This window comes from Carassius gibelio, chromosome A24, assembly GCF_023724105.1.
Source record: "Carassius gibelio isolate Cgi1373 ecotype wild population from Czech Republic chromosome A24, carGib1.2-hapl.c, whole genome shotgun sequence".
Taxonomy (NCBI): domain Eukaryota; kingdom Metazoa; phylum Chordata; class Actinopteri; order Cypriniformes; family Cyprinidae; genus Carassius; species Carassius gibelio.
In genome coordinates this window covers 15,397,418-15,469,506 of record NC_068394.1, presented here as the reverse complement: position 1 = coordinate 15,469,506, position 72,089 = coordinate 15,397,418, and positions in this window count along the sequence as shown.

Genomic DNA, 72,089 nt, shown 5'->3' with positions numbered 1-72,089 from the left:
AACTGTGGAGAAAGAGTGTCTCGCTATCAAGTGGTCCCTTGAAAGCCTAAGATATTATCTCCTAGGGAGGGAGTTTGATTTGGACACCGACCACCGAGCACTAACGTGGATTCAGACAATGAAAGACCACAACTCCAGAGTAATGAGGTGGTACCTAAGCCTCCAACCCTACAAATTCAAGGTGCGGCACAGACCAGGACGGCAGAACGTGGTTGCCGACTACCTGTCACGGTACCCTGGACAGTACGCGGCCGAGAGAAGGGGGAGGTGATGTGGTGAAGTAGAAACCTCGCTGGGCACGCACGCACACATACACACCCCTGCATACATACCCCATTCACTTTTCATTCCCCTCTCCTTACCTGCTATTTCTGCTGACGGCAAAGCGGGTGCACACGCCAGGCCGATGGCACACGGACATTTCTCCACCTAGCGTTTCCCTTTAAACCCGTCTCTTACCGATCATTTTTCACACACACACACACACACACTCATACACTGTCCTTGTCTTTGTCTTGTTGTATCTATAGTCGATTAAATGTTTGTTAGAGGAGAGTCGACTGTCTTCCAGCGGGTAAATGTTGCGTCGGCCAAACAGAGCGCACGGAGGGCGCCCTTTTATGACGTATTGATTAATCGCGTCGGCGCAGCACCGCTGAAAGCAGGCGAAACCATTGTCTTCTGTGTGTGGGGGGGAATTATATTTAACAAATGTGTCAAATATTTTTACTTCTATGTAATGTGAGTAATGAATAGGTGCTCTTTTGAATAATTGCTGGAAATTACGTAATGTTGTTTTTAAGGTGTCTAGAAATGTGTGAAAGATCAAAAGGGTGGGAACCTGTTGTAATTACTTACCCTTGAATTAATTATGCCGAAAAGGGGCGGAGTCTGGAATATAAAAGGGGAGGCAAGACTCCATTCGGGACTTGTTAACCAAGTCAGCGAGAGAGTTACAGTGGAACCTCGAGCCAAACACCAGTGTATTGTATATTGTGGATACAGTTTTCATTTTGTTTTCTTGTTTTGTTGTTCCTTTGATACTTTAGTTTTTTTTTTTTTAGGGTTTCATGCACTTGTAAAGGTTCTTCACTGAGGACTGTCTTGTTTATTGGCACTGTAAATAAAATACACCCTGCACGGAAGTGCTGTGCGAGTAAGCCATATTTTTTTTTCTCCCTCATGGACTCCCACAACTAAAAAGTTGAACCCTTCCCCCCAAAGCGAGTAGTGGTGCTCGCTTTATCACAGTATCCCACTCAAACTCAAGTTGTTAAAGAGTACTAACCGACAAAATGAACAAACAACACTGAACTACTGCAGCAAAGTGACAACAAACCTCAAAGTTTACTTTGCAGACCCTGTTTCCACAAAAACCAACCACAGAGAACTACTTGCATGAAAGAGCTGCAAATTCTAGAACTTGAATCATAGACAGCAGTGTTAAAATGCAAAAAAGGTGAAGTCATGATCATAAAACCTGGACCACCTGGAGCACCAAGATGAACTTCAGTATCTGCCCTGGACAGAAAATGAAAGAAAAAAAATCACCTTGAATATTATTGAACCATTATGAGCAGAATTGTTAGAAGCTGTTAGAAGAGTTAGAAGCTGATTCTCTCCTCCAACATCTCTGAAACAATAGTTTTTTTATTTTATTTTTTTATTTTTTAATGGACAACGTTCAACTGGAGATTATTGAAAATGTATAAATCTACTCTAAAAAGACTGAATGCTGTATTGAAGCCAAATGGTAGTAAAACATCTTAATAAAAACCCTGCCTATTTCCCAGATTTGTATCTTATCCAGTCCCTGTATTATTAATGACTAAACTTAATTTAATTTAGTCTTTTAATTGGTTTGCAATGTAGATATAAGAGGCATTTAATGTTTTGCATTTCAAAATACTTGTTAGTTTTGTCTCATTTTGCATATTAGTTCACACTTACCAACATAAACCCATTTTCCAAACCACTTAAAAAAGAGATTTCATGTGCAAATGTAAGTGTAATAACAGGTAAAAAAAAAAAAAAAAAAAAGTATTTGCTTTCTGTTGGGTATTGCTGAATTAGCCAAATAATAGAATTATAAAAAATACATGGATGGTCACAGTAAAATAGCAGGATCTCTATCAGCCTCTCTTATTTCCATTAGAAACGCAGAAGATGATTTGCACTAAAGCTGATTATGCATCATCTGAAGCCCAATGAGGACGTTTGGCTGGATCCAAATCTCTCACATTTCCAAACCTGGAATGACCCGTCTGTGTGTTTGGCTTTTGGGTGGGATTGCATTTCAGGTTTAGTGAGAATATTTAATGCCTAAGTGCACATCATCTTTGACCTCATTCGTACCTGTTCGCTCATGTAACCGTAGCTGACGGCTGACTTCCAGCTGTTTGTTTGTTTGCTCTGGAAGTCTGTCTGAATCAGATTTCAGTTCTGCTGATCAGAAAAGACTGACTAATGGAAACCTTTTACTGCTGTGCGAGGGAAGCTGGACTCAGAGAAGTATTCTATTATAAAAGACCCTCTGCTCCCGCTGCCCTCCCTCTTCCCAGAAGTACAGCCGTCTTCCAAGAAGCAGCGATGCTATCTACTCTGCTCTCCAAATGAAGGTCTTCTTCATCAGCAATGCTGTCTTTCTCTTATCTGTTCTGCCCTTTTCTTATAAAAACATTTTTTAAGGGGCAGCCTGCAGACTTCATGTTCTCAGTCTGAGCCATTGAGAGCTCAGCATATGCTCCAGAAACAAATCCCACACAATATGTCTTCTCAGTCATCTTAAGCCAACAATAAGCCACTGGCACATTTACAGTGCATTGAACTCGATAATGCTCAGGATGGGAGCGTGCATTATTTATATGCCCTCATAATTTGGAGGGTTTCTTTTTTCAAAATTTGTCACACTAGGATTTTCCCCACTTTTGACAAGGCTTTGAAACCAAAGTGTGCGGAGAGAAAGGGCGAGACAGCCAGAGAACGACAGCTTTTTGCTTCTGTTCGCAGGACGATGTGGGTACATTAATGAGTGTTCCACTCAAACAAACAGATTAATATATAATCAGTCATCAGTCTGCAAGGATTAGTTCAAAGGCTGTCATAAGAAAGGGTCTAGGCTTGTTTCCACACAAGAAACAACTATGATTTATTCAGGTCTCTTACCTTTAGCTCACACTGCTTTGGAAGTGAATCAGATTCCAATGAGAAACGCAAGAAAAGGACAAAAATAGTTTTGACAAAAGAAGAATTGGGCCGTACTTGTTCCCAGCACTTGCAATTAAAAGAAGTGAAGGGTTTTTATGGATGTTGGGTGGCAGCCATGCAGATTTATCGTAAACTCGTAGTCGGTCGCTACTGTTGCTGCCAGATTCAGTGAACTATGCCCGCATTGCTAGAGCATTTGAGCACAAAGTGAATACATGGACAACAAACATTAGTGTAATTGCATTTCTGTGTTGTTAATCACCCATGGTGGCAAACAACCTTTGAGTCACACCATAGCTTCTCACAGGAGGACGCAAACATACTAAATCTGCGCCCACATAAAGCTTTCCGCGTGCCTCAGAATTGAAGACACAGTTCTACACACCTCATGTCCCCTTGCATATTACTCTATATTTTGGCTAATTTGATCAATTAACACATTTTACCATATTTAAACATTTAAAAAATCAGTGCAGAAAGGTTGCATGTTCAGTGTGGGCTGGTTAACCGACTTGGTCAAATAAATTTCGGATTAAATTACATGACAATGATGTACTTGTGATTTTTGAAAAGTTTAATGTACAGATGACAATAGTTGTCAAAATGAACCCTGTTCACATGGATGCGTGAAAACAACTAAAATGATTGCATTAAAATACACATTTTTTTTAAACAATACTGTTATTGTCTCCGTGTTAATTATAAAAACACAAATCTGTGGAAACGATGATGTCATGCACACATTACATTTTCAGTCTATATGCATGTGCGAGCTCATTTGTGATGACATCGCCAACTACTGGCCTGGCATGTTTAAGTATGTGTTATCAGTACCCCAAAATGCCAATCTTTTGTAAATGAGTATATCTTGTTTCTATGACTCCGCCCCCAAACTCCTTTCATTTTTGGAGCTGTTGCTATATCACGCTAGTCAAGTTTCTCAAACAAACCATGTGCATAAATGTAAAACAAAATTCTAATAAGTCATATCATTAAAAATCCTGTCAGCTCAAGAAGCCATTTATTTTGAAGGCAAGTGTTCCACAAATTGATTTTGATTTTGCCGTGATGAAAAACAACAACAAAATCAATCCACGAATGGCTTATTATGGCTGTTTCTGCATATAAAACTGGGAAAGGAGAAAGTATTTAACATTCATATTATATACAAATCACCATTACAATTATAACATACCATTAAAAAAATAAATAAAGCGAAACTGCATAATGCATTTCATTATCTATTTAATTTTTTTTTTTTTTTTGTATATTTATTTCTGTATTTAAGTACAGTGGTTCATGTGGTTCATGTATCAGTTTCCTCTTCAGGACACTCCAATTTAAAATCTTTAATATTTGGGACACAGCGTGACATATCATTTTGCGGCAGTCTAAAATATATTTCAGATTAAATTTGTTACCATACTACCTTTATTTATTTATTTATTATTTTTTTGCGGAAAGGGTCTGGCCTGTAAAGTAGAACTGTGTTAAATGATTTTTGCTCCGTTCCAGTGTCAATACTATTAGCAGAAATTCCGGGGAGGTGTTCCAAGGCAGTAAATGAGTATTTGCTGGAGATGTGGAACTGGATGGAGGCCTGCATGTGTTCCTCCTCCACCGGTCGCAGAATTAAAAGTTTCCTGACCTTCTCACAGCTGGAACGCAAGTCATTCTAGCTCCACTCTCTCCACATCTTGCCTGATTATTCACGGTTCTTCCTGTGTGATGAATTTCTGCTTGAGCTCCACACACCTGCAGGAGACTCTCGCCATCCTTGGTGTTCCAGGATTGTTCTGTGAGCGATGTATCGTGTGCTAAATTTTGTGTGAAGAGTCTAATGTTTACAACTAGTCATATTCGTGGCGTGTTAGTCGAATTAGCACGTGGAAGTTGTCACAACCAGACAAGATTAAAACCTCCAGTTTCATTTGATTTTGTATATTGGTTTCAAACACCTAATTCAAAGCTTATATTCAATTTTGTGAATTCTGCTTTTCAAACTAAAGTTACATTAACAACATGTATGTGTAAAAATTATCGTGTCAACAGTAAACACTGACATACACTACCATTCAAAAGTTTTGTGTCATTAAGAAAGAAATTAATACTTTTATTGCGAAAGAAAGTGAAATTGAAAGTGACAGTGAAGACATTTTAAATGATACGAAAGTCAATACTTCAAATAAATGCTGTTCTTTTGAACTTTTTATTAATCTGTGAATCCTGAAAAAAAATTAATCATGGTTTTCACAAAAAATAATAATAATAATCAGAAATGTTTCTTGAGCAGTAAATCATCATATTATTCTGATTTCTGAAGATCATGTGACACTGAAGACTGGAGGAATGATGCTGAAAATACAGCGGAGCATCACAGAAATACATTACACTTTAACTTTTTTTAAGAAATATTTTAAAATATTGTTATGTCCAGACATTTCAATGACTGCACACATTCAGACATAAGGGAAGTATACCGCAATAAAATTTTGAAGTAAAAGTTGAACAGGACCAAAATTAGCATAAAATGTACTTTCATATAACCTAGCAACAATTAAATTTTAGTCACAAAAAAAAAAAAAAAATGAAATATAGAAATGTGCAAAACAATTGATACAAGAGTGCAGAATTAAACCCATCTGTTTTTTTATTTACTGATTGATAGTTTTCATTTAGCTGAAAAAATAAAACATGTTGAGGTTTCCAGTGATGCACCTGAGAGAGAGAAAGAACTTCCTTTAAGTAACCAATCTGTATCCTGTGATGGCAAAATTGATTTATTTAGGAGGTAAGCGTGTCACATCAGCTTGCTGTAATCCTGTTCCTTTTTGTACATTTACAATGACCTCCAATCAAATGATCAGATGGATGGCTGCATTCTGTTCCTGAGATGGCAGCAGCAGATAATGCATTATTTACTCCTGCTGTGACACTATATTTGTGGACTGGACTGAAGAGAGATGAATTATAAGCGTGGATTAGTGATATCGGTTAACATGGACTCAGACATTTTGAGGCGCCTATATGTCAAACAGATGTCCGCTGTTATCTCCCAAATCAGTCTGGGTTAGATGAAAGATGGGCGTCTTTCAGTCTGTGCTTCTCCATTTGTCAGTGAGAAAGATATTCCTGCACCAGGTCTACGGTGCATGAAGGACATGTGCCATGACACAAGAAGATCACTCCCATTATAATCGACACAGGTTCAGTCCACAGACAAAGCCAGTCAGTCAGACTGAAATGCATTTGCTTTATTTACACTTTTTCTTAATCACATTGATACAGCAATAACAAGAAATATCACATTGATACAGCAATAACAAGAAATTCACACATACATCACGAAAGACAGTTTGTAATTATTGAGTGATTTATTTGACAAAAATCAGGAAATAAGTTATGTTATATCCAAGCTATATATTTAAATAACTTTTCAGTCCAATTATTTATTATTTACATTTGCACTTAAATATCCTTCGAACTATTTTACAAATAGAAATGTATTCTTTTATTCTTTCTTTCTTTCTTTTAAAATTTAATTAAATTAGCTTGACACCGTTTTACAAAATGAAATAAAAGCATAAAAATAAACAAAACAAATAAAATAAAACAATGAAAGTTGTATCATCAACAGTTATTCATTTGTTGAGATTTGCTGTTTGCTTCTCTTGGTACTTTTTTTGCAAAATGTATTCAATTATATACTCAACTTCTAACACATTTATATTTATTTATTTGCCTTTTTTTGTTTGTTTGTTGTATGTCAGGAATTAATTATATAAATTATATATTTATAATATATTTAAATAACTTTTACATCAGTTACACCAAAACCAGTTCTGTGTTTACGTCCATAGGCCTACATGTTTACATAATCTATTTTGTTTTTAATCATAACTATATAACAAATCCATCCATCCGTTCTCTATCCCCTATGTGCACAAATCCCTGCGTCTCAGGCTGAAGGCAGGGAAACAGCCCGGATGGATGGCCAGTCTATATGCAATAGGAATATCACATAGTATTCCCGTTCAAGGTCAGTTAGTTCATTGTTAACACACTGGTTTGATCTTTCCAGCATGACATGCTTCACAGCGTGACGTCAGTCACTTCCAGTGTAGATCACTCCATCCTCCACACAGAGGAGAGTGAAAGTTTGAGATGGCCGAAATCCAGATTCAACGGTGAGTCAACGTGAAACTTCCGCCGCGGCTGAGAGAGTTTTGCAGCGCGGCACACATCACCCACCTCTATAAACAAACCAGACTCCAGCTTCACCTTGACTGCCAGATCTCCCCTGAACCCGTCCCATTTCCAAAAGATAACATTTATAAAAGTGACGAGTCCACATTTACTCTGAATGAATCTCTGTGTGAGAGGGAGATTAGATTATATCTGCTGTTGGAGAGCTTGTTATAAGACCCAGGAGTGAGATGATTTGCATGCCACTCGTGAAGCCAGTGACAAGCCTTTGAAGAGTGAAATGGATGGGCTATTAAATATGAATCATTTGGAGTCGTCACAGAGAACTGCAGATGAAAGATCTGTGTCAGTGTGATCTGCTCATTTAAACTCTCTCTGATGATATTGATTTGACATTTCTGTGTTACCCGTCAAATCCCCTCAGATTTATAACGCAGGAAATTGCTGGACGATGTAGGGGGATTTTTAGTTACATTAAACAGCATACATGTGTGTTTGCTTTGCAGTATTATATACCGTGCCGATGTAAAACTACACTCGTTTTCCAGTTTTCATTTTGAACAGGCTCTGTCAGAGACAGCTATCATGTGAGCCATAGGGAGTCTTGATGGGGGTCCTGAAGTTATGTAAGGAGTCTGAGTTTATTTTTATAGTGTTGATTTACAGCACGCTTTAATGAATTTCTTCAGTGAGATGGATATTGTTTATTTTCTTTAACAGCTGCAATCAGGGGCTGTCATTTTATAACTTTAGAACCGTTCATAAACCTCTGGGCACCTAAATAACGTGTGTGTGTGTGTGTGTGTGTGTGTGTGTGTGTGTGTGTGTGTGTGTGTGTGTGTGTGAAAGGCAGAGATAGATGCTCTAAAACATTTAACACTGGCATTAAACACATTATTGTTTGGAAATAAAGGAGGAAAAGAAGGAACAGAAGGAACAGGGGTTGGGGTGTGGGGGGAATCCCTCCAAATCACAGAAAATAATTAAATGAAAATTATGCGTCCTTCCATTCCATATGTATTCCATATATATATATATATATATATATATATATATATATATATTACCCAGTATTTGGGTGTAAGCGTAGCAACATGTTAAACTAATTTGTAAGAGGAACACTATACTGTAGGCTTATTTGCAACCCAGGTTCATTGAAAAAAACATGTACTTGTGGCATAACTTCTTCATGATTCATTCAAAATGAAATATGCAGTGAGTGGTACTGTAAGAGAGTTCAATTTTATCTGAAACGGATGGAAGGGAATCATAATACATTGTATTATGCTGATTGTTGTAAATATAATGGCACTTCGGGAAATAAAAAATGCCTGGTGAGTGTTGCTAAAAGGGTAATGCTCTATTATGTTTAAAATAATGAAGCACCTACACTTAACCTGACCTTAAACCTAATCGATAGTGTAAACAAAAGCAAAAGTGAGATGAAAACAAATTTGCTGAAACAACCATACCATTTTAGCTTGTTTCTAAATGTCTTTGAGCTCTTTCATCATGACTTGTTTTTCAGGGGATTCGAACGGGGTGTGCTACCAAGCAGGTTTACTAAATCAGACAACCCAGTCACATGGAGCTGGTTATGTATTAATTTACAGACCATTCACTACGGTAAAGGTGTATTGAGCTCAATATTGTGCAAGGAGCCACACTTTGCACGAGGAATACTATAAGCCTATCTGTGTGTTGCTTATTTTTTTAGGAAGCTGCCTACTGCATGAAGGCAGCAAACCAGCTTGCTTTATTTTCAGCCAGAGCTAAAGAGAGTTGATAATGTACATAAAGAAATAGACTCACTGAGTGATTAAAACAGCCCTGAGAGCATTGCCATGTTTCAATAAATGCTCACACAACCCTCACTTATATGAGGAAACAGCAGATACAACGAGACTGAGAGAAGTACTTTAAATGCTAAATAATGAGTTTGTACCTAGAGAAACATTGACACCCATCCCACATCCTCCACCTTTCTTGTGTCATATCATTCATTTTCAGCCAAACCTGAGAGAATGCAGACATCTTTTTCTCACCTCTCAATTGTTTGAGATAATGCCACACCGGGGCGAGAGTTAAGTGTCAGGTTCGTGCGCTGAGAAAATGAATCAATGTTTGCATTTCTTACTGTTAAGTAATTGAGGGCTTTATTGTTATTGTAGGGTTTCTAAAATACTTTGCAAATTGAGGGCCAGATTACCGTAAAAGATCTATTGTGGTCTTTTAAGTTATACTGAAATGACAAAGACTTCATGTTGAGAGACCTTTCCTCTCCAGTATATTTTACTACAAATATCATGGCTTTATTAAACGCTTCATATCTGCTAATCAACCAAGGGCAAAGTGCACAAATTGAATATCACGGCTTCATTTCCACATTTGACAGACCCTTTAATACAAAGCAACTTATATCGCACTAAAGATATTGTAGAAATCTTATCAGCACATTTCTTGAGAATTGAAGGCATGACCTTAGGAATATTATAACTTCAAATGACATGCACATGAATGAGTAAATAAAGCTGTATAGCGGGGAAGTCTAAATTTTGTCAGGTTTTCTTTAGAATTCTTAAGATATATTTAATCGAGAAGCAAGATATTAAGTTTTGTTTTCTGACAAATTAATCAAGATTTTGAGTTGTTTGCTTAAAAATAATAATAATAATAATAATCTGATATATATATATATATATATATATATATATATATATATATATATATATATATATATATATATATATATATATATATAATTTTTTTTTTTTTTTTTTTTTTGCAGTGTAATATTTAATTTCCGAGCATTTAAATCAGTAATTATATATCCAAATTAAATTTGAAAGCCAGCACGTTTAACATTTTTTAGACCTAAACTACAAATGTTCAGGCTCCTGATTTTGTTTATCATTTATTAACAACAATTAAACAAAATGATCAATTGTTCAGATTTCAATTTAAATAAAGACATTAAATAATTTAATAATTGCAATAAAAATAATAATATCACTTTTAGCTTAGTTTTTGAGTTCTGTTTTCAGTTAAATAAAATAAATTTTTATTGTTTCACATTTCAGTAGTGATTTAACATATTATTAAAACATAAGGAGTGTTGCTTTTTTGTTTCTCTACCCTAATGTAAAGCTGTGCTCATATGAAAAGGCTGCCTGGAGGGTGTTGACTTGCTTTATAAAGGTGTGGGGCGTTCAGAGCAAACACAAATACAAAGTGGATGTGCAGTTTCACCAGCTCAGGTGAAGAGAACATCGCAGCGTGGGTCATTGTGTTATAAGTGGACGCAGTGCCTCACCTTACTCAGGTAATGAAGACGTTGACAGACCTCATTGGGCTCTGTTGACTTAGAGCAAAGTGATCGAAACAGCACTTTGTCTGCTGACAGAGAGAAACGTGAGACTCTATTCCTCACACACACACACACACACACACACACACACGTTCAGCCTTACTGAAGACTGTAAATAGCTTTGTTTCACAGACAGTGTATGAGCTAAAGCTAATATAACTGTAGTCTATTGTAATCTCCAGCAATGCTGGAGCACCTGGCTCATTTTCTGTAATTAGCAGCTTTAGTTTTCTAACTCTTTTGGTGCCGATAACTAACATTGTTCTGAGATCAGTGCATGTCTGGCTGCGCTCCATCACAGTGGTTTGTTGAGAGATCTATCAGTCACTAGCTTGTCTCTGTGTACACAACATGTCACTGCAGACTAAAGCTGAATCAAACAGTATTTGTGACATCATTTTAATCACTCGTTCACCATTCCTGGCCGGTGGAATGATCTTCCCACCCCGATCTGGAGTACTGAATCCCTAACTATTTTTAAGTAATAGCGAAAAACGAATTTCTTTCAATGCTACTTAACTTCATCATAAATAAAAAAATAAAAAACAACACTTTGTCTTTCTCTTTATTTATTCATTCTCTTTCTAGCTTGTACTTATTTGAACGATGCCTAAAACTTGGTATTATGAGCACTGCCTGTGTCTGTTTGAATTGCCTTGGATTGTAAGTCGCTTTGTATAAAAGCATCAGCAAATGACCAAATGTAAATGTAAATGACAATAGCCACAAAACTATAATTTGTTATTGTCCCTCCTTTTCTTAAAAAAAATAGCCAAACTCTGGATTAGTGAGGGACTTACAATCAGTTATAAGATACTATTATAGTTTATTTATTTATTTATTTATTTATTTATTATTATTAATCAGGTTTTACATTTTTATATTTTCTGTTTCATTTTAAATTTGAAAGTTTTTATATATAATACAACTTTGTCTCAATAAGAAGATAAGAAGAAAGAAAAAAAGAAATAAACTGATGAAAGTGCTTTTGTAAAACAATAAGCTTTACATTTCTTTGATTTAAAATCCTCAAAAAATTTGCCCCATTCACTTTGATTGTCAATCCCTCACTGTAACCTCCTTGATTTCGGCTTTAAAACCAAACAAAACTAAACTAAGCTAAAAATAAATAAATACAAAAATATATAAGTAAATTATCAGATTTTCATTTCTGAGTGGCCTTTTTGTTTAAGTTATTAAAAGGAGCAGCCTTTCTTTTGTTCATAGAGTGACTTCAGTTTAGAGCAATATTTATTTATTTGAGCTGCATTTCAAGTAATTCAAGTAGTGGATTCCAGAGCTTTATTAATTAATTATTTCCCTGTTGTGTTTAGAGGACAGTAACAATCACTCGCCCTAATCTGCTTTATCGTTTGTGAATATAACATATCAGATAGGTTTAACAGTATCTAAAAGTTATGTTAAGTTATCAATCTAACAAAAATGTATGCCTTTTTATGATTGCATAATTAGAGGAAAGTTTTGTATAACCCAGATAAACAGTTTGGATATGAATGAATAGGATGGTACCCTGTGACTTCAAGCTGAAAATGAAATGTCTCAGCTGAGAAATGTCTTTTGTGGCAGAGTCACATATCCGCAGTTTTGATGGCTCACCAGCTCCTCTCCAATAATAAGATCCCGTCTGCAGGTGCCGTATGCATGAGAGCTATCGTTTGGATTATATCAGGTGCGCATCGGCTCATTTCTCATTCATTTATCTAATAAGCTAGAAGATTTTTCCACAAGATTGCTTTTTAAACAAGTAGGAGGCCTTGAGGAGTCACTATGTGCATGCATATCACAGTTTGTGAGAATTGTGAAACAGTCACTAGAGCATTAAAGCCTCATTTTAACAAGAACAAAGAGTGCTCCACCTTTTATTTTAGCAGGCTGCTTGTTTACTGGTTTATTCTTCACTAAATTCGTCGTCTGGGTATGTAAATGTGTCTGTGACCCGTGCACTCAATGCAGACTAAAAACAATACTATCGCCTGTTTATCATTCGATTCCCTGCATCATCAACATCATGACCAGTGAATAATCCTTGTTTCCATGACAACTGCTGCATCTCCGACAGAAAACAATAAGTTCGTTACTGTGATTAAGAAAAAGAAATTCATGAAATGCGGAAAAAAAAACAGCCCGGGTTAAACACTTTCTCAGGTGTGCAGCTTTTATGTCTTGTTTCTAAAGATACACACGTTCTTGGAGCAGAAATAGCTTAGTTTGGGCTTACTTCTCGAGACTGAGACATGTTTTCTAATCATACGTTCCTGACATATGCTTCTTTCATCTGTTGACTGCCGTAATCTCTGGTTCGCTTATGATCTCACTGTTGTGATAATCTTTTCCTCTTTTTTTTCTCATTGTAATTTTCTCTCTCTCTTTTTTCTTTCTCTTAAGGCTTGCATAATTTGTGGCTGTGATAAATTACAGCGTGACTGTCCTCAAGGGGCCCGAGGAAAAGTCTTAGTTAAAAACGACAGATTTGTGCTGTCTTTAATGAGCTTTCCGTCAGAGTCAACAGGCATTGGGGGAATTTTCTACCTTCTGTTTGGTCTCCGTAAAATACTCTATAATTGCTATAAAGTGCCATTGTATGTAGATTAAGACATCATATCTAATTAAAGATAAAGACAGACAATCGTTTATTTTCCAGACTGAAACAGATGCTTTTTAAAGTGCTGTGGAATCAGTATGTAATAAAGAGTCATGTTTTAATGTAATAATACAGTGTGTTTGATGACAATGTCATATTACTTAATTATTTACAATGATTATTACTAAGGGGAATTCATTACAGAATAACATGTAAATGTGCAAATAATTAAATATTATATAATATTCTTTTATAAATATATTTAATAATATATATTGTTAATGATAGAAAATGGAATCAATATAAATAAATACTATTATTTATAGACAGATTAATAGATTTAAAAAGCGACATATGAATCTATTTGGACTACAAATTCCTAAAAATAATACAGAGCAGCTGTTACTCTATCATTTACTGGTCAACATAAAAAATAAAAAAACTAACTTAAATTAAATAAAGAATATTAACCCTTTGAGAGAATACCAGGCTAATCCAACCTCACACAACCACAAATTCAAGGAGATCAAAGGACAAAACCCAAATACACATTAACCCCCATGACACCCCGTATACATCCACAGACGAAACAAACTGTAGAATGTTAATTTTGGACGTTGAGTACTATCCATTAATTTAACTACAAATTAATTTGTGATGAAAGTGACTCTTTGATTTCCACCAGCTCTTTGAACTCAGGAACTCCTGCTGCAAAACAAAGCTATCTATGTGCAAACTACTCAACCATTGGCTCCTCTCACATTCCTTTGAAGAAGAATCACGCCTATCAACTAATATTCCCCACAGTTAAATATTGTGTACTTGGGACAATCGTCTAGGATTGCAATTGTGTTAGAAGCATCGGTAGTACAATACCGCAGAGAAGGGGCGGACAAAACCCTTTTTAATTACGAGCGCTCTCTCAGGCACTGTCATGCAGTCAAATGAAAGTCAGAGGACGAACTAACCCACAGTCTTAATGTAATAGATTATGTAACGTCCCCTTGTTTCTCAGTGCTTTCCTCACCCTTTCTCTGTTGATGAGATCTGTTGACATTTCGCTCCCCGGCCTCTTAACTATTGACCTGCTAATTCCATTAAATCATACTTTGATGTGCCGAGAGAAGAGTTTCTTATTGCTCAAAACCCTCAGAGAGGTGCTTTAACGCAGCTCTCACAGGTTCTGATATAAGAGAGAGCAAAAAGGGCAAGCAAATCTGTTTCTTGCTCAGTATAGAGGACTAATGTGGCTTAAAAACCTCACTGTGTCTTGATTCAGTCTAGATGTTGCAGCCAAGCAACTACCATTGAGATGCATTTTGGAATTAGGAACAGGAGCAGCAGGACAACAAATATATATAGACAGCATAGTACATAAATATTCTGTGAACACAAGTTCATAAATTCATAATTATTCCACTCTAAATAGTACCAGTTTGAGGAGAAGTTATAACAGATTTTTCCTTGCCATTCTTGAGCTGTAATATTGACCTTCTCCCGTTCCTTAAGTATTGTATCTTTCTTCTGAACATAGTCATTAAAGACTTATGCATCATTACACTGTAGTTGGACGCTTCAGGCATGGGAGTGTCTTGAGCAGGTGTGAACATCCACAATGAGAACTGAAGGTTTGAAGAAGACTGACTCATTACAGTGGTAAGAGCATCTGAGTCCAAACATTGCTCTAATCTTCATTTCTTCTCAAGCATGTAACTACAGACTGTTGCCAGGAACTAATGATATTACCTCTGAGCACAGCTTCATCTGAGAGAGCCAACAAAGACAAAAGACAAAGAGAAACAAAACCCTGGCAGAACATTCTCTCTAATACACTCGGAGCCTTCACATACCTTTTTTATTTAAATTGATTGCTTTGCATTGAAAGGTAAAATATTCCTGATCACGTCCTACATACCTTCAGCTCACAGAAAAGATCTCTTTGAAACTGAAACATAATTCACTATGATTTTAAGAGACATCCATAGACAGCGGATAAATGTAATATATGTTCAGAATCCAGGACGTTGTGTTATATAGCTGACTCATTCTACTGATTATGAAAGAAGAGCAGCAAAGAAACCAGGCCATTCTGAATCACCTGTACTTAGAGAAGATCATGAGATCTTGAGAGCCCAGATGCCTGACTTTATGCCTGGCTTTAACACGCATTTCACATCTGGATTGTAATCCAATGCTCCTCCAATGTGATCGGATAGAGATTGGATGCATTTGCACCTGGCTCTCAATATGCTCAAGTGCTGTCCTTTTGAAATCTGATCACTAAAATTGCACGCTAATGCAGGTGTACAGGAGTCCTGGGCATTGCTATCTGACAGATGATGACGTTCATGCATGCGGACGGTTGGCCAGCACTCTGAGAGTAATGGGCAGGGAAGCTGGCACTTCATCATTCCACCCACCACTGGGAAATCTCAGCCGGAGAAAGAAAGTGCAACGGAAAGATGAATGACTTCATCACACTTTCCAAGATATTAAATGCTCTTTTTGCTCTTGGTTTTTGTTCAGAGAGCTCTCAGAAGCTACTTTAGATATTCACAACAGACTGTTGATTCATATAAATCATTTTGATTAATCCTTGACAATGTCCCAACATCTTTACTGAATACCAAGAATAACATACGACTTGAATATGCTTCAATTAATTGGTGGAGTTCAAGAAGAATGGAGTTATGTGACCAAACTGTATCTTTAGAACCCATGGATCAACAGTATGTCTGGTCCAAAATAGTCAAGGCTTATATGCAGAAAAACACCATTCCTATGGTCAAACATTGAAGTGGTCTTTTTAAGGGGTATTCTATTGTTGCAGGAATTAGAAAACTCAACTATAGGAAGGACACAATGGTTTCTTTAAAGTAGCAGGCAATTTTGGCAAAGATTGGGATGCCTTTGGTGTAGAAAACTGAAGCTTGGTGATCAACAGCCATCAGCTTGTTCAGGAAGCGGTCGTGGAATGTTCTTGAGTGGCCCCTTCAATCTTCATATTGAAATCTCATTAAAATATATTTGGTGGAATTTGAAAAAAAACAAACAAAAAAAAAAACAGTTACAATGTGAAAACTAAATATTATCATTGATATGGAAGCTTTTGCAAGAGAGAATTGGGCTATGATTGCATTAGAGAGGTTTAGTGGAGGTTATAAAGAATAAAAGATCTTGCACCAAATTTGGAGTTTGGGGGTTGAATAGTTTTGCACATGAATGATTAGAAACATTTTTATTATTATTATATCTTTTTTTATTTTTTTAATCAAATTTACATTCTCAAAATCACTCAAATGAGTGCTAATGAACTCTCTATAATAATTTACTGATGCCTTTGTTAAATCTTTTTTTATTTGTATTTTGTTCTCCGCAGCAAAAAGTCTTGCATGTCAAAGGTGATGAACAATTTTGATTGTAGCTGTATATTATAAATTTTTTTTAAAAATCAGATTTTGCCCCTACTTCTCTAGTGATGCCTTCAGCAGAAACTCTACTCTAGCCTTTGTACATTTTTTTCCAGGGTAACAAAACTATAAGATTGGTTTAACACATGAAGTAAGATGGAGCCAAAATATTAGCAATGGAAATCTGTCTCCAAATCCTTGAAATAGCACCATATGAGGGGCTATTCACTTGTATAAATTGAGACCAAAAATTCCTTAAAGGATACTCTGCTATGAGAAAAGCACAAAATGCAGTGAAGGCCTTATCATCAGCACCTGGCTGTTCAGTGTGACTCATGTCATGACAAATCAGGAGAACATATTGCTCATGCATAAGTATATTTGTACCCTATTTATCAGACAGGAGATGAACGTATGTGCACTTCGGTGATCTGACAGAGCAAAAATGTATAAATCTGCATGCTTACACAATGGCAGGAACATAAGGAACTTTAAAATGAATGAAATAATGGGTTTGTTGTGCAACTGGCAATTAATTGTCAGGTGTGGATAGCGGGTAGCTGAATACCAGGAGTTGGTGCAGGATAAATCATTGGGCCGGAGGCGGATGAGTACAAAAATAGAATTTCAAATTCCACAGAATTCCAAACCATTTATGTTTTTTATCAGTAAAGTGATAAAGCATTTAAAAAGAAGCACCTTTAAAGCAGTCATTCACCTTGCAGCGCTTGCTTAGGAGTGTGTGATAAAAAGCTTATTAAGTAATTCATACTAATGCACTAAGGCCTCACTCATGACAATGGCCATATTGAGGATGTGTAAATTCAATTTAAAAAGCACAATCCTGTTCCAAAGAAAGCTGCAGCCATATCCACACACAAAAGCAAAATGGGAGCTATCAAACCACCCTTTGGGATACATCCACATTCATACACATGCACAAACTTTGGTGAATAAAACATCCTGGGCATTGCAGATGGAGGACAACGTACTTCCTTTCATTATGTGGCCACACCAAGTGACACCATGCCACCTCAGTCTTTTCTCTTTTTCACTCAAATATCTCCACCTCCTCTCTGGGCCGACTCAGATGCATAGCAGGTCGTAGTAAGGAACTGTCAGCCTGCCTGAACAAACAGCATCTCACTCAGAGAAGCCCACCACCTGTTTTTCCCTAAAAAAAATCCATGCAGGAAGAGTGGAGATGGAGACTGCAGAGCGCTACAGGGAAGATCTCACCTCTTATTTATCCCAGGATAAGACTGAAACTGCACGCACAAGGGCCGCAAAGCTTTCCAAACTCTGAAGAAAATACATTTTTGGAAGTGAGTGTTGGAACTTCAGTGCTTATTTGCAGAGCAGCTGGTGTTCTGTGGAAGATCCGAAAATGAAGGGTTTTAGATTTGATGAAAAATTCCATATAATATATATATATATATATATATATATATATATATATATATATATATATATATATATATATATATATATATATATATATATATATATGAATAAATAAATACATCACAAATAGCTTATTATTATTATTTGAATATGTTTTAAAATTTAATTTATTCCTGTGATGTCAAAGCTGAATTTTCAGCATCATTAAAAATAAAATATTAAACCATTTTTCTGTGTGAAAATGGCATTTTGTGGAGGAGTTAAAACCCAGTGGTTCAAACAAGATCTGGTCTGACGCTTCCACCTCCCAACACTGGTGATTTGGATGGCAGCTGAATGAAACGAGGGCGTTCAGGAGCACTAAGTAATTGCAGAGGAGGGGGGCATTGACTAGGATAACAGGGCAAAAAGAATGCCCCCCAGCCCCTAAAGCTATCAGTCGCCCGTTGCAGGCCTCATTGAGTGGGCCCAGCGTGTGGGGGCAAATATTTCAAGGGCTGACTGTAAATAACCTCATTACTAGCACCTCTTTAATATCAATTATCGGTTGATATTGGTCAGGGGTCAAAGTATAATGAAAGACTCATCAGTGTCACAATAAAACACAATGAGGAGTAATATTTCTCAATTTTAACCCACTTTTAAAAGGGTTCCCCACCCTGCCTAAGCAGTGCCGCCGTCGCCTGTCCCAGACAAACAAACAAACAGTGGCACGGCTCTCCTTTCACGGCTCAGTGCTTGCTGAAGCGTAGCCTCCTCTCCTCCTGCCTCTGTCAGCACACTTTCATCCCGTCTGCACATGTGAGTGACATTAAATGGGTCTCGCGCAGTGGCTTTAGAGATGCCAGCCGGACCGTAGACACTCATTTCCATTCCCTGTAGTTTTCCTCATCTTCTCGCTTCTACTCCACAACCATGTCCTGTCTAACAAGAATATATAGTTCCATTAAGCCCTAGCTGATGAAAATGATTATTTAATCATTTTATTAAGCCACTTTAATTGAAACGGTGTGATAAATGGTTGAGAGGGCCCTGTGAGTGGAGAGGGTTAATTGGGATCTCGTGTGGCGTGGTTCACCTTGACTGCTTCCTGTCGGATGGAGACGATCAGGTGCCAAGCTGACGCAGCAGCACGGCTGGTCATTCAAGGCCAAAACCATCAAATACTCATGTCCAGCACATCCTTAAAGAGATACTGGATATTCAAAGAAGAATCCCCGAGTATTTCAGCAGATTCTAAAAGTTCATTATTTATTTATTTATATATTTATTTATTTATTTTTTCGAATGATTTTCAGGAGTCTTTGTCAAAAGCATTTGATGCATGTGTCCTAAATTCAGGGTGGTTGCCAGGCAAGTTAATAAGTTGTTCTATCTCTCTCTCTCTCTCTCTCTCTCTCTCTCTCTCTCTCTCTCTCTCTCTCTCTCTATATATATATATATATATATATATATATATATATATTGGAAATGTCATTTAGATTTTTTTTTTTTTGTGATTGAAAATTATTCCACCAAATATTGATTTCTTAAGTCTTATGAATTTGAAACATCTTACGTTTTTGTTATTTTGACCAATTGTCATTTCATGCTCTAAATAAAAAATTTGGAAGAATTATCATGTTATCAGACCTTTTTTTAGAATAAAACAAATATTAACATATTACTCATAACCATACCTATTAAATCCATTAAGTCCCAAGAAAGTGAGAATGTTCAAGTGATCTTTTATGTAAAGTAGTTTATTATTATTATTAATATTGAATTAGCATTAGAGGCGAAGACAGGCTTCCTGTCCTCTTTGTTGTCGGCCATTTTTCTTTGCAAAGGTGTCTGTCTTTAATGATAAGTGACATTAAAAAAGGATAAGCACTTTTCCAGTGAATGACTAAGCGAGGGTCATCCTCCCCAAACAGGAACCACCTTTGCTCCTCTAGAGCTTAATGAATACACTAATCCTGATAACTATCAGAAACGGGAGACCATTTTCCTGCCAACAAACATCTTTTTTGGTGTTATCAAGGGGTTGGATGAAAGAAATAGCGAGTGACCGGGAAGAACCTAAGAGAAGCTTTCATGAATAATGAAATGAGAGCAGGAGAGGGGGCAAGCTTTCATTCACAGTGCCTTATTACACAGATAAAGTGCCTTTTGAGGTGCATTCTAATGCCCCAATATAATACGAAACATGAATGGAGTAAAAGGGATAATCACCAGCTCTTCTTTTCATGATCCGGTGGAAGGACAAGCACTGAGTCCCTTTGTTCTCTGGAATGGCGGGACACTGTTGAAGAAAAGCATCTCTGATTTTAAGGATATGTTTAATAGACTGTGGGGGATAGCTGTCATGTCAGGAGAGCATCCCTGCGTGCAGTTTAGCAGCGGGGACGTCGCTGTTTTGTGCTTGTTCTACACAGCAAGGCATCCCGTGTGTTGAAGTTGGCGTCGTTAGACGTGGAGCCGAGGGCGGGTGGTTTAGGTGTTTTTTTACATGTTTGGAATCAGCCTTCTTACTATGAATAGAAAAATGACTGGAGCGAGAGAGAGAGACATGTGAGCAAGGGATGACCGTTTGTTTTTATGTGCACATATGTGTTTTAATGGTTTTTGGGTGAATTTTATGCTTTTGGAAGCACAAAAGTGGACCATGGAAATGGTCCACGCCAAGAACAATAACTAAAAAAATAACTATATTAGCATCCACACCAATGGACGATATTGTTCTGACACAGTTTTGGCATCTGCCACTTTAAATTCTCAAGCTCTTCAAAGTCAAGTGTTTTATTTTTCATGTGCAATAAAAAAGTAATTGCAGCATCAGTATAAGTCTGTTGTGGACTGTTGTTCAGTGTAGCACCATATTTATTTATTTGACAAGAGTAAAAGGTTGTGAGGGACTGAAGATGTATTGTACCATTGTTTAACAACATACCGTTTTATCAGCTAACAAAACATATTTATGAAAAATAGAAAAATTAGTAATCAAAAACTGCAACAGTTTTGCAATTTGTACCAAGAGTGTCCAGTATGTCTATGCCTTGCAGCCTCATTTTCATCCATATTAAATTCAATATGGCATCTGACCTGATTAAAGTCTGTTAGAATGATTATTAATGGGTTCATGATTTTATCTGTGTTTTTATCAAATATTGTTTATAAATCTACCCATATGTCATTTAATACTGTAAAGTATGGACCCTTTTCATGTTTCTGAGGTTTAAAAAATGCAGACTTTTTCTATGACATCTAGAAATAGCTAGGAAGAAATTAACATATCTTTGACCTCAGAGAGTAGAAAAACATTGAAAGTGTTTGTTATAGCTTACTATTTTATATTGAATGCAAAAAAAAAAAAAAAAAAAACTACATGTGATAATTATGGTTTATATTGTGCTAAGTGTGCATTGTTTTAACCTTAACAACAGAAAGAAGATGAAAGCACACTTTCTCATTTCCATTTGGCACATAGTGAGTAAACAGGGTCATGGCAATGAACTGCACTTCTTCAAGGTACGGCATATACGTTGTTTTCCTCCTCAAAACACTTTTATGAAAGCAAAGGCACAATGCATGTTATGCATTTTAATAGCTGAACTTTTGTCAGAATGAAATTGAATGCAAGAATAGTATCTGAAGTGTCCTTGCTGTGTTGACAGTCCTTGTTTCAATAATACTGTTTCGCCAAAAATACTGAAAACCAATGACTGCAGTCCTTGACACATCAAGCAATCATACGACATATTACCAGAGAAACAAAGCAAAAGTAACTTTGTTGTTGTGTTTCAACAAATAAAGTCACGATTAATTACGGACAACATTAATCACGATTTTGGAAGGAGCAATGTCACTGCAATTCAAGGAAAGAAGGCTGGAAGCAGGCTGTTCATAAGGTCCGACTGAAAACACCTGTCCACAATTAACACCCTGAAAACAGAAATATCCATTTGTCTGCAGCTTTTGAGGTTTAATGGGTTTTGAAGTAGCTAAAAGTATAAATTACATTTTAGGTATTTTTAGGTCAAAGTGAAACTAAATATTAATAATAATATTTATGTATTTAAGTATTCCTTCATTCATTCACACAACACCTGATAATAATATTACAGCTGTGCAAAACTGTCTTTTTTTGTTCTAAATCTACAAAATACAATACAATACATTTGTTGGCCATGATCTTCTGTATGAGCCACAGATCTTAACTTTGATGTACGTCATCATCTGCCAATGATCAGTTTTTCAAGCTAAGCACCGGAGGGTTTCATTGACCCAGAGTGGAGATGCAATATCTCATAAAAACAACTCTGTACTGTGTCACGATAACCATCCAAACAAGCTGCTTTGCTGGTGTTGTATCAATTGATTGGGGCTTAGAGCTCATTTATCAGTTTGTGAGCTGCCTTCAGGTCAAAGATCAGAGAAACGGCAGACTGGAGGAGCGGAAAGGAGAGATATCATTAATTGGGAGCGTTGAGATCTTTTGACTACAGAAATTGAAGGGGTCGTATGTTTTGTTTTTGCATACATTTATGTTTTTATTTTTTTTCCTTAATTTCACTCTCTCCTGGACAAACAAATACATTCGCTTCTTCTGTAGTGGTTATATTTTATTTCCAGAGGCTGAGATGAGGAGCGTGAGCCCTGACAGCTGTCATCCAATTAATCACAACAATCAATGGATGCTACTTGGCTGAATGTGTGCTGCGAGCTACTGTGTACATGCCAACACCTGTTACCCAAGCAATACCCAACAATTCACTTCGGACTACTACAGCTAACTGGATACTGAACATATACTGCCTTCTATTCCAGTATGAAAAATACTGTCAACAATGCATTATGTATGTATCATTAAAAACTATAGCATGCTACAGTGTGTTCATATGATCTCATAATTTGTTTGTTCAATTTGGTTAGAAAAAATAATAATAATTTAAAAAGAAAAAGAAAGAAAATTGATTAGAAGTATGGAAGTGTGTATAAAAAATATATATATATATAAAAAAACCTTTTGTAGCCTTTTTCTCACTATTCTGTGAAGAAGAAAAAGTCTCCCAAGTTTTACACAAATATAAAACAGCACAACTTTTTAAAACATTTTATTCTTGAGCAGCAAATCATCATATTATTCTGATTTCTGAAGATCATGTGACACTGAAGACTGGAATAATGATGCTGAAAATACAGCTTTGATCATAAATCAGTTACATTGTAAAATATATTCACATAGAAAACTGTTATTTCAAATGATAATATTTGAGATTTTTATTTATTTATTATTATTATTTGTTTTATTATTAAATAAATACAACCTTGGTGAGCTTACCAACCCCAAACCTCTGAACAGTGATGTGTATATAGGACATCATGTATTCCTTGTCACAGAAAATATGTACACAATATGAAAAATAAACAGCAGAAATAGCATGAGAACAGCTGTGTGTTCATGTTTTTAGTGATGTTTATGCATGTTTCTTATTGCATCCATCAGAGGAGACAAACACTTCCACCTGTATTTGGAATAACTTTATTTCAGGTATACATGCTTGAGGTGAATAAGTTACAGCGCTCTGCATTCGTTGCTATTGTGTTGTGTTTGATGTGATTTCGCTTGTTTCTTCGAATCATCTCTCCAGGTGAGAACTCAGTATATCATCTCAGTGACACGTCAGAATTAAACAGCATCTGGTCTCTAGCCATCGAGAAGACTGGACTAAACTAGGATTAAACCTACTAAATCAATTACAGAGCTGTAATCTGAGGGCTGGACATCACCACTGCAGGTTATCAGGTGCTTGGTGAAACTCACATGTGGAGATGTCTTGAAGTCTTGGAGCGTCTCACCCATGCACTGCGTGAATGCCAACTTTATAATTGGTCTTGTTGCCAACTCCCACTTCTCAGAGCAGACTCATTTGGCCAGGTGGCCATGCTGAAATATAATGTTTAATGAATAGCCAGATGTTTGACGGAAGTGTATGTGTATGCATGGCTCTGCAGAAAAAAAAAAAAAAAAATAGATTAGATTACTTAGAATAACTAGATTTTTACAGTGCTTCCTGCCTGTGCAAACCTAATGTCTGCAGCTTAAGTAGAGCATGATGCCAGCAATGCAAATATCGAGTTTAAGCGCTCTTGAAAACATACTGAAATATGTATATCCGCATCTTACAGTTTACTGAATAAATGGACTTGGCAAGGCTTGCAATGCAGTTGTTAAGATGTTATTATTTTTTTTTTACATGTTGATATAGTCTGGTGGGAAAGTTTTTGGGGATCAACATTTCAGTACTATTCCAATACTAGTTTTTGAAGTTTAGTTGGGATAGTTAATACCTTTTTCTGGGTTTATGAATATTGTAATAACAGCTGCGTAGCTGCAGGTAGACCTTTGTTTTGAGGATAGCCAACTGACTTACTCAGATGTATGACCAGCACGTCCTGATTTTGCCAAGTCCGATGTGTTCCTAGGTCAACATATTTTGTTGACCCTGGAACAACATTTTACTCCAAAAATATATTCTTAACCATATCCCTACACCTAAACCTAACCTTAACCATGAGTTATCCCTAAAATCAGAGGAAATGATAGATGAATGACACTGATGTACAAGCACCAAACACTGATTTTAAGCATAAACTTCACAAAATCTATAAACTGGTTCTTCAAATCTGATTGGTTAATCACAGTGTTGTTCCAGGGTCAACAACGATGTTGTCCCAGGAACATGTCTCACTTGGTAAAATCAGGTTAGGCGTATGACCACGTGCCTAGTTTCATTTCAGCCAAAGTATGGAAAGTACTTTGCACATACATTTAAATGTAAGCTTTTTATTATTTTAAAATCCTTATTAGATGAATCGGAAAGTGTGTTGTGATTATGGGTTGATTTTCTTAGAGCAGAAGTTGACAATAGACTCTCTGTCTGTGGTTCTGCTCTGGAGAAACACTCATAAGTGATTGTGAGCTACTGTAGGTCTGAGGTCTGGTTTCTGGTCACATTACATTACACTTGCTCATGAGTGGCTCTCTAAAGCAGAACCACTGACAGGAAAACAACCTGTTTTCTACTGAGATTCCAGTAAAATCAACCCAAAGCCCACTTTCATCTGGTTTCTGGTCACATTAGAGACAACCGTGTCTTGTGTATGTTATTCTTCCATCTATTGTTTTTATGTGTGGATGACACCTCAAGACAAACAGGCCTATTTCTTTCCAAAAACTCATAAATTAGTTGCTTTAAAGCTTTCCGTTCTCCTTTGATGGCAAGTTCTTTATATATCTTCGTTTATTCGCTTTTTTTTGCTGTCTGGAATGGAACCCCGTTTCCGCCACTGAATAAAAACTGAAAAAGGTAATTGCAACTTTTTTACATATTAGTTTATATAACTTTATTTCTCTTAACTGCAAATTTATATCACAATTCGGAGAAAAAGCAGTCAGGTTTGTGAAATATAAACTCGCAAATGTGATTAAGTCAGAATAGCGAATTTATATCTTATTTCTCAGTGCATGCTTGTATCACACAATTCTCAAATATTCTCTGTCATGCTGTAAAAGGATTTGTTTTTGTGGCTCATTTGCTTCCCTGCTATCTCGAGAGGGTAATTTTAAAGATGGGGAAATCTGGAAGAGGATGAGTTGCCAATTGAGTTTGGCTGGAATCAAATTATTACTTGGACACTTTGGCTAATTGCAAATTACAAAACCTGCAGCATGTGTAGAGAGCTCAAGTGGAACTTGAGTTCTTCTACCATTTTTTATTCATCATTAGTTCAAAGGGAACAAGCCGAGAAATCTCATGAATGGTTGGCATCTCCCAATAAAATGAGATGCATGCATTGAATCCAGACATAGATGCCTATGAAATTACTTGTTAAACTTATTTCCTTTTAGGATTGTGCTGTTATGCAGACTGGAAATGTATAATCATTCAATAATTATTCAGATAAGAATATCTACAGACCTGGAAAAAAATATAACAATGTCACTGTCTGACTGAATGATGTGAATACCAAAGAGAACACTATGCCTAAATGAGAAACATGTTTCCAAGGTAACATTGAACCGGTTTCCTTGCATTCTGAAGTAACCACAAGAATCATATTCATCTCAGGTGCATTGAGCAGATGTGGCATCTCTGAAGAATCTAGATGCAACTTTTTTTTTTTCAACATAATGAAAAAAATGAAGAAAATAACCATTAAACTACAGCACCCCCCCCCCCCAAAAAAAAAAAAATTTTTTTTTTGAACATTCAGAAAGAAAAAAAAATCATTACTGAAATTACAAAATATACTGTACATATGTTGGGGATATATTTGTTAGCTGGGAGCAATGCTTTGCCAAGCTAACATCAAAGTTGGCTTGACATTTGTCTCTATTTTCTTGTAAAAATAAATCCAGTTCTACTTTTATACATGTCTGCATGCCTCATTCAGGTTCAGGAAGTGAATCTCAACCCTGTTCTAAATGGATTCCAGATTTTTGGCACAGAAAAAGATTATCTGCAAATTACGACAAAAAATCCAAATGGCAAATTTTGCTAAAATGTATAAAATTGGTTTGCTTTATCACAAAAAAATGGTTTACTGCTGAATTATTTAAAATAATAGCAGAAAATACTTTTAACTTAAAATGTGATCTGATGGATGCGAGAGAAGTAAGCTGTGACCCAAAAGACCACACTCAATGTGCCAGAGGTGTTTGGGTAAGAAAATCCTAGGAATGTCACATTTCAAGATAAGAAAGGAAAAGAAATACTTTTAACAGCACTGTTTAAAAACCCAAACATGCAAAACCAGATCTGCAACCGTGATGTTTCATCAGGAAGATGGACAGTGGTGGAATCTGATGTCTAAGTGACAAAGTGACGTGACATTCAGCCAAGTATGGTGACCCATACTCAGAATTCATGATCTGTATTTAACCCATCCAAAGTGCACACACACACAAACACACACACACACGCACGCACGCATGCACACACACACACACACACACACACACACGCACGCACACACACACACACACACACACACACACACAGAGAGCAGTGGGCACCATTTATGCTGCGGCACCCAGGGAGCAGTTGGGGTTCAGTGCCTTGCTCAAGGGCAGTCGTGGTATTACCAGCCTGAGACTCAAACCCACAGTTAGGAGTCAAACTCTCTAACCACTAGGCCATGACATCTAGTGATGTTTATCAAAGCTTCATCCAGCCTTCATTCTTGACCTGGATCACCACGACCGCTTCCCTCCTTCCATAATGCAATTTCTCCAGGAGCAGCTCTTGAAAAACATTGGCCAGCTAATATCACCATATGGACGGAATGATAGACGCTAAGTGGCTTGCTCAAACCTTTCTGGCAAAAACGTAATTGTAATTTATGACTCTGAACCAGCTGCTTTACGTTCTTTTTTCACTTGCAATGGATACGAGATTGGCGTATCACGTTTCCCGGCCATCTCCTTCCTAATCAAATCGCAGGAATGGTTCCAGACCCCCAACTTTCACGACAGGCTCGGACTCTTTGAGCATTCAATGTAGTAATGCTTTTAATTGAGCTAAGGAGTGGCTCGTTGCTGGACCAAGAGGCCCAGCTAATGAAAGTTTATGTGACGTGTTGAAAGCATTGCCCCATTAGTGGGATGATGGCAGACCTTTATTCGGGTTTGTGAACATCATAAACCAAAGGAACAATTGGAGAACATCTGTTCCTCAAGCCTCCTAAATGTCTAAAACTCAACAAGCTATTGTCTTAACACCTGTGTAGACATTGAGTTTCTATACTGTGACAGGGATGTAAATAGGGCTCTTTGAAATGTTTTAATTTTCCCCAAATCATTTATTTATTGCCTGATTGATTCTGGATTCTGTTTTATATATATAATATATATTTATTTTTTTTTATAATAAAAACCTAACTAACTTATTTATTATTTTTTTGTTTGGTCGGTTGTTTTTTTACACAGATTCTGTGTAAATAAGTGTACATAAAGTTTTAATCAATTTAGTAGTAGTACTACTAGTAGTATTAGTAAGACTTACATCCTTTATATTATAACAGTAATATATTTCTGTCACAATTTCCTCAAGTTAAACTGAACTTTTATTTTGACAGGTCAACGTGAAGATATGGTGTTAGTTTTTCTCAAATGAAACAGTCACTTTTAGAGCAGTTCTGTAAATTAATTAATGTTTATGTCCTCATTTAGTGAGACGGCAAATTCTGAAAACCTGGGGAGCACCATACTGATTCCGTTCCGTCTGCGTTCCGACACCATTCCGTCTGCGTTTTCTACATCACAGAAATCATAGGGCCCTACGCTAATAAATGTTTTTTTTTCTATATATACAGTATTGTTCAAAATAATAGCAGTACAATGTGACTAACCAGAATAATCAAGGTTTTTCGTATATTTTTTTATTGCTACGTGGCAAACAAGTTACCAGTAGGTTCAGTAGATTCTCAGAAAACAAATGAGACCCAGCATTCATGATATGCACGCTCTTAAGGCTGTGCAATTGGGCAATTAGTTGAATTAGTTGAAAGGGATGTGTTCAAAAAAATAGCAGTGTGGCATTCAATCACTGAGGTCATCAATTTTGTGAAGAAACAGGTGTGAATCAGGTGGCCCCTATTTAAGGATGAAGCCAACACTTGTTGAACATGCATATGAAAGCTGAGGAAAATGGGTCGTTCAAGACATTGTTCAGAAGAACAGCGTACTTTGATTAAAAAGTTGATAAGAGAGGGGAAAACCTATAAAGAGGTGCAAAAAATGATAGGCTGTTCAGCTAAAATGATCTCCAATGCCTTAAAATGGAGAGCAAAACCAGAGAGACGTGGAAGAAAACGGAAGACAACCATCAAAATGGATAGAAGAATAACCAGAATGGCAAAGGCTCAGCCAATGATCACCTCCAGGATGATCAAAGACAGTCTGGAGTTACCTGTAAGTACTGTGACAGTTAGAAGACGTCTGTGTGAAGCTAATCTATTTTCAAGAATCCCCCGCAAAGTCCCTCTGTTAAAAAAAAGGCATGTGCAGAAGAGGTTACAATTTGCCAAAGAACACATCAACTGGCCTAAAGAGAAATGGAGGAACATTTTGTGGACTGATGAGAGTAAACTTGTTCTTTTTGGGTCCAAGGGCCACAGGCAGTTTGTGAGACGACCCCCAAACTCTGAATTCAAGCCACAGTACACAGTGAAGACAGTGAAGCATGGAGGTGCAAGCATCATGATATGGCCATGTTTCTCCTACTATGGTGTTGGGCCTATTTATCGCATACCAGGGATCATGGATCAGTTTGCATATGTTAAAATACTTGAAGAGGTCATGTTGCCCTATGCTGAAGAGGACATGCCCTTGAAATGGTTGTTTCAACAAGACAATGACCCAAAACACACTAGTAAACGGGCAAAGTCTTGGTTTCAAACCAACAAAATTAATGTTATGGAGTGGCCAGCCCAATCTCCAGACCTTAATCCAATTGAGAACTTGTGGGGTGATATCAAAAATGCTGTTTCTGAAGCAAAACCAAGAAATGTGAATGAATTGTGGAATGTTGTTAAAGAATCATGGAGTGGAATAACAGCTGAGAGGTGCCACAAGTTGGTTGACTCCATGCCACACAGATGTCAAGCAGTTTTAAAAAACTGTGGTCATACAACTAAATATTAGCTTAGTGATTCACAGGATTGCTAAATCCCAGAAAAAAAAATGTTTGTACAAAATAGTTTTGAGTTTGTACAGTCAAAGGTAGACACTGCTATTTTTTTGAACACACCCCTTTCAACTAATTGCCCAATTGCACAGCCTTAAGAGCGTGCATATCATGAATGCTGGGTCTTGTTTGTTTTCTGAGAATCTACTGAACCTACTGGTAACTTGTTTGCCACGTAGCAATAAAAAATATACTAAAAACCTTGATTATTCTGGTTAGTCACATTGTACTGCTATTATTTTGAACAAAACTGTATATTTGGATGTAGCAAGCAGAATATGACAGATGAAAATAAGCAGAGTTCATGACTGTGTACAAACACTGGAGAGTGTCAGCATGCCAGAGTCAGTTCTGCTATAACACCATGCTGCTAGCAGAGATGTGTACCTCTCGCCCGCGTGTCTATTAATAACTAGCATGTGTTGCGTGTGACTATCTGCTGTTGGAATGAAAGTTGAGGTGTCATCTAGTGAAAGACAGTCACTCTATCTCTTGGTACCGGCCCAGTTTCACATAGCTCCTCAAACAAGATTAGCATTTGTTAGCGGGGTATTTATACCGAGTGTCAGCCCGCTAAATCCATAACCATGTGCTTCTGCTCTGTGGAGAGGCTGGAATTTGAACACCTGTGTAACTACAAGGACAGGGCTAAAACCCATCCGTCAAAATAGCTTATGGGTAATTCCAAGCAGGACACTTCAAAGATAGCTAGAGTCATCGATTGACAGTTAGCTTGTGTTTATACACTGAGGTCCGGACCATCACAATGGCTTTAGAGTTCACTAAAACAATGTTTCTGGCAGTCAACAACGGTTTGCAAACGTCTTCTATTAAAGGAACAGTTCCCTCAAAAGATTATGTTTAAAAATTTAAAATAACTATACTTTCTTATGAGATGATAACTGAAATAATGCAAAACTGTTTAAGCGTAAATCTAAGAGCAACTTAAGTGGAAAGCGATAGAACACCTCACCAAAAATGTAATTGAATTTACTTAACTTAATGAAGTGTTATTATAGAATCCTTTATGCAATATTATTAAGTCCTATTTTGAATTAGCTTTCATTTTTAGAATTAAATTTTTCATTTAATTTTAGCTTAGTTAGTAGAGGTAATTTTATTATGTGCATTTCTCATTTCATCATTATCCTTAGTATATCATTTATGTTTAATTAAATGTCATTTTTCAGTCATTTTTATAACTTCAGCTTCAACTTATATTTCAGTTGGTTAGCATTAAAAAAAAAAATCTGCTAATTTAGCTAATCTCTATATTATTTCTGCTAATTTAGTTACCACTAACATCAATGCAAACCCATATGTCTTGCTTGCATCTTTTAAACTCAAAAGGAGACATTTTAAAGAATGTCCCTATCACTGCTTTCCATTAAATAGCAATGAAAGGGGACTGAAGCATTTGATCTTCAGAAGAGATGCAAAAGCAACATAAAAATATCATTCAAACCATCTACATCTATGGTTTCTGGTATGTTAATTAATGGTGGGTATTTAAAGGTTAACATCAAACCCAGGTAACAAATTTAGGTAATAAAAATGCTGTTTAAAAAAAAAAAAAAAAAACATTGTTTTCTTGTTATGATTAGAATATCAGTGTTTACAAAAACCGTTTTACAATATTGCACTAGCTTTTCACCCAAAATATAAAGAGGTAGAGTGAGTTTAATTGTTTAATAAGGACATTCAATAAATATGTTTTTATCCTAACATTTATATAACTTTTGAAAAACACTAGTGAAAGTTTGATGAAGTTCCCTGTAACCTGGGACAGAGGTAAAATGCTTAGCCTGATATAAGAAGCCTTACAATAAGTCAACACATTTCACAAAAACGTTTTCATTCATCAGGAATTGTTTTAGTCAAAGGTTTGAAGATGATCATAAACTGTGCTGTCTGGTTCAGTTATTCCAGTAACCGGCCGTATGACATGTGAGTGAGTACAGATGTGAGGCATAACTTTTCAAAGACTTCCGTCATTTCTCTTCACAAATTACAAAATTAGCACAGCTCTACTGCAGTGTTTTAGACGGGACATTGAGTTTACAAGCCATATTTAAGTTTAAAAGCCTGAAGTAAATTAAAGTGACCTCTCACGCTCAAGCTAAGTTTGTTTTTTTGCAAACACTGCTGCTACAATTAATCAGGTTTATGTTTCTGAATTCATCATCTTGCTTTGTTTCATGCAAAACAAGCTTCATATCACACAAGCACTGCAGTGGCATTTGGCTTTTACTGTTCTTGGCAATCGTGAGTAAACGTCATTGTTCTAATACCTGTGAGAGTATAATATATGGAAAACATACAGGCCATTATGCATGGTTTGTCTGGAGAGTACAGACTGCAAAGTCTGAGGCCAATTTCTGAGGATCTCTTTCTCTTATCATGTCAAAGCCTGTATTTCATATTAAAATCAGACCTGAGGGCTGGAAAGATTCTCAGTGTCTTGGGAGAGAGAGAGACAGGCCGCATCGCTTTGATTCGCTCTTTGCTGAAATGCTAATTCAGTGTGCTTTAAAACAGACACAGCAAGGCTTGTGTAGGTTGATACAAGCATATACAGTACGTCTTCATTAACAGATCTCAGGCTAGTGGTGTGACTGTACAATGATGGCAGGAGATGGTAATGCCATGATAGCTTGAAATATACCATGAAACCACTCACCAAGGCTGCATTCACCTGAAAAAAACATACAGTAAAAAAAACAAACAAAAAAAAAAACTGATATTGTGAATTATTATTATTACGGTTTAAAATAGCTGTTTTCTATGTGAATATAGGTTACAATTTCATTTATTCATGTGAGGAAAAGCTGCATTTTCAGCAACATCTTCAGTGTCACATAATCTTCAGAAATCATTCTAATACGTTTAGTCACTTTTGATCATTTAATGCATCTTTGCAAAAATAAATAAAAAATAATAATAATATATATAATTTAATAATTTTTTAATGTGTATAGTTTCTTAAATTTAACACATATATTAATTTTTTTTTACTGATATTTCATTATTTTGTATCTCTATGCATTTCATAATCTTCACAGAACAAAAAGGTGTAGAATTTTTTTTTTATTTTTGTTTGTTTAAAAAAACAATATTTTTTATTAAAAAAATTAATTACAAAGAAATGGCAAGTACAACACTGGATTAAACATGACATTATGAAACAGAAAGACTGAAACTGTATTTTCTTGTAAAATGTGCTGCGATAATCTATGTTTTAGTGTGTGTGTATATGTATACACACACCCACACATACACACACACACACACACACACACACACACACACACACACACACACATATTTTATTACATTATTTAATAATGTATGTGAATTAAAAACAATTATCTATAGGTGGCATTCCAAGCAATTGCTATTAATATAATTTCAATGTTTCTGGAAATACCTTTTCTGTTGTATGTATGTTCGATTGGTTTCCAAAGCTGCTATGTTTGTAGTATTCAAAGGCAATTCTAAAATGTCCATGGTACTTCCATGCTAGATGTTTAAAAAGGGGAGGATTGTTCTCATTTAATACTGAGTAACTCTCCTGATCTGTAGTAGAGCTCTGTTTTGAACGTTTCGGCTCAACAAGATTTGTTTTTAGCGTTAGCATGTGCTCTTGTCTGTACTCTGCTCTCCAAACCAGGTGTTTTATCAGCTCTCTTCTTCTGCTGTTTTGACTCAATGTTTTCCAGCCCTGTCTCATTATTATTATTTTAGCTTTAGCATGTAACACTTTTCACACTTTTAAATCCGGCCAGCTCCCACACTCACTGAATATAACAGAGTAACATCAGACGCCCCGGAGAGAGAAGGTGGGTTTATGGCCATAATTATGAGATGAAGTATTGTGCAATGTTAGAAAAATCAGGCACTGTGACCAATAATTAACTCATTCACCTCATACCTGGGGCAAATGAATTTAGATTTGAAGTGGAAAAAAACATTCCCATAATTTTAACTCGCAGTAATTAGTGGTACATGCAAAGGCAAGCATTGCTATTTCTATTGCTCATCATAAACACAATAAATATTGTGTTGTAACATGTCAGATGGTAATACCATGGTACTAGGTATATAGTGTGTTTCTTGAGAGTCTGCACTGAGAAGAATTAATTGAGATAATTATAGAAATGCAGCTGAAATTAGGAAAAATACAATTGAAGGAAATGGACAGAAGTTTCACATGTGAAAGGTTAATCATTTCTTTTTTCTACTCTTTTTCAGTTTTTTTATCACTGTAAATGACATGCCAAAAATGTGGAGAAAACCATTAAGGTGCTCTTATAAGGCTTTCAGACCACTTCACTCCAGCAGGTGTTCGTGTAAACAGACATAAAATAATTTTCAGCTTTATCTTAAAGCGTGTGGATTTTCAGCCCCTGGATATGGATTTTAGCTGTTCCTGTAACATTAGGAAGAGAAAAAACATGGTCTAGTGCCCTGACACATTGATCTGTGCTGTGAATATGAGTGATGCACGTTCACATCTGTGCCCCTTTCACCCATCATCATCGTGTCTGTCATTCCCGCATACACTTATCTAAATGAAAACTAGCAGAAGAATAGCAAAGAAACAAAATGTTAAAAAGTAGTTTTACATATAGGTTAAATATGGGCTTCAAGACAATTAAAGAAACAGGAGAAAATATTATTGTTGTTGTTAACAACTGGATAACTGGATCATATGATGAAAAAAGGCGTTCATCTAAACCTGCCGCTTTCTCACAATCGACCTCAAGATCTACCTTCATCAACAGCCGATGCATAGAACAAAAGTCCTGTTCTGCATCTTTTCGATAATCAGTTTCACTCAGTTTTATATCTCATTACATAAGATACGACTTTAAGGAGCATAGACAAAGGATGTGAAATAGCATTCAGAAATAGCTGTACAAAACATAACAGAAGTATTTTTAAAAGCTAAAGCTAAAACTAAAACTGATGTGACATTTCTCTTAAACACTTGAGCGCTCAAGGCGTGAGATGCTGAAAAAAAATATTAAGACGTGATGCAAAGACTTCAGTCTGCATGTTATTATAGCTAATGAAAAACTACATTTACATTTCTTTTAAGTAAATGTTCAAACAAATTAAATAAAATATAAAAATGTTCACTTATTTTATTACATCTAGTTGCCAAGGCATATGTTAAAATTTTAGTTTAACTTCATGTAAACTAACTAAAACTGAAATAAAAACTAACAATAATAATAATAATAATAATAAAATTAAAACTAATACAAATCATTTTTGAAAAATATAATATTAAAATGTGGAATGCAGTAGTAATTGATTTAAAAAAATATATAATAATAATAATAATAATAATAATAAAAATCTTGAGAATTAATTTCTAACTGTTAGTTACTGTTAGGATGTTAAAAAACCCTCAACAAAAGTTGCTCTGCATTCTCTATAAATTAATATTTAATTCTCTACCGTTCAAAAATGAACAAATGAGATATTACTACATCCGAACCCATTCCTGCTAGAAACACGGCTGCTTTCTGATTCTCTTGTTGTGGTCGCCTCAGGTTTGTTTTGCCTCTCAGACTTCATATTGAGTGTTTATTTCAGTGATAAGCAATCATCCAAAACTCTCAAGCATGTCCAGTTGGAGTGATTTGGAGGGACACAGCTGGTCTCAGCCACTGACCGACCATGTCTCCCTCTCAAAGCCACAAGCGTGGCATCTGTTGGCAAAAGATTTCGCTGCTGGACAGACCATGACCCCCACAGCACTGGGTGAGCGTGGTCACACATGTAAGCAAAGTCCAAATGAATGTGGATTTGCAGAGAATCTTGAGGCTGTTACTGTACTCATATTCTTATGTTGTTCTGAGACCAATATTGAGTCTTCCTGAGGTTCGTGTACATATTTATCCTCATATAACTCAGAGAACAGAGAACGAGTCACAGATAGGGACTGCCCATGATTTAACTGGTGAAGTGTGTATTTTTACAGTATGTTAAAATACATGAATAATACTTTATACTACATTGATTAATCTGCAGAGATGGCAGCACAAGCCATTAATGTGTTTATTTCTCCAAAAAAAACAAAGTATAAACACTGTGACTTCATGGCATTATTCTGCTTGTCTGACCCAGCAACAGCTCAACCAATGTAGTTTTGGGGTATGGCTGTCTGCATTTCTGAGCAACAATATAAAGGGGAGGTGTTCAGGAAACCTGTTTGAAAACAGTCACAGTGGCAAATGAGAGCTAATGCTTAAAGAGACAATTCCCTCCAAAATTGTCATTCTGTCATCAATCATTATTTATTTGTCACAAAAGAAAGTCACACAAGATCTGCTAAAGGTGGAAGACCATTTTGCCCACCTTAGCAACTATATAGTACAGAATAACAGGTGTGTGATGACAACATTATAGAAAATAGACATTTCACACCGTTGGAGAATAGGGTGAAAAGATTTCTGGATGATATCATTATCATGAGACATAAACACCTTTTCATGTTCTATTCGGCAAGAGCTTTTGCACAGGTTTTTCTCAGCTTACAGAAAGGGAGATTGAAATGATGAAATAATGAACAGTTTCCTCTAAAACCCACACAAAGGTTTGAATCCAAGTGTCTGCCTTGATATAACAGAGGAAGATACCTAGATGTAATCAGATGTAACTATATATGTGAATGTAGAGCTCTGACTATTTTATAAAAAAATAAGACCAAATTTGGCAACTTGTTTAATTCCATATGCTTTCAGACAAATTCACTTTTCTTATCGATTTTAAACTCATGATAGTAACATTCATCCAGGTGGTCAGTGCTAGTTAGTGGTGTAAATGGGGTACACAACTTATTGTGATCTAGTCACTCTAATCATATGTCATAGTAAAAACAAAAAAAAAGGTTTCCTCCAGTCAAAAAAGTGTTCTGGTCTGAATCAGGAGAGAAATCTGCACAGATCAAGCATCGTTTACAAGCCAAAACAGTTCTAAACAGATATTGTCTTCTAAACAAATATACGTCTTGATGCTGGATTTGTTTCATCTTTTGTCTTCTACAGATGTTAACTGATGGACTAGAGTGTTGTGGATTATTGTGATGTTTTTATCAAGTGTTTGGACTCTCATTCTGACGGCACCCATTCACTGCAGAGCATCCATTGATAAGACACTGATGCAATGCTACATTTCTATAAATCTGACGAAGAAACAAACCCATTCGAATCTCAGATGACATGAGGATGAGTAAATGTTCTACAACTTTTCATTCTTGGGGGATCCATTCCTTTTAAAAGCTTTAAAATGACAATGACAATCTGTTTCCAAACATTTTGACAAGCCCATAAAGACTCCACAGGATATCCAATGTATAACTGATGTTGGAGCTTGACTAAAATAACAATTAGCATTCCAATTGAAAGGTTTATGAGACATTAAGTGTATTTAAAACTGTTTGGATTCAAACCTGCATTACCAAAATGGGTGTCAAGACTCAATATAATCCAGATTCGATACCAATGCCTCACAGCTCAGCTGCTCAGACGGGTTTTTGATGGCTGTATCAGCCCGTTCTTTCTGCAAGAGCTCAGCTGGAAGTTTTCAATGGATTTCCTGTTGGGGGTTCATTGCGTGTTCACTTGAAGATGTGAGCGGGTGGGATGGTAATGGAGTGGAACTCGAAACAATCTCACAAAACAACCCAAGATGAAGGGAACGGGGTAAAGAAGTAGCAGTGCAAAAGAGAGCAGGGCAGAGCAAAGCAGGTATTGAGTCTATCTTCTACAATGGCTGGCTTTCATGCGTAGCAAGCATGCTACTTTAACCCAAAATGAAAAATATCTCAATAGTGTAACATATTATATAAAGAAAACAAAACACAAAGTCCTGCACGCAAATTGTCTAGATGAAAAACTAGCATTAAATGAACCTTTTAGGGTCAGCTGTGAGAGATTTATCATGAATACTAGCATGCCATTTATCAGAATGATGTTGTTTTATCAGCTTTTTGAAGGCAAGTGCAATAGAAGCTTATGTCGGCCCAGTCTGGAGTGTTAGCTGACTTGTGAAGTAATTGCCCCAATTTAGGCCAAACCCATAATGTGTGTTTTTTTTTACAATTCTAGAACTACTTAAGGGACCTTGCTTTGGATCTTGTGGCCATTTAGCTCAAGAAGAAAGTTTTTCAGTTAATGGAAAGTCCTTGTGCTGTTGAAGTTGCATTCTATGCATTTTTAATTGTTTTGAATTAATCATCAAGAGTGTCCACTCAAAACACACAAAAAAGAGACTCCAATGGGTCTATACCGTAAAGTACATTACGGCATATTAATTTGCAAATGTGTTTTTCATTGTTCCTCAATGGATCACTTTAATATCACTGGCTATAAAGGGGTCGAAGTAACTTAGTCTCTCGCTCTTTTCATGTCTGTAACTGGGCATAAATGTCTTGTGAAAATTCCTGAAATAACAGTGGGCAGGTGGGATGGAGTACATGGCCCAAAAACTGTGTACTGTGATGAAATTGGAAATTTTGGGTAATAAAAAGGTTAATAACATGCAGTTCTTTTAAGTATCATGTAAATACCAGTGATATTGGTATATGTACAGTATAAGTATGTTAATGATTCAGTAACATGGTAATGCATTATTTAAAGTCATCTCTATACCTTAGTACCACTATAGTAAATCATTTTTGTAAAGGTCTGCTGGTATTCCAATCTCTTCTTTGGCCTATTTCTTCCTTTCATCCCCTTAAAGACCCTGAAGTTCACCGTCCATGCACACTTCCTCTCATCTCGTTCCAGTATTATCACTTTTTCTCTTTGATGTCGCTGGCCAGAGCGTGTGGAAACATCCCTGTTCATTTGCATTTCCCGTTCTGAGAAGCTGTCAAAGGCCATTAGCTGAGTTTCAGAAGAGCAGGGAGGAATTATCTCACGCTGCTGAGTGTCATGCTTGTCTGGTTCCAGCGCTCATCTTGCAACAAGCGCACAATCTTGTCCGCTAATAAAAGCAGACAACCCCTGGCAGACCTGGGCCCACAGCGACAGAATCAATTGATGGTGGCAAGGTCAGCACGAAAGCAGCTACTTCCATTTACAAAATGGGGAAAAGAATATGATGGCACTAACATCATAATAGAGCTATGATAATTTGACCCAGCCGTTGTCAAATGATAGCTGCAAAACTGGGTAGGTTTGGCACGGTTAGCGCGGCCAGGTCTCGTATCACCTTTCAAAGCTGTTCTTCTTGGATCTGCTCTCACATGAAACATAAGTTTTGATGAACTAAGTTTACAAATCACAAAACATCATTTAAATTGAAGTTAGAAGCCAATACCACATCAAACAACAAGAAATTCTTTCCATTTTCATTTACTTTTCCCCTCAGACGTGGCCGTGGTGTTATGACGGATGGAGAGCGCAGTGCTTTATGGGAGCTCAGTTTATCAGACCCTTGAAGGAATACTCTGTAGTTCCAATATATTAAGCTAAAGCTTGTAAATGAATAGAGGCAATTCAATAGCATATCTATCACTACACTGAGAAGCTGTAATGATACCTGTATTATGAGGTGTATATTGTCATGATAATTGTCTGGATTCAATTAAGGGAATAATTCCAAACTCGTGCAGCAAAATTAATACACATTATATCTGCCTCCACAGCCACCCAGCAGACAGCTATTCACGTGCAAAATTTAAATGCAAGCGTGCCAATGTGGGTGAATGAAAGAGAAGGTGCCACACACACACATACACACACACACACACACACACACACACACACACACACACACACACACAAAAGAACATCCTGGTCATATTTCACCAAATAAATACATAATAAATAAAATAAAATAAGTTTACAGTTCTGAGAAATGAAGTCAGAACTTAAAAAAAAAAGAAATCTGAATTGTTAAAATGTTGAATTGAATTTTTTTTAATTATGCATTTAACAGTAAGTTTAAATATTTAAACATTGATTTAATGGTTTCATTATGAGTAAACTGTGCATCTATTTATTGAATTATGTTTAATGATTTATTCAAATATTTCAAAATTCATTGAATGATATTATTATTTTTACATGTTTGTTCTGTAAAGCACTTTGGTCTGTCTGGCGGCTGTTTAAATGTGCTATATAAATAAATTAACTTGAACTTATTAGTAATTTGGCCCTTCATAAGACAAAAAAACATTTATTTTATTTCTAAATATGCTTCTCATTTGATTTTCTTTACTAAAACACATTTCCCCCCAGTAATACAGTACTATTTTAAACTTTCATTAAAAACAATACAGCACTGGCATATCTAGACTTTCTTTAAGCAAAATGTAATTACAGTGCTTGTGAGATGAGTCTTGTGCAATTAATTTGTCTTTGAACCCTTTAACATACAGATGATTTCAGTCTTAGATGTGATCTGTTTTCACATTTTCACAGCTTTACACATAAAACATTTGAAATGCTCTCATCAGTTCACAATGATAAAATGTTCAGCAACAAATATGTATATAATAGTGATGATATCATAACATTTGCACAGTAATCATGGTTGTTTTCCCCCCTTGCATTTATGTGCATATTAAATTATGACTGAGTTATTTAACCATCGAGATAAGAGACTGTGTATGCCAATGTATAAACAGCATCTTGTTTATACTAAATTAAAATAGTGACAGATGTTATTCACACCAAGAGTGAAGAGAAGTGATATACTGTTGCACTAAAGGTAAACTATAAACTGTAAAGGATTTGTTTACTTCCAGAATAACAAAGACATTAAGAATTTAATATATGTTTATTTTTTTATATTTTTTTTAGAGAATGAATTGATAAGACACTTATTCATCGTCTGGGATCCTGGAGAGCCTTTTGAAGCTGCACTGAAACTACGATTTGGACTTTCAGCACCTTGAGCACCACTATAGTTCATTATATGGAGAAAAATCCTGGAATGTTTTCCTCAGAAACTTTCATTTCTTTGTGACTGAAGATAGAAAGACATGAACATCTGGGATGACATGGAGGTGAGGAAACTATCAGGAGCTTTTTATTTTGGAAGTGATCTAATCCTTTAAACTCACAAGGTCGGCTATTTGTATACAATGTAAACGACCTATGAAAAAAAAAAAAAAAACTATTTTTCAAACACTTTTGTTGCTTCTCAAGCAGCAGGGAATTAAAATGTTGTTAATTTATTTGTTTGTTTTTTTTTTTTTAAATATAACCTGGATATAAATTAATTGCCCATTATTTATGTTCTAGGCAGAAAAATACAAGAAAAAATTTATACTATATAAATATATTTTATACTATATACTATATATTATATAATATAATAATAAATATGTGATCCTGGGCCACAAAACCTTAAGTCTTAAGTGTCCATTTTTTTTTTTTTTTTTCAATTTGACAATATTTGGCTGAGATGCAACTACAGTATATGAAAATATGGAATCTGAGGAAGCAAAAAACACACATTTCTCGATCACTTTTGAAGTTGTTATTACTAATAAATAAATAAAAAATCAGTTTTGATATATTTATGATAGGGAGTGTAAAAAATATCTCCACAGAACATGATCTTTACTTCATATGCTAATGATTTTTTATTTTTTTATTTTTTTTGGCTATTGCTAAACATATCCCTCATTGACTTAAGACTGGTTCCAGGCCTAGAAAATACATGTTATTCTATACTTTACTTTACCCTTGACTTTGGGAACGCCAAATTCACCCTTTTTATCTTTTTATGCATGTGTACATCTGGATGCTAAAGATGATAAATCGAAGAGGAAACAAGAGGGAAATGCTCTGAACTGTGAGTTACACATTAAGATATCCTCTTTCGTTTCTCTCCGGACGTTTTCCATGGGCAGGGTCTCCGACTGTCAGTTCCAGCCAGCGGCGCTGAAAAGCAGGAAAGCGTTGCTTGTTTTGGCCGGGCCGCTGTATTTTCTCAGCTGAAGTCACAGAATAGTTTGGATCAGAAACAGCCTGAGCACTGGGGAGCTGCGCCGTAATAAGGCAAAAGAATAAGACAGGCGTTTGTCATGCTCCAAAAGCTGTCTGCAACATGATGCTGGAAGGTTAATGTAATCATTTGTCAGCCGTTCTCAAGAGACGAAACACGATATGAGTGATTTTTCTCTCATAGTGGTTCGTTTTCATTCATAACCTCCTCTCCGGCAAAGATGACAACAGAATTGAGTCTTTTGTTGCCACTTACAATGGATGAAAAGATGTTGTGGCAGAAAGAAGCCAAACATGGTTAGCGGCCTCAATGCCAGCGCTGATGAGATGGTAGCTTATTTTGACAGTATTTAGTCTCTTACAGTCTCAAACTGGCAGGCCTCCAACTAAAACTCTCTTGCTAGGTGTCAACGTACACCTTCAAATCATATTCCTGCCTCTAAATCTGCTTTATTTTGAATTATGCAACTTCTCAAATTGAGATGATGCTCCTGTTAGCCATCTTCAAGATTCAAACTCAAACGTTGTCTCAGTGTGTTTCAGTGAAAGTGCAGGCATCTTCCGTCTTTCATTAATTTAGTTTAAGAGGATTGCATCAGACTCATTGATGTTCTCTTTGAAAAGCGTGAGGTTCATTCGTAATGGCAAATGTGCGACAGGAGAGATCAGAGGATGAGTGAGACGAGAGACAAAAGAGAAAGGAGAAAGAAAGAAAGAGCGAGAGATGAGGGCTGTAAATATGAGCAGACATGAGGGAGTGGTGAGAGGAGGTGTGAGGGAGTGAACTAGCAGATTGGATTGTGGGACGTGGAGGTGTAAAAGGTGCGAACTCCGAAATGGACGTTTTGGCACAGAGTGTGACGGAGACTGAAATGAGGATGAGTAAGAAATAAAAGAGAAAATCATTGTGAATAGAATAATAATGAGGGGAAAACTCAAAAGAGAAAGATGACCATCAACTCCCACTGCACTGATTTTTTCTGCACTCTTCCCATTTTTACTATTACATTCTATCTATCATATTTTTACATATTATCATCAAAAGTCTTAATAAAGTAATTGCAACTGCAGTTGCAAGCAAGCTTTTCTTATGCTTTCTCTCTCAAAACTGCAAGAAAAAAAAAAGATGAGAATTGTGAGATGTACTGTAAACTGACCTGAAGCTACACACATCATACACTTTGTAAAGGCAGATAAACTATTTAATTTTATTTATTTACTAAAAAAAAAATTTCATGTCATCAAAGTTTCATTGAACCTGTTCCCGGGACGGCTGTCATGCTCAAATACAATTTTACTCATTGTTATTATTATTATTATTGTTATTTATGTATTTATTTATTGTAAAATTGCAGTGAACTTCGCAATCATCCCATGTATTGTAAGTTTTGAGTGAATTGAGGATGTGTAATGAATGTACATATGCTAAATATTATCTAGTCACTTAATAATGCATATAGACGTGATCATTAAATTAAAACTCAGTATGTATCAGTATGTTAGTAAGGCATTATTGAAACTGTAAAAGTGATTATAACATTTTAAGGATAATGATTAGTTCAGTGTAACAGATCCCAAATGGACATATTGGTATTTATCCATCTATCTATATACGTTATCATCATTTGTGTTTCTTTTTTTTTTTTGGTACTCTGAGAGAGAAAAAATACAATTAGAGACAAGTATTCGACTAGCCGGTGCCTGAGAGAACATGTCTAGCAACTGAAGAAAGTGAAGGTGGAGGAGAGAAAATAGGGAGGAGGAGAGAGATGGGAGAGCAGGAGGAGGAGGAGGAGAGAAAGAAACGCTGCCATCCTGCTCTGGGACTCTTCACTGGAGTGGCTGTGGGAAGAGCAGCTGTGGCAGCAGAATAAATTTCAATACTGATCAAGTCTGGCTAATAAATAAGACTGCGGATCAGAGCACCTGTCCCCACTCTCCAGCGCGACTCCACGGGAACGTCAGATGAGGATGAGCTGATTATACCAAACCTGCCTGATCCAGCAGAGAGAGAAACAATCACACTGAGCACTGTAGCTTTAGATGCTTGGTATCAGCCATGCAAGCTGGAATTACACATGACGTGAGGAAAGGAAGGAGAACACCACACTCAATTCAATGCAAAACAGAACAGAACATAAGTGAGGCCTTGCTTTGGAAGCTGAGGACGAGGAGAACATTAACTCTATAAATACTCCCTTCTTTGTCTTTGATAAGGCCACAGCATTTGGAATAGAATTATTATAGAGGTATATTCATTTTATTCAATTTAAAACTAAAATGGCATTTCATTTTATTAGACAAAAACAAATAGATTTTAATTCACTGAGCAACTAAATTAAATATACAGTCGATTTTTGTTTGTTAATCAAAACAAGTGCTAACATTTCACAACATTTGCACCATTTTGTTCAGATTTAAGTTGTAATTTTACATTTATGTTAAGTATCTGATTATGGGATGCATCTGGGTTAATTACCCCACTAATGTTTTTGTCATCAGTTTGTTTTAATTAATGCATACACTCACAAGCTTTACTAACTCTTGACCTTTTCCAGATCTCAGCGTCCCATCCCCAAACATATCTGACCCCCGTGCCTCTCCCAGACCCATCCAATCACTCTTATCTAGCTTCTTGTGTGGGACTTATCTCCTTTTTCTGTCCTGATGGCAATCTCTTCCTCACTGCATGTGTTTGCTTCTCTGCCTCTGTATCGAGTCCCTCTCCCTGATAAACTTGGATGTTATTCAGCAGGCCCTAAGGAGACTCTGCTCCTTCCAAAATATGGCTAGGGATTAGCTTGTTTCAGATGCCTTGCCTCGCAGGCATGATTTTGCAATGCTCTTTGCAACTCTGCTCTCTGATTCATGGATTGGATTCCTCCAGGCCATACGAAAAAAACAAACTCAATCAAATGGGTGATGTTTGATGAGTGATTCAAAAGTGAGATGGTGTGACGGTTAGCATAAGCAAGTCCCTTTAAGGCAAGTCATTTCAGTTCTCTTGGCAGCCATTTTTCATTGCAAAATGAAACTGCAATCATACGATGTCATAGTTATGTTGTCAGTTGAGTCATGAAGTTACCAAAAAGGCAATTAAAGCTGCTTTAAAACTGTGCTTGCATGTAAGTATTTGTTATATGAGTCACATTTAAAAACATGTCTCTGAAATGCAGTGGTTTTCCAAGCTGTCCTGGAGCCGCAGCACTGTCTCCCTCATCTAACATGCCCGATTCAACTCCTCAGCTTGTTATAGAGACTGTAAAAGCTGAAGTGGGTCAGAAAAGGTAAAGAGTTAGGAGAAAACATTATGCGTATCAGATACGTGTCATGATCAACAGAGGCAGCTCTTAACCCAGCCAGTACACTGTGTGCTCAATTATTAGGCAAGATGTATTTTTGAGGATTAATTTTGTTATTATACAACTACAGTGCTCTTGGTCAATCCAAAATGTTAACAAACCCTCAAACCTGAACAAGTAGTAAAAGTGAGGTTTTGGCATTCTTAAGAGAATATCTACATGTACACCCTTATTAGGCAACTATTAGTGTGAAGAATTATTATGCAACTAAATGAAAAACTAAGATTTCCCCCTTCTCACTCTCACTTGTTTATTTTCACCTGTTAAAGTGAGAATAATAAACAAACTCCATTTACATGTTTGCTAACATATAATTTAAGATTTATTCATATATAAATATCAGAATGGATTACTTCTACAATAACTCTGTATTCATAAGGCTTTAAAATACTGATTATCTAGACTATAAATGGATTAACAAAGAATTATGAGAAAATTAAATATATATATTCATTTGTGTTGTAAAGACAGACAAAAGTCTTATAGGTTTGGAATGACATGAGGGCAAGTAAATTATTTTTTGTGTGAACTTTTCCTTTAAGAGGGAAGACCAAGAATGATGAATCTCCAAATCAGACAACTCCAAAGTTGGTTTGAGTTCTGCAAAGAAAAACACAGACATCAATGGTCTTAATGAAATGAGCACGTAATCACACTGTTGTTGCATCAAAATGTGAAGTAAACCGGCAGGAGACAACAGAAACATTTATTTTCTAAAAATAACTTACATAAATCTCAAAAGAATGATGCTCTCCTATGTCTCTGGCTTTCAACATCTACAAAAAAAAAGAAAAGAAAAAAAAAACAGACATTATTTTACTCTTAGTAAAAAAATAAAATAAAATAAAAATAAAAAAAGATAACTGATGACATCAAATGAACACCTCAAAAAGTGCAGATATTGTAAAATCTTATGTAAATATTATTAAAAAGTACCTCTTCCATTCAGTAACATTAAAGGAGGCAGTTAAGACAGAGTATATATATATATATTTTTTTTTTTTTTATATAGTGTGTATATATATATATATGTGTGTGTGTGTGTGTGTGTGTGTGTGTGTGTGTGTGTGTGTGTGTGTGTGTGTGTGTGTGTGCGTGTGTGTGTGTGTGTGTTGCTCCTTTAGCTCAAATCAGGCTATTAAAGTCCTGCCAGTGCAGCAGACCAAAATACAATGCCTTCATCAAACCGAAAAGCAAACTTCCATTCGGTCGCCAGGTAGAGTAGGCTACTGCAAATGCTCATTCATTTTTCTACAAGTGGTTTGTCTCTTCCTCTTTTACTCTCTCTGGCACAGCTTAGATGTTTGTATGTTTCAGTTGTTTCGTGATTGGTTGAGTGCTGAGGGATTTGGCCAATAAATTAAGCCTCTGAAATGGAGAATCTCATTTGGCCTGACAGATTTCCCATAATCCACCTGGGGCCGCAAGTAGTGGAGTACCTACAGAAGGTAGCTAGTGGGGGCGTCTTGCCAGTTTTTTTCTCTCTCACTCTCTCTTTTGTCTTTCCTGTGATCTAATGTGGGAGCTGTATGGTGTCAGAGTGACTTAATGCTTGCCTGAGAAGGCATTGCTGTACAGCATCTGAATGAGCTAGAGCAGATGGTGAGCGGTGTTAGCTAATGGTACCAGAGAGAGAGGACATCCCTCTGCTACACGAAAGGGCTTTTCCACTCAAAGCTCCACATAGAGTTATCAAATAGACATCACATACTTGTCAACCCCCTCGAAGCTAAATTTGAACTCTTTGTGATTTATGCACCCTAAAATCGAAGCCACCTGAATTCATACTTGCGGGTGAAACTCACACTAAGATCTGTGTCCCTCCATGCCGGTTACGGCAATTACTCGTCTGGCTCTCTTAACTGATGGCTCCCTGTGCTGTGCCTTAAACGATTGCTCCCATTACCATTTGAAAATATGGAACACGATGACCAGTGTTGCATGTAGAGAGACGTTTGTCTGATTTATCAAGGTGGGATTTAAACATCTAAGCCCCACAGGAGCTGTTCTACACGGGCAGCTGGAGATGCCTCAACACACAGATCTAATAAAACACTGTCTTCAAACCAGGGACTGCCACTCGATACTGTCCTAGTCCACTGTTAAACATGAAGGACACCTGATAGCCAGCTGTTCAGCGTAGTTAGAAGACCTCAGACTTCCTGGTTTAGTTTGTATTGCCAGACCTAATTTTTCAAGACCCTTTGTGCAACCCAAACCCAAAACTATATATACATTGAAAAAAATAAATAAAATATAAATTAGACCCTAGTGCATAATAAACGAACGTTTATATTTTAAGTATTGTAAAAATGACTGTGGAATATAAAAGTTCGGTTTTGGGTTGCGATTAAGATGGTATGGTATGATACAACAATTATCACTAATGTGACTGAGTGGCTTTCCAAGAGTGCTGATATTTAGTCTGGATATTTCACTGTTTGTGTCATATATTTTCTTTGTGTTCATCACATTATGCAAGTGGAAGAGTGGAGTTTAATCAAGGACTGTAAATATACACTAAAATGGTTCAATGAATGTTCACTTATTATGAATGGGAGAAAGTGCAATGGGCAATATGGTCCTGCCTTCTAATTAAAATAGCCAGTAGCTGTTTGTAAAGTCATCACTGCAGCTGTGTTTTTCTGATAGAAACACTAAGGGTGCATTTTTATGAAACTGCTTTCAACTAAAAAAATTGAAAACGTTTTGGCCTGTAATTTACACAACAATGGCTCAGTGTTGGGGGTCTGAAAATGCAAATGTTTAAAAAGGGGTTTCATACTGCAAGTTTTTGAGAACAATGTCACACTGAAGGCATCAAGGGCTATTTGAGCAAGAAGGAGAGTGATGGGGTGCTGCGTCAGATGACCTGGCCTCCACAGTCACCTGAACCCAATCCAGATGGTTTAGGGGTGAGCTGGACCGCACACAGAAGGCAAAAGGGCCAACAAGTGCTAAGCATCTCTCGGGGAACTCCTTCAAGACTGTTGAAGACCATTTCAGGTGACTACCTCTTGAAGCTCATCAAGAGAAAGCCAAGAGTGTGCAAAGCAGTAATCAAAGCAAAAGGTGGCTACTTTGAAGAACCTACAATATGACAGATTTTTTTCACACGTTTTTGTTATGTATATAATTCCATATATAATTCAGCAAAACTCTGGATTACAGACTGAGTGGGTCAATAACTGATAGGCGTTTTTATTCTTAATGAGCTGTTACAGGCTGATTGTTTCACTGTTTTCTTATGAAGATGAGCTCTTGAAAATTGTTTGAGGTCACTGCCAAGTGTGTTGCAGGATTCTCTCTGGCAGACCGACAGAGAGAAAGAGACTATCACCCTAGACTCCAGATGAAAGCTTGGCCTGGTTTCAAAGTTTCCACACGGCAAAGCTTGCAAAACACCTGAGAGATAACGCTACGGTGGGATTAGCTGCCATTTCATTTCTCTCCCTCTCTTTTCTCCCTCATTTTCTTTTCATGTGCCAAGCTTGCGACAGACTGTGACCGTAGCGTTCCTCCTGGCTCCAGAGGCCCACTTTCTGATACCATTCATCCCCTTAGCCTCTGGATTTGTTTATTTAATCCAATATTTATGCACTGTGTATTAGAGCAAATGCAAAACAGTTTGCCTCTGTAACAAACTGACACGCCGGACCAGATACACAGAAAACACACGTAAAATCTACTCGTAAGAAAGCAGGAAAATGCATTTGGAGTGAAGGATTTACAGCAAAGAGGAAAGATAACCTAACGCAGCCTTCAGTGGATTATAACTATACACAAGAAAACATACAGTTATTTATTTGTATGCTGTGCAAGTACAATGCAGCAGACAAACTAAAAACAGGATTGGATCATATGGTCTACACAGCAGTTTATTTTGGCTGTAAAATCTAATGACAGCTCAGAGATCTAATCTTCTCGCTTGCTTCTAATCGCTCTCTAATGTCTGCTCTTTTCAGCAAAGCAATGAAAAATCTGAACTTAATCTCTACTACAAACAAACCGACTGTGCTATTCAGCACAAGCTCAGGCCATTTCTCAGAGGAGTGGAGCCCATGCTTGGCTTTTCTCCATGGGTGTTATCAGGGTGTCTGTGTCTCCCTGGTGTCCAGATGAAGTGTGTAGTGCCCATCTGTTTTTCGCTGACTGTCTGATGAATCTTCACACAGCCGGAGGAGTTCTGGATCAGGGTACGAGGAGTTGATGATGAACCCCTGCTACTGCCGTTATCAGGACACCAAGGAGCAGACCCCGGTCTCACATGTACCATTTGGAAATGGCACATTTGGGCATGGGGTTGGCAGGCGTCAGGCGTCATTTGACTGAGTTTGCTCAGCTGCGAGTCATGCATTTTCTCTGCAGTGAAACGCTTGGTGCTGTGTGGGCAGTTTGAATGAGATCTTGCGTTTGCTCAACATTATTCATTCTGAAGTGATTTGGAGCATTATTAATGTGGCAAAGTTATTTTTTTTTTTTTTTGTCATTAGTTATTTATAAACATACCTGTATCTTTTGATGCTGTTTAAATATGGGTAAATTTCTCTATTATGCTCCAGTGAGAAAATAATCAGTTATTAATAAATAAGTAAAACACTAATCCTGAGGTTGTTCAAGCATATAATTGAGAGAGAAATAATTGCTGTTTATTGTCGGGGAATAAAAGTTAATGCAAGTGGAACAATACAAGTTGGAAGTTTGTTTTATTGATTTTGAATCCAAATTCAAAGGATTATTATAAATGTTGTTTGGTTTTCTTTTTGTAATGGAGGTCATTTATGTTTCATTTAATATATTTTTTTTTTTTTTCAGTTCATATAGAAATCCCTGAAAATATCTTAATGACATTTGAGCACAGCAGTGTAATCTTAAACTAAAAGTTAGACCAAACTAAAGTCACTAAAACTGAAAAATAAACAAAAACTTTATATAGTTATAAATAAAGAATTTTAAAAAATGCCAAAAGCTCATTACTCAAAATCAAAATGAACTGAAAATATAAAAATAAACGCTTTTTCAAAAAAATAAAATAAATAAATAAAACAACAACAACAAGAAGGATATAAATAATAATAAAATAACACTGGAGCATAGTTTGAGACTGAGAGCTGTTCTGAAGCAAACTTGGGGTGGGTGGGGGATCTCAGAAACTGCTAGTAAATAGTAAAAGTTAATACAAGGAAATAACACAAGTAACACAAGATGCACATGATCAATACACACTTTCTTTCTCGGGCAGGAATGGGCTCTTTGTGTTCAGACACCTTCCTGCAGGCTGCAGCCCTGCTGCCATCAGCTGTCAATCAAATGTCAGCTCAGAGGAGAACAGGAGAGGAAGGCCTTTCACCAATGATTCACTCCTGTTTCATTATCTCCCTCTTATTTAAGGCACATTTATCCTCACACATTCATTATTTTAGCTCAGAAGAAATACCTTTAATTAGACAAGGATAACTAATACCGTTTCTTATAATTAAGGTCAGGGATTTGAAAAAACGAATCCAGACTTACTGGGACAAGTGATAAAAGCTTTCTCTTTCAAAACCGTTATAATTGACAGGACACCCATCCCACAGATAAATGCTCCAAATGCTCCCCGTGCTCCAAAATCAGAAAATCTGAGAAAAAAGAGGTGTACTTGATTGCATTGAATGTGCATTTGTAGGGTCCTTTAAATCTATATTTTTTTAAATGAATATAATATGATATTAATGAAAAGCAAAAAGCCACTTAAGTGCATTTAAAGAAAGACACTTTCATGACTGTTTAAGACACTGAAGTACACTTTTAAAAATGTCACCTTTTTACATTATTATAGTTGTGTTATGAATGAGTCACTATGCACTTATACACTATGTATGTATGCACTATGTAGTGTATGAATTTCATAAGGATATTTTGTCATTCATAATCGGAGAATGATAGTCCCTACCTCTTCGCTATGTAACTAAAGCTGCAACAGTTGAGTGCATTTTCATTTTCAGGGTCAAAAAAGTACTCTTAACCAGAGTTATTTCATTTTGGTTAGAACTTTAGTTTCAATTTAATATTTTTATTTATTTTTATTCTAAACATCATAAACAAATGCACACAGACCGCCGTGCAGATAGCAAACTTAGCACATGGAGAATAATCCGCCGTAGAGCTTAATGAGTCGACTGAAGGCATGTATTTATCATCAAAGCATACTGTAATTAGCATGATAGCTGAACTTGTTTAGCGGCTGAACATTACAGTAATCTTTATCTGGTATCTATTGTGCCTGTGTCGTGTGCGATACCCTCCTGCTCCATAATCAGAGGGAGCTGGCAATTATAGCAGAAAATCTAATGAGAATATTAATTAGAATTTCTCATTAGCCTAGCTTGCTGAATTAGCCGAACAAGTTTAATGACACAGTAGAGCTGCTTTCTCGTGTCCCTATGAGAGGAAGAAACTGTAACTACTGTAAGCGAGAGGTCTAGACCCCGCAAATGATGAGAACTACAGAGAGAGCGGGAGAAAAGGCCTGATGCACAGATGGAAGCATGCATAATTGCTAACAGCAAAGATATTTACATTGTTAATTTGTATCTCAGGAACTCAAGTCTGCCATCATGCCTCTTTTTCCGTTCTCTCCTTTGATGCTGGAATATGATTAGGAGTCATCTGGGACCGCTGCCGAATCCCTTTCTGTTTCACTTCCATTCTGACATGTTAATTAATACATTATTTTTGTTCTTTTCTTGTTGATTTGTTGGTTTAATTAAAGTAAATTTTAATCCATTCAGTGATTATTAAGTTCCCAGTGACCCAGTTATAAAAGTTTGCAGTAGTTGGGAGTATAAATACTGTATGCCTGCATTGACTCTCTGTCGTTTAGCTCTGTTTCAGAATATGCTTTGTGTTGCTCTGCATATACGGATGGCAGATGCACAGCAAAATAACTGATGCAAACCTCATAAATGATTTGGAAATCATATTTATCACACAAAAAGCACTTCTCAGTTGACATCTTTTAGTATAAGCACACTTTGGCATACTTATTAAAGAAATAAACATAGAACTTTAATGATATATTTATAAGTCATTTCATAATTAATTGTCCTAGAATTGTCTTTGAAATAGGTTTAAAGTAAACTGCTGAATGTACTGACAAAAATTTATGATAAAATATAATTTATCGTTCCTTCTATTTAAATATATTTAGCATACATATACACACACATTCACTTTAATTGAATAAAACACTAGTTACAATTATAATTACTTTCAGTGTTTTAGTATGTCAGTCAACACAACATAATAATGTGCATCTTTAAACCGTGACAAAAGATTATTACGTAAAACAGTGATTTAAAATGCACTTTAAAGTAAAACTTCTAAAATGACTTTATTGCAAAGTGCACATTTTAAAGTGCACTTAAGTGTGTTAAGAAACATAGAATGAACATAGAGAGTCTTTAAGTGCACTTAAATGTTCTTTTATTTCCAAACCTGTATGAGTTTCTTTCTTCGGTAGACATCCATAGTATATTTTTCCATAATGTGGAAGTCATGGCTACCGTCAACAATTTGGTGACTAACATTCTTCAAAATACCTTCTTTTGTGTTCAGGTTCTGTCATCATTTACTCACCCATGTCATTCCAAATCTTTCTCTCTTTAGTTATTGTGTTCTGTTCTATTCCGTTCCACACATTGAAAGTAATTTAACTACAGTATCGTATTGAACTTCTTTCACAATTTCACTGTATGTTCAAAACATTCTTCAAAAAATTGTTTCTGTGTTTTAAATAGGGAAGGAAGTCATATGCGTTTGGAATGACATGAGGCTGAGAAGACATTTGGGTGAATTAATTTTAGATACCTTTTTAAGAATTTTGCCAACAAAGCAGAATCATTGACAGTAAGGATGTGTGGGGGATTGTGTTTAAATATGGGAAGATTTAAGACATATGAGCAAACTAAAGTCATCTGATAAATGTGGGTCATTGAAAACAGATTGCCACGAGCAGCACACAGTCTGTGTGACCACAAAGTCTCACACGGGGTTGAAGGGTTGTTATGATGGTGTGTCCTAACCAGAAATTCTTTACATCTCATGATGTGAGATATGCATTTGACATCTATAGGATTCCCTGCTTGACTTCTATTTCATGAACACAACAACAGCATGATGTTTGCAAATCCATCATTTATGAAGGCTGATAAAAAAAAAGCTTAATATTGTCACACTTAACTGTGGGAGGAACGAGGAGACAAGGAGCATGATTAGGGTGGGAACTATGGAGGAGGCTCAGGAGCAGGATGGACACTCGGGAGGGTGCAGACAGATGAAAACCAGGGGGGTGACAACGAAGGGAGGAGCCAGGGAGGAAACGACAGAGGGAGGAGCCATGCAGGGGGAATATCCGTGGACTCCAAGGGGCCGACCAATGGCTGTGGAGCAGGTGGTGGAGGAGCCCAAAGCAGAGAAGGAGAGCCAAAGAGCCAGGGCGACGGGGAGGATCCAGAGGTCCTAGGAGGAGTCGATGGTGTCGGTGAATGATGCGTAGATGTGGATCTGGGAGGTCGCGGTGGAGCCGGAGCAAGAGAGGATGGAGTTGGGTGCCATGGTGTAGCCGACGGGTCAGTGGATTCAGGCGGAGTCCAGGCCTCAGATGATGGAGGTGGAGGTGAGGGAGACTCTGACCATGGCAACGCTGGAGGATGGCAGTCCCGCGGGGCTCACACTGCAGTGATGGTGAGCTGAGGGCAAGCAGAGGGGCTGCGAGATGACAGCGGTGGAGGAGGCTGGAGCGGGTGGGAGGGCAGGCACAACGGAGAGTGGAGAGGGTGCAGTTTGATCTCCAGATCAGATTCCCAGTCAATAAGATCCTCCTCATCGTTTTGGCCCTTTTGCTGCGCCAATTCAGTAGAACGCACAGAGCGCATCGTCCAGGCAGTTGGTGAGGTTTGACAGGACCCAAAACAGTCTGGTGTGGGCCCGAGCGATTTCAGGAGGAGGAGGTATTGCGGGTGAAGAAGGGGATCCTTAACAACACAACAGAAACAAAAGGACTGAAGAACACTGAAAAAAAAAAAGACGCTAGATACGGAATTTAAACTGTTTTGGTCGGGTCTTCTGTCACACTTCACTGCGAGAAGAACGAGGACACAAGGAGCACAATTAACAATATATTTATTTCTCAAAACACAAGGGTAATCCAGCATAGGAGCAATGAGTATCACAGGTATGGATGATGTAGACCCGAAAGAGGATAGACGCAGATGCAGAAACTTAAATACTAGGGAAGATTACTAAACACAGGTGTATGGAATGAGACAATCAACATGGGACACAGAACACATGGGGGAAAAACACAACATAATGAGTCCAGGGGTGTGACATATCAGGTTGTATGCTTGTAAGAGTTATAAGTTTTTAATGACTTCTCTTTGTGCACTGGAACTTCATCATAGACTACTAAATATCTAGCATCAAAGTTTGATCAAACGCTAACTTTCAGCGAAGCTCTTTCATCTTCATTAATCACAGCTGAGTGGTTGCTTTAGAGTACAGAGTGTTGTAGCCCGTTATCACCTCGCTTTCTACTGTATGGTGTCCTTAAGGAAGTGTAGCCTGGGTAAGATTAATTGTTTATCTCCCCTCTTCACAAAGATGTATGCTGAAATATGTGGGCAGTAAACTCTAGAAGTGTGCTATACCAAAAAGCCATTGTGTGCTAATGACATCCTTCCAGTTTTATGCTGTGAATATCAATTGTATCTCTGTCCCTTAGGCTGTGTGGGCATGTTTTTGTTACATATCAGGACACAACTCTGTATAATGTCATGGGTATGACACAGGTATTACAAGGAGAGGGTGACTTATGAGGACATAACCCATGTCCCCATTTTTCAAAACTCTTATAAATCATGCAGAATGAGGTGGACACGCCCTTTAACGAAAACTCAAGATCTTCACAACTTAACATCGCACAGGCCTTTAGATTAGACTGACCACAAAAAAAGACACTGATGTCATAAAATTTCTAGGAGTAGTTCGTCGCAGTGCAAAATATGTCACTTCCTGTTGCCAAAAGGTGGCGCTATGACTATAACTGAATATGGGTATGTAAATCTGTTCAGGTTCGGAGTCTCATCAAACATGTGAAGTTTGGGGCAGATTTTACATTGTAAGTCTGAATTATATCAACTTCATTTTTCATGGCAAATCATCTAAATTCGCCAGGCCGCCACGGACACGCCCTTCAACGAAAACTCAAGATCTTCGCAATTTAACATTGCAAAGGCCTTTAGATTAGTCATACCAAATTTGGTGTTGATCTAAATAAATCTCTAGGAGAAGTTCGTTAAAATACAACGCATGGAAATCACAAAAATTACACAAAATTTGCTCATAATATAAAAAATAACCGACTTCCTGTTGGGTTTAGAATTTTTTTGTAGGTATTGGTGTGTTACATGTGTGTGCCAATTTTCGTGCATGTACGTGAAACATAGCTGGAAGGCTGTTCATTTTCTTAATATAGGTGGCGCTGTCGAGCCATTTTGCCACACCCTCTTCTGAATCATATATCATACGAAATTTTCAACTTTGCGTGTGCAAAGTTTCATGACTTTTGAGCATGTTTAAGCCCTCAAAAATGCGATTCATTTGGAAGAAAAAGAAGAAGAAGAAGAAGAATAGACGGAGCAGATACAAGAGGGTCCTTGCACCATCGGTGCTCGGGCCCTAAAAATTGGAACCAAAAATGATTCAGACACATTGACCAGACTATGTTTTGCTTAAGTGTTTTTTCTTTAATTGCTAATGTGACTTTTTCTCATCACAGACTGAACAAAGTTAAGCATTGCTTGGTAATTGGTCAAAGTATTGATAGTTGTGTAAATACTGTCATACTAACAGTTGTCTGAAGATTTGTTTGATTGTAATCCATCACATACCTTTCTATTAAAGCTATCTGATTTTATCAAGATGAATTTGTCCTGACAGTTTAACCGAGTTCTTGTGATATTTTCTAAACTAAAGCAAATAAACTGTTATAATGTAAGAAATGTTGAAGGTGTCTGAATAAATTTTGGTTTGATTGTATATTTAATTTTTTAAATAATTTAATTTGTATTTTTTTTTTTTTTTTGCTATTTTAAATGTAATTATTCGGATTCTGTACCTGGACACCTACAAACTTGTAAATGTTTTAAACCTTGTGCAAATAGCACAAATAAATAAATAGAATATTTTTTTTTTTAGTAATTGCAATATTTTATCTCTTTCTTTTCCCTAACAATTCTGAGTTTTTATCTCACAATTCTGTTCTGTATCAAACATTAGACTATGCAGTGCTGGTATGCATGTGTGTGTGTGTGTGTGTGTGTGTGTGTGTGTCAAATCAATCTCACTTGCTGCCAGAAAATATATTGACTGATTAAATTTAGGTTGTGAATCAGTCAGTCCATGATTTTCTCCGCATGTATGCGTAGCAACAAATTACATTTGATGTCATCTGAACTGACTTGTGAAAACTTGTTAGCGATTACATTAAAATTAAAATGACATTTTCAAAATAAACATGAAAAATTAATTTGACCTCATGTCAGTTTTGATGATCCCACTACAAACAGTAACTAAGGAGAAATTTCAGGCAAGCAGCATATTTGTATCTCTTTGACTGAATTATACTGTCTCATTTACAACTCTCTCACCGGCGTGATAAAATCGCGCTTGAATAATTAGCGCTGTCACGACCATTGATTTCAGATATTGATAGAACGAGATAGTGAAGTGAGCACATTTGGGTTGTTTAATTGTAGAGCCGTATTTCAGACCGGGTGTGAGTCGAGTCCTGATCACAATCAGGAGAAAATGGTCCTTGTGCTAGCGAGTGCTAACGCTCACCGTCAACTGATGGAGACTGACGTGGAGTTGGTATTGATTAGATCCCTACTCTGTCATCAAATTCTACAAAGGACTGATAATTCGACCCAACACTTCTCCCGCAGACATCTGCATCCACTTATATAAGAAACAGCTCCCACAAATCACTCGCTTCACTCATGTAATCGAACTCGGACTTTATATTTAGCTTTTTTTGTTCGCTTTTGTAGCGACAGCCACTGTCAGGTTGAAGGTCATAGTTTTGTTGCGTTAAATCAAGCGAGGAATTGCAGTCTTGGTCGGGTTGTGTCAAAGCTCTCAGCTGCTTGGAAGTCAAAAGTTCTTCTGATATGTTTTCACACCATGTTTAGTAGTGAATTTCATGCTCCCAGCATGTGATGCTGTTCTGCACAAATATACCGTTTGCTACCTGCTGACACAATATTCAGGCCTTGCTTAGACAATAAAATGCAAAAAGTCCAAAATGAACACAACTGCATAGCTTCACATTCCCGTTTATTTAATGTATCTCTTGAGCCATGACCACATGGACAACATTGAGCCATGGTGTACACATGGACCAAACATTTATTGCAGGCTATATTGATGGGCTGGTTTTATTTACAGTTTCTCAGAGTGGTTTATACTTGAACGTTGTGACCTTTTATGGGATAAACCAACAGAATGGGAACATGCCATCGAATAGCGTATTGTAGACTATTGTAATAGATTTTCAGCAAAATGCAAATCTATCAATGCTCAAAATATGAAATGCCACAAGTGTAAAGGTAACATACAAAAATATCAACCAATTGTTGAAATGTTATATACATATATATGTATTTTACACATGGTGTTTTGAAGCCATGAAAATGTCAGGAAAGGTATCTGCAAATAGATATTTAGTACTTATTAAATGTTCCCAGTAATACACTACTTTGATGATTTTATTATACCTACATGTACAATCTCCAGGGGGTCTGTTCATTTCAGATCTCTATCAAGAAGATCTTGACTTGTTTTTTGATTGCAATCAATATCATGAAGACTTAAAAACAACACACAGATCTCAGCGCTTGAATTCCATCATTTATGATGCCTTGATTTATGCTCTTTCTCCCTGCACCCTGCACATCTCCCAATCCAGTGTTTGATAAGTAAACTCGCTTGACCGAGCGTGAATATTCAGAGGCTTGTTTACCGAGGATGCTTATGCTGTATTATACAGTGTAGGACCCAGAGGATCCAAGAGCTAATGTTGTTTTTGAAAGGACTGCATAGTTTCCATAAGGAGCCCTTGGGAAGTCATTATGGAGCAGCTCATTCACCAGCCATCAATCTGTAATTAATATATGCAATTCAGATTACTCACTTTGGCCTATATCTCCATTATCATCTGCCCAAACAAGGACTACATTCCTTCAGATATCTCTGAGATTCATTACGGACTCAATGGAGTCATGTGGGGAAAATTCTCTTTCATTAAAGACACAAAGGACATCTGTCAGGTCAAGGATCATCTCCGATGTGCAAACTAATCAAATCCAAATGAGAGGAAATGTCTGCCGCGTTGAATGACAGGAAGGAATTGAAGGAATGGCTGTGGGATGTGTGGAATTCCAGGATGCTTTCTAAGGATCGCATCGGAGGAAGGCCGTGTTGACAGAAGATTGTATTTGCATGAGACACTGCACCTATAAAACACAGAGGAATGTTTGCTTTATTCACACAATGTCTGAAAGAAAGGGGGAACCAGACTTAAAGGAATCAAAAGGACTTAAGGAAACATAAATCTACTTTTAAATCCAGGTGTATGAACCCAGTTTATCTGGTTGGTTTCATATGTTCATATGTCAGTTCACAAGTATGCCTTGTGTTTCAAAGTAGCTTCACATTACTAAAAAAATGTTAAGTTCAACAATTATTAAACAAATTCAATTTCAGCTGTAAAGCAGTTCTACATTCATTATTCACCTCTGTTTACATTTACACATCATAAGTTTTGTAAGTATATTCTAAAGATTTATTTATAGAGGTTTATAAAGATGATTATGATAATGATTATTACTAATATTTGCACAGATATTATGAATAAAGTTTTTGGTGTTATTTTATTTTGTTTTAAATATATGTCTATATAAATTTAATTGAGTTAAGTTGAAATGTGGCCTAAGATGAAGTATAAAATTATATATACTTTTTAATTTAATTTAATTTAATTTAATTTAATTTAATTTAATTTAATTTAATTTAATTTAATTTAATTTAATTTATAATGGTTGCATTATTTATTTATTATTATTAGCAGCAGTAGTAGTAGTAGTATTTTATTTATTTATTTATTTATATTATTTTTTTTTTTCTCTGTTTCCACATGTTTTGGAATGATTGATTTGCAGAAAATCTTTTGCAGAAAAGATTTGCATGATTTTGCAGAAAAATTTACATTTAATTAGACCCACGTTCAAACCTTTATGTTGTTCCTTTAACTGTTTTTGTGGATGAGATGATGTGCAGAAGTCATATGATGCTCTGTGTGATGAAATTCAAGTAAAGAGCAAACGTGGTCAATACGAATTTTTCAAATGCATCGTATTGTGTTCTACACAAAAGAAAAATGGGGTTTGGATCAACATGACTATGAATAAATGATAGATTCTTCATTTCTGGGTGAACTATTCGTTTAAAAAACAAGAATAGGAGGATGACTTGTAAAAAAGAAAGGGTTAAGATGGAGAATGAGAGAAAGAGTGAAAGAGAAAGGGGGTCTGTTTTGCCAAGAGCCAAGCAAGAAATATTTGCCCATACATCTGTAACGGTAGATTGCCAAACCGAATGTGTGTGTTTGTGTAAAAGCAAGGCTTTGAGTCTTTCATCAGAGGCAGAAAACTGCGAAAAGGAGATCTACCCGACTCCCTCGCTCGTCTTCTTGAAAGAGAGTGAGACAACAAAAGAAAAGAGAGGCCTTTTTTCTCCTCCGTGAGAAATGAAACAGCTTGATTCCTCTCGTTTGACTCCACGTATAGTGCCTTTTAACAGGGTTGAGTACTCGAGACTCGGACTCGGTCTTGGACTCGGTCTCGAGACCGTATTTTAATGGTCTCGGTCTTGTCATGGACTCGTGTGCATTTTGACTCGGTATTGACTCGGACTCGAACATTTTAGGAATCGGACTTATGCCCGAGTCCACTCGAGTCCCAATCAAAATATTTCATGATTATTACTGTATGTTAATGTTTCTTTAAATTGATGTATGATTGATACATCCAATGACTGGTGATTTTCTTTTGACGTGAGACGTTAGGCCAGCGACACACTGGATGCATGGCGCAAGCATCTCAGCTGCGTGGCGTGTCTGTTTTTAATTCGGCTCCCATGTTAACAGGTTAGAGCTTGCAGACCGCCTGCGTGAGACGCGCATCCCAGGCGCAGCTCGAGCCGCGCGGAAAATGCGTGCATGCTAGAAATAGAACCGACGCCCCTTTTTTCACGCGAACACGCGCGTGTTGGAAGCGTTTCCAGGCAAAATAAACTAGGAAAATATGTTTATATGTCACTTGTCATTATGTACACAAATACATATTAAATCATGACATTTTGATATTTGAAAGTCTATAGGTTGGCATAAATCCAGATATAAATGTAATTAAAAAAATAATAATAATAATTATCGATTTTCAAATATTGCACCTGTCAAACATACTCTATTTTGCAAGAGCCTGGTTTTTCGGCGGCCTTTCTCTGTGTCACCTATAGCAGAAGCAGTGTGCCAGCGCCGCATCAGACACGCTTCTGGTGTGTAAAGACACAGAAAACGCGAAGCAGCCACCACCCTTCTAGCACGCAGCAGAGACGCCACGCAGCCAGTGTGTCACCGGCCTAAGTTACCCTCCTGCCATCCGCCCATAGTGATCCCGCTTTCCAGAAAGCCACATTGCTACATTATTTCTCTCAGCTGTGTTATTTTTACAAAGTAGGACAAAATGGTCACAGAAAAAAAAAAATATCGTTTAATAAACTTATATAATGAATACAGACACAGACTGACTGTCTCAACACTAAACATCTCCCCCCCAAAAAATATCTGACAGAAGGCATTGAACTTATGTGGCATTTGATCCAGCTTTCTTCCCCTGGCACATACACACTTTTGCATGAAATTTTTTTGGATAGTCAGTCGGCTCTTGTGTGTATGCCCTCCGTAACTAAAAAAAACTTTGACTAGTGTGTATTTTACCCTGCATTAAAACCCACCATCCAGTGAAATAAGCATTAGATTATCCGTTGCTGTTACAGAAAGTGATGAAATGGTAACTTGTGTCAGTCTCCGCTTCCTCTGCGCCAGTAGAGAGTGTTTTTAGTCGGGGTGGATTGATCATGAGACCACATCGTGCTCGGTTGGGTAGCAGGATGGTCTCCTCACTAATTTTTTTGAAAAGTAATTATGCCCATCTTTAATCTTCACAACATCTAAAGTGCACATAATCCAAGACATTTTCAGGATATTAGCAGTCATTAGTTAAGCTTCAGGGTTAAAAGTTATGTAAAAGCTGTTACAGTTGAACATTTACAGGTATAGTGGTACAGTAGTGTTACTTGTACTAGAAGTGTTATGTGGAATTACAATATAGAGTCGTACAGTAATGTTATGTGTACTAGAAAGGTTATATGGATGTGTATAGTGGTACAACGATGTTATGTGAAAATGAGCACTTAATATTGACAAGCAACAATTCATAATTCTAGTAAAATTACCTTTACACCACATACTATGTGGCCCTTTTAGCCTTTATTGTTTCCATCATACATTTTACATACTCTTGAAGATTTCTTTAGGTCTTTTTTCAGACCCAATCTCTCTGGTCTCGGTCTTGACTCGGACTCGACCCTTTCTGAACTCGGTCTTGACTCGGACTCTACCCTTTCTGAACTCGGTCTTGACTCGGACTCGACCATCTCTGGACTCGATCTGGACTCGGACTCGAATGAGCTGGTCTCGACTACAACACTGCCTTTTAATTACAGCTACGGCCGGAGTCTTTTGATGATGTCATTTTGTCAGGAAGACAGTTGTTTGTCGGTCACGCTTATTAGCATTCTTTTGAAACATTCATGAATTCATCTGAGGAAACAGGTGGGGACTCATCCCGGCGCAGTGTGGGCTACAGAACTTGTCCAGAGTCGTTATGTTGGCAGTCGCTGTTTAATTTGGCCGACGGAAATGAGAAGAACTCTCTCAGGTGGGTTGGCTTCTGTTTCTTCTCCGCTGGCAGACGCCGCGTGCCTGTCGATTCAGAGATTACGTGGATGAAAACACACCTGCGGTTCCTCAGAAGTGTTAGTAAATACACACTCTTGACTGATCCACGGGAGTCGCTTTGACTTCACTTGAAGTTGTGAACCGGAGCAGTTCAAGCGTTTCAAAACAGATAACATCATTTATGTTTGCAACGTCAGTTTCATTTCACAAACTAGCCTAAATACTATGCAGAACTAAGATGAGTGGATCCCGACAGGGCCATCGGTTAAATTCTCCTTGTGCATACTGGTCCTTGGATTCATTTAAATGTTTCAACACAGCATCATCCTGTCATTCTGTGTTCCTACTTGCCTGTAGTCTACTCATTTCTTTATGGAAGCCTAAGGGGACAACACACCTTCATTAGCACCTCGCTGTAATGTTGCATTAATGCTTCCTGTGGCTGTAATCTAATAGTAGGAACATGGATGAGACGTGTTGCTTCTGTAGCTGCATTTAAAATGTAAGCAGACAGGCAGACAAAGAGCTGTGAATTAAAATAGGATTGTAAGGTCAGTGTGTCACTGCAGTGGGTCTCTGACTGGGTCTCATACATAATGAGCTCGGCTGAATCAAACTACATGTGATGACTGCAACTGGGTTCCCTCCCCTTATGATGCAAAACAAAAAAATAAAAAGACATATAGATAGTGCTACAGTGCTTGTTGTTTTTATTTTATTTTTGTGCAACCCATTGGAAATACAGGACTACATTTCTATAAAACTGCCAAAACGCATTTATGCATATATTTCCAGCTGAAATAAACACTAGTGGCAATCAAGCGCCAACAACTCTTATTCCTTTTGACAAAAATAATATATATAACTACCTTTCTAATCTTTTTGTATTCTATTTTTTTTTATTAATTATACAATTATAAAAAAAGACCTCTAACACTACCTTGCTCTCTTTTTTATTCGATCTGTTTTCTTTTTATTTATTATATTATTTAAAAGCCCCTGCTACGTGTACTGTGTTAATCTAACTGAGTCTTGTTATAGCACTTATATATCATTGCTCTTTTGTTGTTTTTGATTGCTTCCACTGTCCTCATTTTTTGTAAGTCACTTTGCATAAAACAGTCTGCTAAATGAATAAATGTCAATGTAAATATACAAGGGCATATTATCAATGAATAAAAAACTTCGACAAATGCATTGTTATCTCACGTTTGCAGTTAGTTTCAGTGTAGGTGCTACAATCATTTAAAACGTGACAAACATTGCCACAGTCATGTTTTTCTGTTTCTAAGAAAATTAAACACACTATTTACTAAAAAACACTGGCTATTTCATGTTGAAGCTGCTGTGAAATGTGATACAAGCATCACAATTACAACTATTTTGTATCCGCAGGCATATTTTTTTGTTTTTTTTCATGAATACATGCAGTTTAATAAACCCACTTTTGCAGGGTAAAAATAGAAATGAAGTTTATGGTGCCTGTTGATGACATGTCATCTGAAAAGTGCAGCAAAACGAATTGGGATTTGCAGAAATCACATATTTCCAATGAGCCTGGCTTGTTTTTGTTCCAGTACTGGCACTAAATATAACTGCAAGAATAACATGACTTTTACATGTTATTGGGTGGGTCCTCTGCAAATGTCTCCACCGTGATGATAAGTGCATTGCTATGCAGTTGTCAAGATGGACTTAGCGGTTGCTAAGTGGTTTCCTGGGTGTTTTAGGTGGCTGTTTACTGGCTTAAGCTCAAAGAAGCTCATACTCTCATTACTTTTGGTGTTTGCAGAGTCTAATTCTAGTTCTTAGGACACAAATTTCAATGATATCTTTCAGGTACCAGGTACACAAAAAAAGCATGCAAAATATAAGGCGGCTTAAAGAAGATTTACACAGATGGTTGACGTGTGGCTTACAGCATCCTTGCAGTCAAGACATAAAAAAAATGGAAATTGAAAAATCGTGTTGACATCACTAGAGTCATTCTGTCTTCTTTCAGACCATATGGAAAGCCTCATGAATTACAAAAGCTTATCACATGAAAAACATGTTGCCACAGTGATTTAATGCCCTGGAACAATCTCTAAGAGGATGTGATTAAAAGCACGCATGATCCATTGCTGATTTTTGAGAATGAGGAATATTTCCATGCCCATTCACATAGAGTTTGCATTTAAATAACAACATAGTCTCAGATCTAGACATTTGGAGACATAAAAATGGACCCTAATATTGATATGCATTAAAAGTGTGCTCACTCAAATTAAAGTGGATAGCAAAGCTTAACATTTTGGGTGACCATACGTCCTGTTTTTCCTGAACATGTCCATGTTGAGATATCTAAATAGCCTTCAATGTCTCTGTTTTGGTTTTGTTTTCTCTCTACAGTTCTTAAATATAATGTATGTATTTTAATTAATTTCGCTGTTCTTTGTAGATCCCACCTTCTTGTACGTCCTCATTGGTCGATTATGCACACAATATGCCTGGACACTATTGATCAAAGGACTTTTCAGTCATTTTCTGGAACAAGTATGAAAACAAAGCCAAAACCCAGACATTATAGGCAATTTCAAAATGCTGGTCAAGACATTGTTGGACTTTAGCTCCAACCCTGGTTAAACTCACCAACCTGTGATTTTTCTAATGATCCTGAAGACATTGATTAGCATTGATCAGGTGTGTTTGATTAGGGTTAGAGCTAAACTCTGCAGGAAAGTGGCTCTCTTGGGCCAGATTTGAGGATCCCTAGTCTAGATCGTACAAGAATTTGTTAAGAAATATTTGGGTCTTTTTCTCAGGAGAAAATTCTAAGAAGCTGGAGATTCTGTCTAGATTTCTATCTAGTAGAAATGTTTGATATATCAAAGACATTTCATAGGTGATTTTTCTTTCTGGTCTTCACCTTTGGCTAAATGCAAGAGCTCAGCTGGTTTAGATGGATCAGATGGTATAAAGAACTGAATGGAGAACAAAAGCTGATAAACGAGTGTGGAGGAAGTGAGACTTTATGGCCAGAGGCCAGAAGGTTTTATTGGAGTTGCACAAGACCAAACAGATGCGATGTGAAAAATTGAGTGGCTTGAGCAGGGAACTAACTTCCTCAGTGTTGGGGTCATGACCGGTTTAATGTCAAATCATTTTTGCAAGAATGATTTAACTTATTTTTTTTCTCTCTATCTCTTTTTTTTTTCATTAACATCAAACATTCATGCTTTTCTTATTTTCAGAGGATTGTTATGAATATCGGCTATAGATATGACACATTTAACTGACCACAACACAATATCATTTAACTTTTCATTCAAAGAGGATTTTTGGATTCCACAGCTGCCCAATAAAATCAAAATACAGTAACTTCAACTCTGAATCTGAGAAAAGGTGACTTTAGAACATAATTAATTATGTTTAATTATTCAATTTTGTTTGAGCTGATATAAATTTTCTATGAATTTGAGTCAGCTCACAGTCTCCAAACTACATTTTTATAATAATTTTGGCAAGTTATTGCCATTTTTTATTTTACTGTATGTCTTTAAATAATGTTTTTTTTTAATGTCTTTAAATCATGCTAATTTTTAATTTCATCTTTCATTCTAAGTGGAATTTTTGGATGCCACTACTGCACAATAGAAGCTTAACACAGTACTTTTTTTCATATTATAATTATTGGATTTTCTTTGATTGTATATTAATTTTCACAAAGTTTTCTCTACATATGAGTGTAGAGTCAACCCCATCTGTCACAAGACAATGAAACCCAGTTTTGGTCATAATTTTGTCCAGATGTGCAGTTTCTGTGCTTTACTTTTTCACAACAGTGTGTTGAAATAAAGTTTTCATTTTGTGTTGCAATCAATAAATTAATAAAATATAAACATAAGACATCCATCTAGGCATTTTCCAAAGTCATGTAAGATTGTGGAAGGTGTAACATAAAAAGCAATATGACATACTGTACTGTTTGAAACCAAAAATCACGTCTGCCTGTAAACGTAAACTGTCATGTAAACCATGAAGTATTACACACCAAAACAAAAGAAGCAAAACAAGGTTTTTTTTAAGTGATGGTTTTGCTGCTTCGCAACTCATCTACATAGAATAACAGAAGGCTTGTCATCAGATTGCTGATGTAGTGTAAATTTGAGCTTAAAAACACAGCAAAGTGAAATTGTGGGCTGTAAAGAATCCACACCTACAATAGGTAGCAAACTTCAGGAATGGGCTGGAAAATCTCTTTGTTGTTGTTATACTACATATGAGCCTATTCAGCAATTTTGGGCTTTTAAAACATTTCAGATTATGCAAGATATTGCTGATTGGCAAGATATTGCTGACGCAGGTATAGAGAGAACAATCAGTTCTCAGTCATTTACTAACAAGTCAGCAAAAGGGGTTGTTTTAGGTCAGCCGAATATGAATCTTGTTTACAGCTGTGCTTGATGGTCTTCAGTGAATGTTTGATTTCAAACAAGGCTGTGGCCCATCTGACAAAACTAGCCTACATGTAAAAATCCTGTTGCTTTAGAAACAACAAGATGGAAACAGTGATAAATGACCAAGCTGAACAACTAAGGTGCCAAAGTCTTTCCGTGAGTGTTTGATGTTGTCATCACATTTCCTCGGTCTAATTCATCACTCAAGTTTAAAAACATTACCACAAGGCCGCAGGGCACGCTGTCAGGAGAGCAGATATTGAACCAGACGTGTGCAGACTTGTCTTGTTGCCATCTCTTTTTCATTGTGGTTATGAAGAGTTATATGAGCTAATGTTGAACCCAGTACAAAATCTCAGACCACATAAAGTTTGGCAGAGTTTCACATTATTAAATATGTTATTCACAAAATTGTATACATCCCCCCCCCCCATACATGTCATGAATGTAATTGTCAAATATCGTTCATGCTGAATGTCTAATGCTGTCCAAATACTGGCATAAATCTCTTGCATCTCATATATGACCCTGGTGCACAAAAAAATTAATATGAGTAAAAGAAATAAAATAAAATAAAAATTAACTAAGATTTATATTATTTACTAATCAAAAATTAAAATTGTATGTATTAAAAAAAAAAAAAAAAAAAAAAAAAAAAAAAAAAGATCTATCACTTTGACCCATACATTTGTACAATGTATTTTACAAACATCAACCAGTCTTGTGGTCCAGGGTCACATATGAATCTTAAAATAATACAATATATCTACAAAAAGTGTACTTAAGGTAAACCCTTGAGAAAAAGAAGTTTTAAAGTACACTTTAAAAACACAAACTTGTAAAACAAACACTTTTTACAGAGATAATATACTTAAATGTGGACTAAATGTAATAGTTTTAGACACGTAATTAAATGCAAATATATAGGCTATATAGGTTAGTATTATATAGCATATAGGAAATGTATTACAATTTATTTTAAATTAAATTAGTTGAACTTTAAGATGCCTTTTTGGCTCAATTTGGTAGGACCAGTAAAGGTCATTTCATAATTACTTTGAGATATGGTGAAAGTGTACTATTGAAGACTACAAATATGTATGGCTAACTGAAATATACTTTAATGTAATTTATATTTAAACTTGTATGTCATGTGTTTAAATATAACTTTATATGTAATGTAAATAACACACTACAGTTATTCATAAAATGATACGTGTTCTTGTGTAAAGCATGACAAAAGTATTACTTTAAAGTATATTTGTATCATGTTTTAATTTGAAATTATTACAAAATCCACATTTTTAAAAGTGTACTTCAGTGTGTTAAAGTTAAAGTGTCTTTAAATTCAGTTAAGTGGCCTTTTACTTGTGTCATTTATCTGTTTAATATACTTTTAAAGATTTTAAGTACACCACAAGTTTACATTCAATAAAATTAAGCACAATTCTTTTCCACCTAATTACCTAATAACTGGTGAACCAAATAGATTTTTATTTCTTATTTTATTTATATATTTCTGTTTATTCTATACATTCTATACATTTTAAAAATATAGTCAAATGTAGGTTGAATTCAAGTAAAAGTATCACTCAAAAATTTTAAATTTATCATGATTTCAGCTAGTGGAACTGTAAGGTCAGTTTGATAAATGTTGCCATGTTTAAATCAAGTCAGTTGTTCCCCTCACAGTCAGCACAGAAAAAAAGGATGTGGGCTCTGGTGATGCGATGTCCTATAATAATAATCAGTAAATAATAAAAATAATAATAATCTGTGATTATTGATAGAGCAATAGAAGGGTGTTCATGTACTCTGCTGGACTACTAAACTACTTGTTTTTAAATCTAAATAGTTGTAGCCTTGTATGATACTCATAATAATGTATTTCCCTCTGTTAATAACAGTATAAAGTTTTATTGCCTCATTAAATTTTACACAGCCATTAATGCCAGCTCAGGAACGCAGTATGTGTTGTGAATAACACCATGTTAATGGATGGTGTATGTGAACTGCCCCCCAAAGTAGCTGAGGGGAGACCTTCTGTTTTTTATATTTTATCCTTTTGGAATAAAACAATATAATCTTGGGGCTTCAACTTTAACACTTGTACACTGACAGTTTTTGTTTTACACAAACATTGTCATTTAAAAGTTCCTCAATGTTTAATTAATGTATCTAATTTTATTATCTAATAAATCTCAAGAGTAGAATATGCCATTGAATATTAAATTAATCTCTATATTCATGTTTTGCAACTGTTTAAAACCAATTTTTGCATGTGGTGAAACACATTCTTTGCAAGTTGTTAAATGTGTGAATTTCAAAAGCTTCTCATTTGACACTCTCTGTGGTTAAGAGACAAGTATTTCAAAGCATGTACGCAGATGCTCAAACACTCAATAGCCTTGAGGTGCAGCTACATGGTGAAATCTTTGCGTTCCATTGTTAATTGCAAATCAATGTATGAAGCACAGCTCACACAGAGGTCATTCTCAAACCAAGCAGCTTTCTCTTGGTCAAACTGACGAATCTGCCATTCATATTGAAAGGACTGGATTTCATCGGTGATTAATCACTGAATGTATGAATGCATCTCTTCAAACTGGGTTATTCAGTATCAGCCAAATAACTATTAGCTGTATTTAGCTGATTATCACTTGTTTAAGTGCACTACAGTATCTATTGCTTAGTCTAACCAACCAGATCTGTATATTATAATGGAAACCATTTTGGATGAAATTAAGCACAAATAAACCCCACCAACAAAAGCTAGCGAGCCCAGTCATGTAGAGATCGAAGTGTTTATTCACATCTAACAGACCGTTTCGTGCTTCATGGTCGAGACACGTTCAGTCACCACCCTCTGAAACGCGCAACTAGACAACAAGGCCTGGTTTGAAAACTTTCAAAATATCAGTGAAGATTTAATTATGTTATGATTTTCATCTGAGCAGAAGGGAGCAGAATACGTGCGAGACAAGCACCAGGGGCCAGAAATCTCTCTCAAAAACAATTATAAAATTTTTGTTTTGTTTTGGTTCCTAGCCACTTTCGGCCTTGGTTTGCTTAGTTGAGGAAACTTAATTTCTGGCAATATTGTCAAATTGATTGCACAGACACTATTTGACCTGAACTGAGCTGGATAATAAAATCACTGAAACATCAATGAACTGACTTTAACTCAAAAATCTTGTGTTTACTATTGTCCTCCTGCATTATCGACAAACTATTTTCCTGTTTAATACCGTAAAGCTGCTTTGACACTATCTGTATTGTATAAAGCGTTATATAAATAGGTATAAAAAAGGTGACTTGATTTGCTTTGTAATATTGAAGACCTCATGGGAAAAACTGTCGACCTCTTGTGTAAAAGCGATCTAGACCTTTGGCAAACATGGCTAACCCTTAACCCAAAATTAGTTAGGGCAAACCTTCAGAAAGGGCAGCTGAACGTGGGGCAGTGAGTGAAAACACATCACATCCTTGTCATGTACCTCCTTAGGGTACGACCTGACCTTTGACCTTCAGTCTCCACAGAGCAAGCTTTCATTTCTCTCCTCCTTTTTCATTCAGCTTCTCCAAGATGTTTGATTTCTACACACAATATTTTCGTCTGGTGAAACTGACCTCCACAGGTATTTTCCAAATGACTACAGGAATGTGCACTCAGAGAAAGAGCTTTTTGTTTTCTTTGGGGGATGACCTTTGACCCCTACAACAGGAATAATGTCAAGTAAAAAAAAAAAAGAAAACACTGCATGAGGCTCTACTTTAGTCTGTCAATCTTTCAGGCATGTCCCCTTCACTTAAGTGCTTAGGAAACGTTGCCTTCACATGATAAAACACCAGAGCGAGCCGTACAAACACACAGCTGTCAAGATAAAGCTGTTATTTACAAGACATGATAGATTACTGAGCTAATGATGAAGCGTTTGTGTGTTTTATGAACGTAAATGTCATGTTTCATAATAAGTACCTTGAAGATGTGGCTTTGACAATTCCGTTGACTTACAAACCGAAACTATAATTTTATATACTGCTTTTTATATTGCCCAGATAAAAGCTGCCGCACTGTTGAAGGGTTGTGAGTCATGGTGTACTGATAGAGGACTTTCAAAGGTTTGAGGTCAGTAAAAGGATTCATTAAATTCAGTAAAGACATTTATAATGTTACATGATTTCCATTTCAAATAAATCTGTTAATCCTGAAAAATGAAATGTATCCAGGTTCCACAAAAATATTGTGCCACACAACTGTTTTCTAACACTATAATAATCAGAAAGTTTCTTCAGTAAATCAGCATATTAGAATGATTCCTGAAGATCATGTGACACTGAAGACTGGAGGAATGATGCTGAAAATACAGCGGAGCATCACAGGAATAAATTACATTTTACAATATATCCACATAGAAAACTATGGAAGCATGTTGACTTTTTTTTTTTATCTCTCAATTCTCAGAATTACGAGATATAACTACAATATAAATTGTAACAAAATATTTTTTCCACTTAAAATTGGACCCAGTCGTGCAAATGCAAATTCATCTCTCACAATTCTGAAAAAAGTCAGAATTGTGAGAAAAATAGTTAGAAATGCAAGTTTCTATCTCAAAATTCCAGATTTGTAACTCACAATTGCAAGTTTATTTGATGCAATTCTGAGAAGAAGAAAAAAAAATCAGAATTGCAAGAAAAAGGTCAGAGTTTTGAGATAAACAAATCATTGTTTATCAGTTCCAGAAAAGGTCGATATAAAACAGTCATTTTAAACGTCATTAATACTTCACAATATTACTTTTTTTACTATATTTGTGATCAAATAAATGCAGCCTTGGTGACTGGAAGAGCTTACTTTCAAAAGAATTACAAATATTACTGACCCCAAACTTTTAAACAGCATTGTAAGTCATTGTTTAATCATCCAGTAAGCAAAATTATTAGTTGGATAGCTTGTGAAAGTAACCACACACCTGCTCTCAATAAAATGCAAGATTTGATTCATTTTTCATGTCTATATCTGTGTGTGTCACACACAAAAGTTTAATGCTCATGCTGAAGTTTTGTTCTAACTATGCAGGTATTAAACTCACTATTGATGTTTGGCGAAGGAAGAGTCACTAACTACTTGACCAAATGTGCTGTGTGCCCAGATATAATGTTAAAATCAACAGTTCTTTCAAAGTGACAGAAACATAAATAGGCATTGAATTTCATCCTACAGAACCCTATGTTTCAATGACCTTGAAGAGCTGTA